At 36.5% G+C, this 72,089-nt stretch overlaps 1 pseudogene; it reads right to left on the bottom strand.

The window, feature by feature from the left end:
- Positions 1 to 25,334: 25,334 nt before the first annotated feature.
- On the bottom strand, positions 25,335 to 66,329 carry LOC149201196 (putative sulfate transporter 3.3; annotated as a pseudogene).
- Between the last annotated feature and the right edge of the window lie 5,760 nt (positions 66,330 to 72,089).

Genomic DNA, 72,089 nt, shown 5'->3' with positions numbered 1-72,089 from the left:
ATAAGAAGTTTGATTCTTTCATGTTGAGTCCGAAATATGTTAGAAGTGAATATGATCATTGTGTTTATTTTAAACAGTTGAATAATGGCATATTCATTATCTTGGTATTGTATGTTGACGATATGCTTTTAGCAAGCAAAAGCATAGAAGAAATCAACAGATTGAAGGCTGAGATGGCAAGGACATTTGATATGAAAGATCTAGGAGCAGCAAGACAGATTTTGGGCATGGATATTTTCAGAGACAGGAGAAATGGTAAGCTATGGCTACCACAACAAAAGTATATTGAGAAAATACTTTTGAGGTTTGGTATGAATAACGTGAAGCCTGTGTCAGTCCCTTTAGCTTCCCATTTTAAGCTTTCTTCGAGTTTATGTCCTAATACAGATGAAGAAAAGGATTATATGTCTCGAATTCCATATGCAAATGTAGTAGGATGTTTAATGTATGCGATGGTTTGTACTCGACCAGATATTTCACATGCAGTTGCGGTTGTCGGCAGGTACATCGCAAATCCGGGTAAAGAACATTGGTCAGTAGTGAAATGGGTGCTTCGGTATTTGAGAGGCACAAGTAGTTATTGTATCACTTACAATAAGAGTAGTGAATTTGTTTGTGGATATGTTGATTCCGATTTTGCAGGTGATTTGGATAAGAGAAGGTCAACTTCAGGGTACGTCTTTACTCTTGCAGGTGGAGCTATCAGCTGGATGTCAAAGCTACAGAATATTGTTGCTTTGTCCACTACTGAAGCAGAATACATTGCTGCTTCTCATGCTTGCAAAGAGGCGGTTTGGTTGAAAGGTTTGCTTGGTGAGTTTGGTAGGTTACAAGACAACATCAGGTTACTTTGTGATAGTCAAAGTGCAATACATTTGGCTAAGAATTCGGCCTATCATAGTAAATCAAAGCATATTCCAATTAAGTACCATTTTGTAAGACAGGTTATCACTGAAAGGGGAGTCTCTCTTGAAAAGGTGAATACAAAGGAGAATTGCGTAGACATGTTCACGAAACCAGTTTTGTTAGAGAAGCTACGCTGGTGTTTGGCTTCTCTTGGCTTGCAGAAAAGATAAAATAATAATAACAGGGCATCAGGCTAATTGTTGTCAAGGTGGAGATTGTTGAGATTTTCTGTTTTGAATAAGATAGGCAAAATCTCAGTTGATGACAACAATAGGAATCTGTTCTTATATTAGCTCCAGGTTGTTGGGAGGTGATTAATGCCTCCTATATTTGATGTGAGTGAGTTAATGAGGTTGTTAGATTCTCTTTGCTATATAACAGGCAACCATTCGGATGTTTGCTATGAGTGTGAGAGTTTTGTGAGGATTTCATTATGTAATCTCCTGTTTGATTAATAAGATTGTCGATGCCTATGTTGTGTGGACGTAGCCCAGATTGGTTGGGTGAACCACGTTAAATTCTTGTGTCTTTATATGCATGATTGATCTGCTGTGTATTTTGTTTAATTTAGCTGAGCATCTGATCTCCAACAGACTTCTGGCAAGGGCTACGCCTACTGTGACTAGACAACATTAGTGAGGCTTATAGTTTGGGCTCTAGACCTTGCTCCGGCTCCAACTGGCATTGCCCTAAAGCTAGTTACGGAAAAATAAACGTTGGCTCTAAAGACGGATACTGTGCAATAAATCTCAGGCTACAGTGGACGTTCATAAAGAAATGGTGCCCACCATCCTAGTTTATGCCAGTGCTATCTCATGGGTTCTTGTAACAAAGTAATGGCACTGCAGAATCTATATTGGGACTCCGAGTCTAAAGCCAGGAACCCTTCACCTCAGTACCCTGTCGTAGGCAGCCCGTGAGGGAGTCGGCCGGGTAGGCTTTGATACCAACATAAAAATATAGACATACACTTTATATTTCTGATTGATGAAATGATATTACAAATAAATAAAGCGTAGTTTAAAAATAGACAACTAACTTAATTACATTACATTGAGTGAAAATAAATAAAGCGTGGTTTAAAAGTAGACAACTAACTTAATTACATTACATTGAGTGAATATCTCAATCATAGACCACTATAGCACTACTACACTAGTAGTGGGAGTGAATTTGTCAAATGATCAAGGCCTAAACAATTTTATGGTCTGATATGAACAGACCTATAACACATATTGAAAGAAGTGATAGTTACATGCTTTAATATTTTTATATTTATCTAGTTAATAGAGACTTATAAGACATATAGTGTTATATTTATGTTTATTATTTTCTTATTCATTTCTCTATTTATATTTATGTTTATCATTTCTTTATTTATTTTTGAAATTTTATTGCTTTATGATTGAGGCGAAAGACTCATTCTACAACCGAGGTGATGTGTATGTCCATTCTCAACTTGGATTTGACATGTGTCTCTCTTAAAATAAATATAAAATATTCTCTAAATAGAAAAGCAATATTTGCTATAATAATGGATAAATAAAATGTCCATCTTGAACTTGGAGTTGACACGTGTCCCTCTTAAAATAAATATAAAATATTCTTTAACTAGAAAAGCAATATCTACTATAAGAAAAATAAAAAAGAAAATGCTTTGAATTAAACACGTGTCTCTCTTAAAATAAATATAAAATATTCTCTACATAGACAAGCAGTATGGAGTATAATAAAAAAAATATTTGTTATGCATATGCACTTGACCTAATATAATTTCATGTAAAGTAATTAGAAATAAAAAAATATGTGAATAAGATGTTTAAACCTTATACATTTCAAAAATATTTTAACACATGGTATCAATTTTATAGATATCAATGTATAAGAAAATGTTAAAATAAAATATTGTATGTTTTATAAAATAAAATATTCAATATGAATTATTAAAAAAATATTTTAATATTAATTAAGATTGACATATACTTAAAAGTATATTAATAAAAACAAATTATTTTAATGTGGGTCAATAAAATAGCTCAATAAACATGTTATATAATCTCTATAACATTTAAAAATATAATTTAAACTATAAAAAACTACATATTATTTTTTATACTCTAAAATAAATTTAGATCCAAAAATAATCCCTTTAGACATAAATCAGTACTTAAAATAAATCTATACGGTTACTTATAGAAAAGAATCATTCAATCTTTTCGAACCATTCCCACTCACCTTGAAGGGCCCTGTTACAACCTTATTAGGATGAAATAGATATGCTACTGAAACGTATAACATTATATGCACAACGCATGAAAATATCGAAGATCTGATTGCATCTTCGGAAATGGGAATGGCCTTCTCAAGGTGATATCGCCGATTTGGAAGTTTATTTTGAGGGAAAACATTACATGATATCAGATTTTTTGGTGCGTGTTCAGTTACCCAACATTCAAAATTACATTGAGGGTTCAATTACCACAATTCCATTAAAAAAAGGTGGTATAGTAACCGGCACATCTACCTCTGGAAACACTAAATCATTCCTGTCAGAAACCCATCCCTATTCGGTCCAATCTATCCAAACCAAGAAAATGCCACAATCTACCTCAGATCTTATGTCGTGGTGACTCGAGCAAAGAAGGAGAAGTAAAACAATTGCGCTACAAATGTAAAGGTTTTGTTTTTTTTTTTGTTTTTTTATGTGAGAGAAAAAATGGTTCTGAATTCAGTGTCTCTATGCCTATAGCTTAAAATAAATTAGGAATAGGAACCAGTGGAGGAGTAATCTCTAATACAGTTTTTGGAAAGTTGAGTAGAAAAAAACTAAAATAGTGAGTTTTTGGAAAGTTGAATAGAAAAAAGTTAAAATAGCTAATGTGTTTAATAGTAAGAGTATTGATAGATTCTCATGAAGTCATACAATCATTGAAAAAATCAAAGAAGGTAGGGATGATGAAAAAACCTAACACCTCGACGGAAGGATAGGAGGCGGAGCACTACAGGGGAAAGCACAAAACCAGGGTGTGGAACAACAGGGGATTGTTGGTTACGATGGAAGGGCGAGAAGGGGGGAGTTCTACTCCCTCCTACAGCCACGTAGTGGCAAACAGAAACAAAGAAGCGGGCTTGAATCGCTTCAAAAAGCCAATGGAGGCAGGAACGGAGACAATTAGCACAGAAAAAACAGAAAACAATAGGTCTTATCAGTAGGAAAAGGACCATGAGGAGGTTAGAGGAGAGAAGAGGACAGAAAGCAGTAGTCAGAAAGCTGAGAACAGGAGTGTGACAGGACTCTGCAAACCCAGATCAGCCATTAAACCCCAGGTTGTTTTAAATAGTCTGGGGTTACAGGAGCACAGGGATCATATGGCGACATATGCAGTTATATGTAAGTTTATGGGGATATGGCCAATGGAGAAGGCGTTGCAGGTGTGGATAAGAAACCAATGGAAACCTAAGGGGGAAATAACCCTCCAACTTGGGTCCAAGGGTTTCTTCACAGTGGTATTCACAAACCTAGAGGACAAATATACAATGTCCGAAGGAGAACCATACTTCTATGCAGCAACTAGCCTCTACATGTGACCATGGGTGATGAATTTTGTCCAGGAAAGAGAAACACTTACATCAATACAGGTATGGATATGACTCTACTTGCTACCTTTATATTACTGGTTGCCTGAATCCTTAAAGGCCAAAGGCAATAAATTAAGTCATTTTTTTTAAATTTTAGAGGAAACTCTGCGAGGAAAATATACCTCCTTTGCGTGCATATGTGTAGAAATGGACCTATCAAGAGCACTTCTTGATGAAATAATTCTAGAAGTGTATGATGAAGAATAGGTGCAGGCAGTGGACTATGAACATGTCCCATTCAGATACCGCAAATGTCATGAGCATAGGCACCTCATCAGACATTGCCCTTTAAACAAAATGGAGGACAATATGAAAACCAACAAAGGCAAAGACACCAAAGGCTTTACCAAGATGGGAAGCAAAAGGAAAGGATGAAAAAAGTACCAAAGGAAAACTAGTGAGGATAAAAACCCAAGTCATAATAGTTTCAAGGTTTTAGAAGAAGATGAGAACAATGCATTGAACCAAGCATCAGAGGATAATCCTGCAAAGAAGGACAAAGATGCCAGCATGGAGGATGTACCAGAGAATAGAAAACTTAAGGAAAATATGGAAAACATCATGGAACTTGGCAGGGACAATGAGATGACCCAAGTGAAGTGGGAACAGAGGACCATGAACTAACATAGATTCTTGAGAGGGAGAACCTCGATCTAGAGAAGTTCTTGGAGTAGGAAACCACGAAAGGGGTTGATTCTCTACCACAATAGGAGTTTGACAGAGTACAATAGCTCTTCCTTTAGAGATCTCAAGCAAAGGGTTCTGGAATCAAAAGAAACAATGACAGCTAGGAAAACAGAGGGTTTAAAATGATAGAGGCAACATCAGGACACACTTCCAAGAACTTAGGCAGGAAAAGAGGAAGGAAAAGACAGAATGAGTTGCTGACAGAGTGTGGGACACTCATGATTAACTTAGGTAAAATGAAAGACCTTACTAGTTTTTCATTTACTAATCTTTCATAATGAAACTCACAACCTGGAACATTAGGGGTCTAGGAAGTAAAAGGAAACAAAGAAATCTTATCAATAGAATAAAACAAGAAAAACCTGACATGGCGTTTATCTAGGACACAAAATGTTCAATAGATATAATGAGAGAGATTCATAGTAAATGGCTCATTAAGTATGAGTATCTAGAAGTTAAAGCAGACAACATGGCAGGAGGGATTCTCACTCTCTAGAATCGCTAGAAATTTTGAATCATGGACGTTGAGGCATCCAGGAACTAGCTTTCAATGGTGATCCAACCTTTGGGTGAGAAGGAAATATATATGATCGCAAATGTCTATGGTCATCAAAAACTAGAAGACAAACTCAGGCTGCTCACCTCACTGGAGGGTTTGAGAGGGAGACATCCCACTATGCCCTAGATTTTGGGAGGGGATTTTAACATGATCAGATCTCTTACAGAAAAAAAGGCAGTACCAGAATACTAGGTAAAGACTCCATTGCATTCCAGAACTTCCTAATCGACATGATGCTAGTGGATATGGAGACAATAAATGGTACTTTCACATGGAAAAATAAGAGGGGAGGGGATTCTCAAGTTGCCTCTAAAATAGATAGATTTATAATCTCGGAGGACCTCTCTCTAACTGGCCCTGACGCGACTACATCAATCCTTCCTTTTGGAGGCTCAGATCATTGGCCTATCCAACTTGAAGCTTCGTTTATAGGCACTCCGAGGAATACACCTTTCAACTTTGACAATGTCTGGCTCACTCACCCTAAATTCATTAGCAATATTGGTAGATGGTGGATGGAATATTTGGCCATTCAAGGCACTAAGATGTTTCTCCTACAATAGAGACTGAAACACATCAAAATTAAGCTTAAAGAATGGAACAAAAAGGAGTTTGGAAACATTTTCAAAGCTAAAAGAAAGGTTGAACACAAACTACAAGGAATCAATCAGATCCTTATCACAGATGGCTTTACTGAGGAAAGAAAAAAACAAGTTGACACTCTACAATAGGAATGGGATGAAGGATGCTAGTAAGAGGAGATCTTTTGGAGGAAAAAATCGAGAGTCCAATGGCTTAAAGAAGGGGACCGAAACACCAAGTTTTTTTACAAGTCAACCTTGGATCATAGGGCACATAATAGGATTTCAAAGCTTAGAGACACTGAAGGGAAAGAGCTCTGCCCACAAAGAAATGGAATGTGCACTGGTACAACATTTCCAAGGCATTGTAGAGGAGCCGCTCGTAAACGGATCACAATTTATCAACAAATTCACAAAGTGCATTCCAAATCTTGTAACCAGGGAAGACAATTTCAATCTTAACAAGCTAGTGACTAAAAAGGAAGTTTCTGAAGTTATAAAAGAAATGCAAAATGGGAAAGCTCCAGGACTGGATGGGTTCAATGTTGATTTCTTTAAAGCTTGCTAGGAAATAGTCAAACATGATATCCTTGAAGTTGTGGAGGACTCTAGAAGTTCCAAAACAATTGTGAGGGCACTTAACACTTCTTTCATAGCTTTGATTCCAAAGGAGGAAAAAGCTATGACACTAGACATATTCAGACCCATAGCTTTATGCAATGTGGTGTACAAAATTATTTCAAAAGTAGTTGCAAACAGACTCAAGCCCCTACCTCCAACGCTTGTGTCAGAGGAGAAAATTGGTTATGTGGAAGGAAGGTAGATTCTAAACAACATAATTCAAGCTCACGAGGTGGTTCATTTTGTGAAGAGAAATAAGTAAGTGGGGATGAACATATAGCTTGACCTAGCAAAAGCTTATGACAAGCTTAACTGGTCATACATAAGGGAAGTACTCATAGCATATGCTTCGACCACAACTGGATAACATGGATAATGGCCCTGGTTACTACGACTAATTTTTCAATCCTGCTTAATGGTTCTCCATCTAGAACCTTTAAGCCTTCAAGAGGCCTACGACAAGGAGATCCTCTCTCACCCTTCCTCTTTATTCTCATGATGGAAGGATTAGGCAGAGCCATTAAATACGCCAACATAGAAGGAAGAATCTAGGGTCTCAAACTCACCCTGAATGGGGACGCCTGGACTCATCAACAATTTGTGGATGACACTATGCTGCATGGTACACCCGCGGTCAAGGAAGCTAAATCGTTCAAACAAATCCTGAACAACTTTGCTATGGCAGCTGGTACAGAGGTAAGCCTCACCAAATCAAAAAGTTTCTTTTTTAATACTGACATTGGGGTTCAGAGAAACCTCTCCAGAATTCTTGGCTTTCAAAGAGATCAGCTACCTTCCAAATATCAGGGAATACTTCTCACTGATAAACCTCTAAGCAAGGATGTTTGGGAGCCAGTGACTAACAGACTGCAGGACAAAATCAGGAAATGGATAAGGAGGTCTTTGAATTTAGTTGGATGACTAGTTCTTACAAAGGCTTTCTTACAAACCGTTCGAACCTTCATGTTCTCAACTCTTCCTGCTCCGAAACGAGTTTTACAACTAATCAGAAATATTCAAAGAGATTTTCTCTGGGGCAAAGGGGAAGAGAAAAATAAATGGGCTTTGGTAGCTTGGGAAAAGCTATGTAAACCTAAGAACCATGGGGGTCTGGGACTTCATGACCCTGAAACCCTTAGCAAAGTCTTGGGGGAAAAACTTTGGTGGAGTTGCCTAAAGGAGTTAGCAACCCCATGGGCCAAGCTTTGGAAACAGAGGTATGCAAACAATTGGCAAGAAAGGGATCATGTTTAGATTTCTGGGCACATTAAAATCTCCCACATTTGGAACAATGCTTCGGAGAATAGAGCTATAGTTGATAAGCACAGTTTCTGGGAAATCAAGGATGGAAACCTAGCATAGTTTTGGGAGGATAAGTGGCAATAAGAACCTAACCTGTCTAGAGAAGAATTAGCCAATCTTAAGGATGACATGGATAATAAAGGGTTATTCACAGTAAGGTATTTCTGGGATCACACAAGATACAGGGATAAATGGAGAACATGGAAGAACTTGGGATACAGTGAAGAAAACGGGCCTTTGAAAGCCCAAGCAGAGACTCTTGCAGTCATCTTGGGACAAAGAAAGATATTAACATCTACTTTGTCTGACCAACTATGATAGGTAAGAAACAATGAAGGCAACTTCAACCTCAAAGAAGCCAAAAGAATTGCCATTGGGCTTGACTTTCCAAACACTGATAAAATATGGAAGGACCTATGGCAGAACTCGCACTAGATGAAAATTAAACTATTCATGTGGTTGGTGCATCATAAAAAAATTCTTACTTGGGAGAATCTTCAGAAAAGAGGTCTAGTTGGTCCTTCTAGATGCCAGTTATGTGGTCTATAAGAAGAAACAATGGATCATCTACTTAACATCTACTCATTGACCTCTACCTTGTGGAATTCAGTAGCCTCGATCTTCAGGCAAACTGACAGGAACAAATCCAGCATTACTGACACTTTAAAGAATTGGAGGAAATATTTCTTAGAAAATGAAATTGTCAACAAGGCATGGACTCTAATCCCTGGTTTCTTGATCTGTGATGTTTGGAAAGAACACAATAACATGATTTTCAAGAACATAATTGGTTCGACATAGAGCATCATAGACTAGATTAAAAGACAGCTCAAAGAAACTGTAAGTACCTGTCTTAATAACTCCCCCAAAAACCCTACTCTAAACAAGGATGCACATATACTTGTGCAATTGGGTCTCGAGTTGATGGTCCCCCAGGGCACAAGCAAGAACACAAGCTATATAACAACGGGCAAGGATTTCTGGCAACCTCCTCCACATGGTTTTTTGAAATTCAATATAGATGAAGCCTCTAAAGGAAACCCTTGAGTGGCTGGTTATGGCGGACTCATACGAGATAAAAAGGGATACATACAAACTATCTTTCACAATCATTTGGGGAATGCCACTAACAATATGGCGGAACTCATGGCCTTAGAGCAAGGCTGAGAAATATTGATTGAGCCAGACTCACACAATACCATTGTAGAAGCAGACTCTGAACTGATAATTAACTCAGTCAAGAAGATATGAAATGGTACAGCACCAGAAAAAGTGTCAAAACACTGGCGGCTACTACAAGTCTATCAACACATTCAATCTCACCTAAGAGCCTTAAGAACACTCCATTTCATTCACGTTCATAGAACAGCTAATAGGTTAGCGGATAGGCTGGAAAACGAAGGAGTACTATGTTCAAAGAACAATAGAAGATATGCCTGGATGAGGATGCCTTTAGGGCAATTGCGTGAGGACTGCCATAGGGAGGCTATTGAAGAAAGGGAGCACTTTCAAAAAGGGGGAACTGAATAGAGAGAAGACCAATGAAAACAACAGGTAATGGATCAAACACAAGACAGAAGAAAGTGATAAATTGCGGGCAGGTTGGAAGGCGGCTAACCAAAGTTTCCTCTGAAATCCTTCATCCTATGCATTTCGAGTGGAAAAATGCATGAAGGGTAATCTTCGAAACAAACCTGAACCATTATAAAGAGGTGGCCTATGTAATTTTCGAGTTCATTAGAAATGGATTTTGGGCGGAAAGCTGCATGAGAAATAATTCTCGAAATGAACCCGAAAATTTATTGTGTGGTGGCTTTTAACTTTTCGGGTCCATAAGACAGGATAACAAGCAGGCTCGTTGGTGGGATCACTTTGGTAATCCCCCATCCTATGGATTTCGGGCAGAGAAATTGATTGATGGTTAATCCATCCTTCAGACCCGAAATAGTTTAGTGTGGCGGATTTTATTCTTTTCGGGTCCACCAGAAAATTTAAAGTACGGGCGAGGTTTAGGCCCGAAATCAATCAGGACCGTTTGATCCTCAAGGGCGGTATCACACGGTCTTTGAGTTTGATTGTTATTCGAAATTTAAGGATATTGCATTGTGGCATAATTTCGGGTCTTTGGTCCTTCAAGGGTCGATATGCAGGTTTTTAGTCCAATGGTCCTTTAGGGCAAACTATTTGGGTTTAGCTTAGTTACTGGGCACTCATCGTAGGGCAGATCATCTTGCCCTTGTTTCTTTTGTAATCTTGTTTGTAATTCAGTTCGGGGTTCTGCTATCCCCGATTTCTGTTGAAATATTATAGAGCCGGGTGGTACAATATGTATTTTGTTCAGATTAATGGAAGGATTCACGCTTACTTGATCAGAAAAAAAATAGTAAGAGCATGTGTTTTTTTCTGAAAAAGTTATAGATTCAAATTTAGAAAAGTAAAGTATGTGTTGTTTTTTTACATATTCAGAAGTAAATCACTTATATTACATATAAAAAAATCTTATACACCAATTTAATATTTAACTTAACTGTAACCATTAAATTTGATAATAATAAAATAATAATACTTATACATAAATAAACCTCTCTACTCAATAAATAATTGTTGACTGACTCAACCTTAAAATTCGATAATAACTCACTCAATAGTTATTGACTAGATCAATAATAACTATCGATGCTTTTCGCTCGAGGAATAGGAACTAGTCGAGGAGTAATCTCTGACACAGTTTTTGGAAAGTTGAGTAGAAAAAAACTAAAATAGTGAGTTTTTGGAAAGTTGAATAGAAAAAAGTTAAAATAGCTAGTGTGTTTAGTGTGTTTAATAGTAAAAGTATGTGCTTTTCTGATGAAATTATAGATTCAAATTTAAAAAGGTAAAGTATATATTGTTTTTTTTTTTACATATTCCAAAATGAATCCCTTATACTACATATAAAAAAATCTTATACACCAATTTCATATTTAACTTAACCGTAACTATTAAATTTCATAATAATAAAATAATAATACTTAAACCTGAATAAACCTCTCTACTCAATGAATATAATGGTTTGCAAAACCAAAAACAAAGATCAGAGCGAAAGTTTCTAAATTTTCAATTCAGCTTTGAACGCTTCATGATTTCAGGCAAATCGTAGATCCAAATGGTATACATTTTATGCCTGTAATTTTTTATTTTATTTTTTATTAAAAAAGAAATGTGTTTTTATAAGCTGAACGCTTCATGATTTCAGGCAAATGGTAGATCCAAATGGTATACATTTTATGCCTGTAATTTAATTTATTTTATTTTTTTAATTGTTAAAAAAGAAATGTGTTTTTATATATTTTCTCCTATAATGTATTATAACTTAAATTTAAAGTATATAAATTATAATATATTATATCAATATGGGTGAGAGATCCAAAAAAAAAATATAGGGCATAGATTTATTGATTTGTGTGATGTTTAGTATTTAAATGATTATTGCTTTAAATTAAATGGAGGGATGTAATTTGTGAGATAAAAAAAAGGATAAAAAAAATTAAAATAATAATAAAATATTTTAAAATATTTTTGAAAAATATTAAAATTTTTAATAATTTTATACGAGATATAGAAAATTTCAGACATTTATTTTTATAGTATAAAATTTAGAGAAATGAAATAGAAATTGAATAAATCATGTTTTCAAAAAAATTATAAAGAATATCTCGAACCAAACAATTTACAATAATATTATTTAAATAAATTTTTAAATTTCCTTTTTCGTTCAATTCAATAATTGTGATGATCAATTTACATCAAATAAATTTGAAAGTACCTTTATCCAAAAGTTTTAATAAAAAAGAACTGCACTCATAAAGAAGTTTTTATAATCTGGTCAATTTATATCGAATAAATTTGAAAGTACCTTTATCTAAGAATTTTAATAAAATAAAATAAAAATTAGTCATAATGAAGTTGCTGTAATCTCTTCATCTAACTTCTAAATTGAATTAGGTGATAGTCAAATTAAGAATAAACAATGGATTTTTTTTTTAATGAAATAAGAGTTTAGATGAGAGATAGTATTTAGGTCCACTCTGTCTGGATACAAAGAAGTAAAATCAGTCTACTGAAATACGGATTTAGATGAGCGAGAGTATTGAAGTCCACTTTTTGTGATGAACAGAAAGCAAAGTCACTCTGCGACATACAAATATGTATGCTTAGACTATTTGTTATATAATGATTTATACTCATATTTCTGTACGAATTCACTCTGCCACATGTAAATAGGTATGCTTAGACTACTTGTTATTAGAATGATTTCATATTCATTTTTTCATACTCTTTGGGATAGAGTTAAGGTTACTTGATTTTTTACTAAGATTTCAGTAAGATTTAATAAAATGATTAACATAAATTTGCAAACTGAAATTTGATATTTTAACAAATTTAGAATTAGGGTTACTTAATTTTTTCTTAAGATTTCAGTAAGATTTAATAAAATGATTAACATAAAATTGCAAAATGAAATTTGATATTTTAACAAATTTAAATATTTTAGATGAGATTATTTCACTACTCATGCTTCTATACTTTTTGGAATAGGCTTGGGTTAGTGGAACTCTCAATGAGATTTTAACATAATAATTTTTTTCTTCCTCAAATTTGGTTATTGGATATCTAACTGCTATCACAAATTTAAACTATAGAAATGAAATCTTTTTTCTAGATTCAAAAATCATAATAATAATTTGACTGCTAAATTCAAAGATCCTAGTAATAACATAAATGTAAAAAGGAAAAAAAATTGTGAGATTCTATTTCGGAAAAATAACCCATCATTCATTATTGTTCTTCAATACAACATCTTCTTCACTTAAATTTATTAATTAAAATTAACAAATATTATATATGTTTTAAATTGTTTAATTAAGAATAAAACCTAATTAAATTATTTATTATTATTTAAATTTGATACTCAATTTTAAGCATTACTATTTATTCATAGTGTATAAACTTGATTTTAAGTGCACAATAAATTATTAGAAGATTCTTAATCTTGACCATATATTTGTGACATTATATTTATTTCTTATTACTTTAAATAATTTTATCCTACCTGATGCAACAATGGAGGTTGGGGGCACCCACAACACTATTACCTTCAACTGCATTTAAGAGGGGCAGTGTCATCGCCAATCCGCACCATGCATACACATGCGAGTTTATTCCTCATTGAATATGTTGTTAAACCTATTATAATTTTATTGACTTGTCAAGTGTATCTCTACTCTCCGAAATTCATGTTGTGCTTGGACCCCTCCCCTGTCGCTTGTGGGATCATTTTACTCACTATTTGTCAGTGTCAAGCCTATGTTTGGAGGGAAGTTTATGAGCCATAGAGTGAATCGTGGCCTATTATTGAGAAGGGGTCACTTGCCTCTATTGATGCAATGGTAGTGACATGGAATTACATGCAATTCAAATTGTCTTTTGAGGCTTGTAGGAACAACTACTTGATTGGGATGTTCGATTTTGGACTAGAGCTCGAACCAGGATAGTCATTGACTTCATGTATCATGACTTCTCAGATTCCATTAGAGATAAAAGGGTAAGATATCAAAGACACCATACAACACTCAAGTTTTAATTCGTTATCGGATTCAGCCTAACACGCTAGTGTTATTAGGTTACATGCACCCTTCTTGTCCCCTATTATATTTTGATATTACTCTAAATTTGTGTGGTTTAAGTATGGAGATTTCATTTTAATTTTCTTGAGGGTACCTCGTAACGTACACTTTGGGTCCTCTTTGTGAGTGGAAGTTACTGCTGGGAGGCAGTATTCTACACCTGAGGCTTATTGGTCTTTTTATGTGTGTTGGCTCAGGTTGTCCTGAACACCCTCTATCCTTTGTCCTTTCATCTTTCTCAAAACATATTTATCTCAATCACTTCAATATGGGCTTGTTGCGATACAATAGTCTCCTCCAACTCCTTCCCTATTGACAAAAAATGCCTCGACAACATATTTTTAGTCGTAGTGGAGCTTGTGGTATAGAACCACAAGGCCAACCGCATGCCTGGGCCCATGCCCTAAACATTGCTACTATCTTCCATTTTGCTACACCTCTTGACATTCATGAAGAAATTTTCCAGCTTCAAAATCTGACCACTAATGATCGCCAAACATATTCTTACTCTAAAATCCTTGAGGAAGTAGCCAACTTCGTTCATAACGTTGGTCACAAAAGCAAAATAAAGAGCGAGTACATGAACTGCATCACTCTGGATTGGCATATGAAAACTCCTTTGAGTAGAGTCTCGAATGTAAATTATGAAGATTGTTGTGGCAACATTTCTTCCTTGAATGAGATCAAGTGGGCGCATCGATATCAATGGTCATATTTGGGTAAACTATATTCTCATCTTGCTCACCTAAAATCCATCTTCAATGTGAGCTTAAACCTCTACTCCAACTGGTATAAGTTGAAAGGATCTTGCTTGCGTGACTTCTTACTCTTGACCACATGATATATCTCTATGTAGTTATTTTGATTCTATATGTAATTCTTCTCATATACTTCTTGTACTTTTCAGCAACAATTACTTTATTTTGATATATTTTCTCTTAAATTACCAGTCAACAGATCTAGTTTCCCTCGAAGCAAATTGAGACTGGTAATAGTATGAATTGCATTGTGTAGGATGATGTATTTTGAAATCTTGATGTAATACAAAATTAAATTGCAAAAGAAGGCTTTGATATTTTAACATTAATAGAATTTATTAATGTTAAATAGGTTAAAAAAATTATAGAGACTTTATGTGAGTGATGATGTTCTTTATTCAATTCCCCATGCATATACTCTTGTATTTCTTTTGGGGAAGGGAAATTCACCTAAAAGTCATGATTGGTACCTAAAATTTAAAATGAGAGTGCTATAAACCAATCTCATGCAAGTATGAGCCCAACTAAATTACCAATTCTTCAAATCAAATTTATATAGAAATAACCAAATACATTAAATAAACGATAAATTTGAATAGAAAAAAATTCAAAATTATCATACGAGATTTCACTAGCATCGATTAAGAAACGATTTTAGAAAAAAATGAATTGGGATATAGACTCAACTTACTTACATCAACATGGAGCTTATTTCTGAATAGGTTGATACCCATAACATTTCTTTTTGAGTTAAAGTTTTCAAATTCTCGATATGAATGTAGAGGAATGCACTACTACACGAAGGACACTTTTAATGTACTTTTTAAGGCAAAAGAAATCTTTTGTCATATAAAGGAATTTTTTATTTTAGTTATTTTACATTAAAATTTAATATCAATTGAATGGTCTTAAATATAAAAATTGAGACAAAAATATTTTAAGACAAATTTTATATTTAAGCTAAAAACAGTTTGAGAAAAAATTATTTTAAGGCAAAACTTTATATTTAAGATTAAAACCATTTAAGACAAAAATATTTTAAGACAAAACTTTATATTTAATACAAACAGTTTGAGACAAAAATATTTTAAGACAAAACTTTATATTTAAGGCAATGGCCACTTAAGATACTGACAATTAACACGAATCCCATTTAAGATAGTTAACAATGAAGACAAACCAATATCAATTTAAGACAATGGATTGTAACACCTACAAAATTGACTCTGACAGTGCGCCCTAAGTCTGCTAACTTGCAGGCTACTATTGTCTCACATGTATACCGAGGTTACTATTTTACTTACCATTCACGTTATCTTATATAAAGATAACGATTTGTTGGGTTTTTCATTTTGTTGGGGTAGATGACTGTGAAGAACACGATAGCCTTTCCTAACAAGATTTCTAATTCAAAAATTCCTCTTTTGTCCCTTCGATATTTGTTGATACGATTAGAGACAACTTGTCTTTCATTGCATTTGGGAAGTTTGCACATACATTACATGAGTAGATACGGGATAATTATATTTTAAATTATTGAAAATCGGTATTCAAACCACACAAAATTTAATCATATCAATTTCTATCTGTTATATTATATTTTTCCTTTTTCATTAATCCTTTTTACTTAAATATGAAATTAGAATATGCTCATCATATTCATCTTTTAATTAATTATCAAATTAAAATATAACATTTTGAAAATCTATAATATCTTCAACTAATTTTTGATTGTTTAATTTAATGTATATTTATTTGACAATTATATTAAAAATTACATAAAAGTAAGAAATTAAAGTTAATTTGATTTCAAAACAATTACAATATACATACCAAATTCTAAAAATCTAATAAACACATAGATTAAAATTATGGATTTGGACTTTGAATCCCATACTTTTACATAATATTTCATAACAAGGTAATTGTCAATTGAGTTACACTCCATGAGTTAATTTCTTTTTTTTTTATATGTGAAAAATTTTAAATTACTTCAACTAGACTTTAATATAAATTTGCAAGAAATTAGATACAATATATATAAAAATAAATAAATATCTTCTCAATCTATATATATATATATATATTTGAAAAAAAAAAATTCAAGAAAATTAAAATACAAATTCTTCTATATATGCATTTTAAACCTTCGTTATTTCCTTCTAAATGAAATGCCATAAATTTGATTCTTGTATATGTCTTATACACACATCTCAATTTTATTTTCACTATTGAACAAATATATCAAAGAGATAAATAAAAATAATTTAATTATTTCTTAGATAATATTTTAGTATTTAAATTTTTTCTTATTGTAAAAGGAAATTCTACTAATATTGTAATATATATATATATACAAAATTCACTTTAGTATTTTTTTATATTAATTTATTATTAGGTATTACAATTTTAGTAGATATTTTCACCTAGTAATTAGAAAACCATGAATGCATGATTAAGACACCAAGTAATATTAGTAATTAATATCATTTCAAACTAGGGAGTAATGACTATGTGATTTATCTTCCTCACTTAATAGAGATATATATAAATAAATTATGAATGAGGTTGAAAGTGTACATCTAGCATAAACCTTAACTTAACCTAAAAATTCATTATTATGCCCCTATAGTGACCTACATCGGAGGCTGACCTAGCGCACCTAGATGGCCCATAACTATAGGTTTGTGGTGCATCATGACCCATTTCATCTAATCGAATTTTTCAATCTAAAACTACATGATTCCATACTACACCTCACTTTTTATATTTCAAGATTATTAAAATTCATAAGTTTAACACTTATTGAAGTATGTAAATAATCATTCCATACAATTGTGCCTTAACATAAGCAATATGCAAATGATATGAATGAAAGTATCCTTATAGAATCAACAACCTAACTTGCCTAACAGTTGTCAAATATTCAAATGTGTTACAACCAATTGAACTCTAGCCTTTTATAACAATTTAAAAATTATAAGATCACACAATTCATACAAACTTATCCCCAAATTTCCTATTCATTTTACTTCCATCGATTGTAAAATTGTAATAGGTCAAAAAAGTTTCACTTTATAGAAATAGTAAGTACTCTTGTATGCATGTAATGTATGAAGAGTTAATTTATGTGAAGGAAAGAAAGTTAAGTCTAGTATTAGAATTCAAGTGAGTCAGGGTTAAAAAGTTAATTCATTGTGAGGAAAAGTTAAGCCAGGGAAAAGAAAAATGCCAATTTATGTTAAAGTGAATTTAGAAAAGTTTAGTTAAAGCATGAATTCATAAATTACATGAGGAAAACAAAGTTAGAGTTTCCATGATTCCATATTTAGAAATTTGACTGCTTATATACTCATGGTTGGGTTATTGTAATGTGAAGTAAGAAGAGAGGAGAGCAGCAACTCGATGGATGTATATGAGAGAATAATTAATTAATAGAACTTATTTATTCAAGAAGAAGCTTGTGTACTTATTTGTCTTGTGTTTGCATGTTTATCTCTGCCTCTAAATAACAAGCAATATCATAGCAAGGTTTCACAAGGTTTCAGATAATCAAAGGAGTTAAGAAGGTCATGAGCTAATTCCACTAACACCCTTGGCTATTGTGAGTATCCCACAAAACGAAGTTTTCATCCATTGGTCCATAAGTAGAAACTAGAGCTTGTTGAGAGTTTGTAAACCCAACTACTAAAAGATTAGGATGAGTAGTGTACAAATACACCACCATATCAACAAAAAAGAGTCATCGCCATTTACCAAAGAAGGAGTCTCCACCGTAAGTTGTATCCAAGCGCCTCCATAAGAATATACATAAAAGATCTTAACAAAGTTTCTAGTAGTTTTTGGGAGCCATCATTAAAGTGAAGGTTAAAATGTTTAGTTTTAAAGATAATCAAGTCTATTTGACGTTCATTTCCAAAAGGCTGGCATAATAAGGAAAGAAGACAGAAGAGAGAATAAAGATGACAATCAAGGGTCACAAAGAATGATTGAAACAAACCGATAAAAAAAATCGAATGGAAGAGCCAAAGTATTTCGAGGAGATCATAGAAGTCCTTGCCACAGTCAGGGCATCTAGAAGACAAGGAGATGAAGTATAAAAATTCGAGGATGAATGGAGTAGTATAGATTTGGTAACACTTCAAAAAATTACTGGTAAAAATTTTAATTTTTGGGAACCCTCAAAATGAAAAGTTTTCTTCGATGTAAAGAGTTCATTGATTATCAGTCTAGTAACCCATATGATGAAATATGTGATGTGTTAGTATTGGATGTTATAAAAAATGCATCAGATCAAAGTTTGTTGTGCAAGGTAGACAAAGCTACATCTTCCTAGGAAGCATGGAAGACCGTGGAAGTAGAATTTTGTATAAAGGAAAGTGACATAAAGCTGCAAATTTGGTTACAATATATTGAAGAATAATTAGAAAGTCAACTACATGTATGAGAGTAAATGAGAGAGACTCTAGGAGGAAAATAATGCTTGGAGAATCCCACTCAAATGTGGATGATGGTCATAAAGGCTATAAAAGTGAAACCCAACATGTAGAAATGCATATCAATGAAGAAGATCCACAAAAGATTGCAAAGTGAAAAGTTGAAAACTCTATGTGTGAAGTAGAGAGAGATTGTATAGATGCTCGAGAACCCCACTATAACATGGATGGTGGAGATGATGGCAAACCCACAATGATGAGGCAGATGTGGATGGTGATTAAAAATTGAGTTGTGAATGATGTTTCTATTGGTATTATATTGTTCACTAAAATAACTTTTATTGGTATGATATTGTTCTAATTTTTTTAGTCTTGGCTAATCCAATTTCTTTATTTCTCTTTCCTCAAGTTAGATACATATTTTTCAAGTTCTCTTGTGAGGTTCCAATTATGACATCAAGTGATAAGCACAAATATTTGTGAAAGTTGGGAAATTTACTACCTTTTGAATCTTCTTTAGGTTGTAATTGTGATCGAACAATGTTGTGACCCAAATTTATATAATCTTCCCAATAGATCATATGCATAATTTAAAACTAAAATGTATAGAGAAAATAACCATGTTATTCTAAAAATCACTAGATTCGTATATGGTACACACCCAAAACCATCAGTATTTATTCTCTCATTCTTTAATGTTTGGATATGGCATGGGTTAGCAATGTAGTGAGGGGTTTGTCCTCATTACACAACTATGTTTTGGTAAAAAAAAAAATATAACCAAATTTTTCTTGGGATGTTGTTTATGCAATGGTTCTTGAGGAATTTCATGAAACATAGTGGTTGATTAAAAAAGGTTTTTATAATACTAAATTACTATTCCATGTGCAGAAAGCATTTTTAACCATGGTTTTGGATGTTCCATTTGTTTTGATTATAATGCATCTAATATTACGTTAAATATTCAACATGATTACATCAGTTTTTACGTCCATGGGTTCATGCGTGGTTTTTATGGCATTCTCTCTCCAAATTATAGCTTGGTGGAGTCCTCATTTGATTGTAGACTTATAATTTCTTCTCTACAAGGAAAAATAGGTATAAGCCAAATGATACTACAAAGTCCTTTTCCTTTTTTCCGATCATCTAAATGTATCTTAGCAAAGCCCCATTCCATCACAACTAACCAACAAAAAGTAATTAAAATTCTCTTGAAATGTATTCTTTGAAGTACCAAGACACCTTGCATCCATTTACTTCATTGTCCTCTTTCTTGCAACTAGACAAGACATCAATAAATTAAGAAGAATGAAGATAAGATTTAACCATGATTATACTATTTCTTGCAAATAGACAAGACATCAATTAATTAAGAAGAATGAAGATAAGGTTTAACCGCTGAGATATGGTCAAGATTCATTTATCCTAGAATATAAGATTTAAAGTCACGTCATTTGGATTATCGTCATTTTATCCAACCATGCCCCGTACCTTGCACTCTCCAATTTAAGGTTTTTGGATATTCTTATGATACAATTTCATAGTATCATAAGAGGTCCAAAATGTAGGACAAAACATTACTCTTTAATCCAATGTCCATAATTTCAATGGACTGAAAACGATGTCCATGGCCACTAAATTGTATCTACAATATACTCTACCATTTTCAATCATCTCAAAGATGAGAAGATCAGACATTCAATTTTTTTATCTTGTTTATTAGAATGTTATTTCAATTGACCAAAATTGTCAATCCCATAATTTTTTCCTATTCTATTAGAGAACCAAACTAAGGAGAATAGGGAAATGAATGTTAACCATAGCTAAATCTGGATGCAAAGTTTGTTACAATATGAGTCCATATAAATTCTACTACAAATCTTCTGAATTTGAAGTGATCATTCAAAACAATGTTTCTGTGTCAAATTTAAATCAAGTTGCCATCCACGTTGCATCCAATTATTTCTCAATGATCAAACCGATGTCATGTTTTTCATGCATACATAATATATCCTTGTTCATATTCCAAATTCTCAAAAATTCCATGTGAGTTTCCTCGTTAGCTCCAATCAACTTCATAAGCTTTGGAAATTGGACACATGTACAATCTAGAATTTCCACGTGTTACATTGTTCATTATCTGGTATGCAACCTAGATAGATGAAGTAATTTGATAAGGAGGATTAATAAGTAGAAAATATCCAAGCTACATAGCACAAATATTTCTAATGTCTCGTGGAAGCAATTCAAGTTTCAACAATCTAGGAAGCAATGCAAGTTTCAATAAGCTCGGAATTCCCTTAGTCGGAATGACACCTATATGATAAGCAATTCTAAGGTAGAGTTGTCAAGTCTTCTTCTCATATGGGACAATTACATTTCAGTTTTTTTATGGATAAATTCCATGCAATTCCCTTAACTAGAATGATCCTTAAAGTGGTCAAGGATTATTCTCAAATGGGACCATTACATTTCAAAAAGAAATTGTGAACCAAGTCCATACAATTCCCTTAATTGGAATGAGCCTTTTCCATTGTTCTGTTGTCATATGAACCAATGTAAAGAAATATGGAATCAAAGCTCATTCAAAAACTAATGTTATGAACATAAATATGTGTTTCAAACATGAAGAAACTCTTCTTTGGTCCTTGTCATCCTTTTACTGACACCCCTCTTAGAATCTAGTCAAATTTGCATGAAAAGAATGAAAAAAAGTGATTTCAAATTTCACTTTGAATAATGGTGAAGTCGATAAATGATACATTTCTATAATACTAGGTGAAGAGGTGCAGGGTTCAATAAGTGGTAATCCTCGAATCAATAATTTGTAGATAATACTAGTCAAATATGGTATCACTAAAGTTTGGGAATTCTACAACTCTAATGAGTCCAATTGTTATGGTAAAATGAACTTCTACAATGTAGAAGATGGAACAAAAGGAATTCTACAAAGTATAATATTGTTCCATTTCCTTGGTCACATTCCAATGAAAATCTCTATACTTATAACGATTTAAGACATCATACATTTCCTAAGAGAATGATAAGCAATCTACATTTTATGGGCGTCAAGACAACACGTTGAAACATTTAATATGATGTTGCATGCAAATCTATAACATGCACAGATAAATTCTTGTCTCTCCTAATGTGAGATAGTGAAGTGTCCAACAAGTACCAAGTCAAACTTCTAAAATTTGTCCACAAATTTCCTTTCAATAGTCCATAATGAACCCGATCAAAGTCTTAACTTAGATTTGTACTAGGGCCAAATTTAGGCCTTCTTTACGGTCCCAAAAATCTCAAACTTCACCACATAATAGACTCTAATTTCAACTCCTAATGGGCTAACATATTATCACTGACAAGGCTTGAACTTCACCCTCAGAATGGGCTTAGACTTCAACAAAAATTAGGCTTGAACTTTATCTTAGATAAGCTTGGACTTCAAAAATTCCATAGGTATGATGTTCCATTAAAGGCTTGTTCAAGTCTTCACCTAGTCACCATAGGGTTTCAAGGAAAGCTATAAAGTGAGAAGAGATATCATTTGTTGTGGATGGATAGAGCTAATAGATTACCTCCAATTCGTATGAAATCTATTATTCTTCGTCAAACACCTCAACCTCTATGATGGCACCATCTATAGGGATTCCCACGATCTAGTCTACAACCTCTAGTGTACGTGTCATCTTTCCCAGCAAGAACACAAATGTGTGTCTACTAATATTGTAATATGATATTACATATACTAACTAGATATGTGATGTATAGATAGTTTGTACTTGGATGGACCTCTCTTGGCCTATGTTTTGTCTCATCTGTCATAGTGTAATCATAATCAATCTTATCCCTAAGATTCATATACTATCTATATCAAGCCACTAGCCAAGATTGCATTACCTCTCTACCTTGCTTCTCTAAGATCAAGGCAACAAGAGGTAGTGTCTATGTGACCTATCTTGTGCTCTCAATTATATCCGTTACTAGCTTGTCCTCCTATCAACCAACCTCATCATCACCTCTCAAACTATCAATTGTAGGTATATCCCCCTCGATTAGCATGTCCCATATCCAATACAAAGAAACTAATATCAACAGGCTTGCTAACTCACCCTTAGTGAACAATTCTCCTATATACGACTTTTGTTTCCCATACCAGTCACCCTACCTTTATTATCTGCACCTAGATAGTAGGCATCAAAAGTCACGCCATAGATACACCTACATTTGCTAGTGGTACATATGTATCTATCTACGGAAAATATGGTTCTTCAATTGTCCTTGTATCCCCGGAGATATGTTTTAATAATGCAATAGAAAGGGAATATATGGACAATATGCAAAATGTTGAAGTTGTAGGGTTTCTTATGTAGGTCTAAAATTACACATTTAATGGGAGTTGTTAGTCTATTTATCTCTAATCCAAGAAAGGAGCATTGTGTCATTGTGAAAATCATTTTTCAGTATTTGAAGGAGATGAAGGACTATGTTTTATGTCAGAAGAAAAATCAAAATGAATAATTCTATTTTTGATATTTCATAGATCTCGATTAGGATATAGATGTAGATAGCGGAAAGTCTACAGGTGTATTTGAATCTTTTTGGTGGAGACATCAACTAGATGGATAAGAAGTAGTCTACTATTGCTTTGTCAAATGTAGAGGATGAAGACATTGCTAATACAGGGGATACAAAGGAAGCTATAAAGAAGATTATGTGGAAATTTTTTACTACAGTCAAAGTGCCATTACATTTATGTTGTAGTGGCCATAACTACCCTCCAAAATTTTTCTTTCACTTTTTTTTGGAGCATCCCTCCTCAAATCTTAGTAGCATGTATTGCACTCCTCAGGTACTTGTATTTTATTTGAAGTTATCTTTCGCTTTGCAGCTTGTGTTTGCTAACTTGTTTTTGCCGACCACCCAAAAGCTAATCATGTGACTTGGTTCACATCTGGTTCTTGCACTATCTTGGAAAATTGCACAATCTTGGATGGAAACCAACCTTGCTCTTAGGAATTGCATAGAGAAGCCTGGCAGTCAACCCTGCTCTCCAAAAATGCACAGAGTAGTCCAGCAGATAGCCTTCCTCAGACAAATTGCACATAACATCCAGGGATTGGGCTTCAACTCAGGAGTTCCACATACCCAACTTACATCTTTTCTTTAGCTAGGAAATTGCGTAGAGCATGAGAGGCAACTAGAGCCACTCATCCTAGGAATTGCACAGAAGCATTCCTCATGTTGTTGTCTCATGCATGTGCCGGCAAGTTGCACGGTTACCTCCTGAACTGTGCAATCATCCCATGCATGGATGGCAAACGTTCCAGGAAAACAAAAGAGGAAAAAAGCATCCCTAAAAAGTAGGGGTCTATTTTTAGCACTGAGAGTTACATACAAAGTCGATTTTAGAAACTTCCTGCTAAGTGTCACTCTTTCCTAGATTTGTGGCATGTGCGTAATAAACCTTGAATCTACCAAATCTGTTTAAACAACTCCCCAAATCTCATTCTACACATTCTATCTTGGAGCTATGGAATTCCCAAGGCATCTAGGAACCTTTGGCATAGTTAGCACAACTTTTCTAGGTAATTTTTTATTTTCAAGTCTTTTGCTACTTTTTTTGTTGCTTTTATTTGCTTGGATTGTGTGAGTGTTGTTTTGCATGTTTTGTTGAACAAACACTACCATTTTAGTTTTTTTCAACTTGTAGAAGTCTTGTTTCTTGGTTTTCATTATCTTTCTTAAGTGTCCCATGCATAACATTGTTTTTGCACTAACGTTCGCCATTATGGTGACCCTCTCCATCAACTTCATTGTTCATCTATTTCAATGATTCATGCATTGATTTTGATTGCATGTATGATCATTCACTCATGTCTGCACCATCCTTCGCTTTCACTTTTGAATATACTCATTTTCAAGTCTCCTTTGGGTAGATCTAGGTTTCCTTAGCTCAGATCTTGCTTTCACTGGCATGCTCTAAGCATTCCTAGACTTGAGGCTCTACCTTGGCCCTAGGAATTGCATAGAGACTATTTGTCACTAGGCCCTAGTTGTGCTCTACATTGTTCTAGGAGTCAGTGCCCAGTCTTGCCATTGGGATTGTGCAATGCACAATCCCAGCGAGCAGTCATTCCTGACTGAGCTGTGCATTACGCATTTCCATTCCATAGTTAGCCAGCTAGACTGTGCTCTTCGTAGTTCCAGTCAGTAGTAAGCTCACTGGCACTTGGGACTGCATAATGCATAGTTCCAGCTAAAAGTCCCCAGCATGCCAAATCCACTACTACAAAATCTTTCCCAACAGTTACCCAGTTTGCTGCATGATTGATTCGATATGTGCATTATGTTTTAAATATGACATTTCCTTGTCGGGATTGTCCGCTTTGTCTCTAGGTACATCAATTGTGGAGCAGTCTCTCAGCAGTACAGGCATCATGGTTTCCAAGAGAGTTGGATCAAAGGACACTGTAGAAAGTAACACTAGAGATGTTGTTGAACATGTGTGAATAAACTTGCCCATTTATGCAAACACAGTTGTTCATAGCAAAGGACATGAAGATCACATGGCAAGAGATAAAGGACATATTTGCAGGCACTTTCAGGGAATATCTGGAAAATCATCAAGTCTATGTCCACATTCATAAGTCAGGCTTGTATAGGGTTGCATGTAGGTACCCCTCCTTCCCATGCATGGATATCATTCATTGGCTTATCTCACATACTGATCCAGAGACGATGACATTAAGTAGTGCCAATGGAACACAAATTTCCACCTTCACAACAAAAAACTACCATCATATGTATGACTTGCCTCAACCAGTGAACTACATGGATGCATTGTTCTTCACCCCCAACAACAATGTGAACTCAAGAGATATCTTGAACTGTTGGGTAAAAGAGCCATCAAAGTTTAGGATGACACCCAACCAGGTCTACAAGATGAAGTCACTCAGGAAAGGCTTACCAACTCTTGGTCATTTCCGCATCTCACTTGTATGGTCAAGAGAGCACGGAGACCTTCCCACAGAGTTGAGTTGTTAGGTTGGATGAGGTAGAAAATGAAGGAAGGCTTTTCGATTGGTCAAACATGTTGGCTCTTTAGCTAAAACTGGATGTGTCATATGCATGGAATCCACCTAAGGATGGACAAGCAAGATTCTATAAGTCCACAAACCTGCTTGATACAATTTGTGCCCAACAGCAGTTCCCTTGCATGGGTTAGACATGAACACCATCATAGGAAGTTGTGAATGTTTATTGCAAGTTACTCCTCAAGTGCAGCAACCGAGGATTCATGACAAGTATGTCTGACCACTCCATCACCCCATCGTACAAGATGATATTTGAACAATACCCACCTTGTACGTCCGAGGAAGTGCTGCAGGCATTGCTAAACATTGCATATTGGTATGGTTCACCCCGTGGCATCTTCATTAGGATGTTTGGCGCAGAGAAGCCTCTGCATGAGTTACTAAGGTTTTCCAAGGACAATTTGGTCATGCAAGAACTTGCATACCACATCTCCATAGGGTTATCACCAGGACTCCATAGGAGGAATAAGGTGCCATGTCCCACTCTTCCTTTATGGATTGGGTTGTACGAGATTTGTACCTTGAAAGATGTAGATGTTGAGACCGATGACTTGAATAAGATTGGATTCGGCACCAAGAGTTTCAATCTGTATGATCCACATTGCATATGCAACAACCACTATGTGAAGGTGTACTTCCCATGGGTTGACTTGGAATGTCATTAGCTAGAGGAAGATCCTTGGAGGTATTTCTATAACTTCTCTAGGCTAAATGAACTAGTTAACATGGTTGTAGAATTGAAAGAAACATTGTAGGCAACAACACCACATGAAGCAATAGCAATGAGCTACAAACTAGCGTCAGAAAAAGGCAAGGGAAATATTTCTAAGATTGCAGAGGCTGAGCAAAGTTACAAGTTCAAGGAAGATCCACTTGTTGAGAGAGTAGCTTCGGAGATAGATGCGAAGAGATGGCAACGTAATAGGAGAGTAGTGCAAAGAAAGAGGGAGAAGCAAATATTAGAAGAGGTGGAAAGGAGATTGTAGGTGAGAGAGAAGAAGATGAAAGTAAAACAAGAGCTCAGGAGGAGAGAGAATGAAGAAAGGTAGAAATAGGAACAAGAAGAAGGACAATGTGCACTATTAAAGAAAACTGCACAGATATAGGTTGAGACAACAAAGAAGAAAACAGATGATGAATAGGGTGAGCAGGTGCAGGCTTGGGAACTTGCTCAATAGGTTGAGCAGATGGTTGAGGTACTAATATGGAGATAGAACCAGAGTTAGAGGACCAAGACATCGATCTCATGCCAAGGGCATGTGAAGTCGTACCACATTCTTTGTCACCTCTACAACCATAGCCAATCCTTCACGAGCAAGGAGAAGTTGTCCTCCTTGATGATGATCCAAAGACAAATGTGTACAATCTAGAATTTAATGAGACATAATAGAGGATTATACAAGCATGAAGAAAGAAACTCCCACATGATCACACATCACCTATGCATATAGAGGAAAGGGTGATTGTGCCAGATCTTAGGAGAAATCCAGTTGCCATGGTCAGGGCTTCTAAGGCTTATGCAGAAGTCGAGAGTTCGATACTCAAGTTCTTGATAGAAGAGAATGAATGGATGGTGAAGGACCTCCAAGAGGCCAGGAAGAGAACAAAGAAGTTCACAAGATCCGCTATGGAAGAAATGAAGAAAGCAATACTGGTAGAGATATCAACTTTCGAAGCTACCATGCAGACAATGTATAATGGATTTGTCACCGTGCACAAAGCAGTTGTCCATCTATATGGTTTTTAGCAAAAATGTGTGCAGACAAAAAAAAATGTCAAAAACATTGACATTGTTTTTGCGCACTTGCAAGAACGAACAATGAGGTACAAGGGAGCCCCGCTTTACTTTCACAAGAAGATGAAGCCATAGGCTGAGTTAGAAAAAGCACAGATTTAGATACAGATCTGGAATTATGAGCAACTCCCCCCTCTCATCACTAGCATTGAGGCTTCCTATGCATGGTTGTTGAAGATTCTGAATGTCACAGTGCAAACGCATAATATCCCTATCATTGTAACCCTCACCCAGACCATGAGGAAGAACCAAGTCATGCTGGATGTTGAAAGGTACATTGGGTAGTTGATGCACGAAGCCACCCACGATGACTTGAAGCTCTGCGTGAAAAACATGCAGAGATACATCGGTGGTCCAACCACACTCTAGATAGTGTTGCACATGCTTCAGGATGAGCTAGATATAGGTTTTAGAACCATATACCTAGAAGCCATGAACGGAAGGGTCCACTATGACAAAGATACCATCCAAAGAATACATGGAGATAATAGAGCACTACCAAGCTTAGTATCAGTTCGTCACAGAAGATCATCATGAGGAGCTTACCAAGTTGGTCTTGCCCAAGACCCTGAGTGATTTTATTTGTCTTGTCAGGCTGACTCAAGCCTATTTCGTCCCACATGGGTATATGTGGAAATTGTGTTATTGTAAATATATTGTAAGTGAAATTCCAAGTGTCATTAGTGGAATGTGAACAATCACTATTGTAATGTGAAGAGTTATGAGGGTAGTCCAAGAGTCAAAGGGGAATATCAAGGGTCACCCCAACCTTTTCTATATATAGAACCTTGTAGCTCATAGAATAGACTTTTGGGAGACAAGCTTTTGGCTACGCATTGCTTCGAAAAGGCTTGGAGAGTATTGTGATGAGCCTTGGATTTTCCATAGTGCAGAGCAAGTACATCTCTTTTGAGGAGTAGGTGGTGTTGACTGTAGTGTTCAACAATTGTGGCTAGTGGTTGTCAATGGTGTATGTATGGAAGGAACTTTCACTTTATATAATATAACAAAGCTAGCACGTCTTCATGCATATGTTTTTATTGTAGTTCGATTATTTTGGTTACTTTAGGAATGTATGTTGTTTAACTTACACATTTGTGTATGAACTATTTTGTCTATGATTGTATGAATGTTGTTGAATTTATGTTGTTGGTTTAACATATCACTTTGGGTTCTGGACTATTCCACTTTTCATCTTGTGATGTCATTCAGCTCGTGTGTTCCTTTCAGGTTGCGTAGTATCATAGGCTTCTAAGGGACACACTTCCTTTTCCCCTCCATGTGTTAGAACCCCATGCATCTCACTTGACTCACTGCAAGTTCACACACTTGCCTCCGACAAAGATATCACTTGAACCTCTATGCGATATCGTAGTCAAGGCATTGATTCACTACCCACTGTTGGGACTCCTAATCCAAATGGTCTAAAGACTAGTTGGGACTTCTTACACAATGATAAATCTTGCTAAATGAAAGATGTCTTACATTTTCACATTTTCCCGCCTACCCAGATCAAAAGTGTTTGCATGTATGTCATCTACACATAGTGTGTGGCATCACCATGGTATGTTGGCAAAATGTTTGTCCTACACTTTTACTCTTTTTATTTTCTGTGGATACATTTAAACTTTGGGCATGTTGGTCTTCACTATTTTATATTTTTTTTTTTTCTATTTAACATGTTTATCTTTCTTGTCAACTATGCCTTCACCAACATGGCCCAACCAATGCGCTGGTGGGTGCATTCGAAATATCACTTCACGTGATTAGGCCCATGCACTGTATAACGTAGGAGTAGAAGTAGTATCTGCTTGCATGTTTGTTTCTCTTTATTTTTTTCTTTGCTTGCATGTTTGATTTTATATCATGTTTTGCTTTCATTTACTTTTGTTCTTCACTTATTATTTTGTTTGCTTGTTATGCACCCGTATGTTTAGATTCGCATGAAACAATGCTCCGCTCTTGAGATAAGAAAGGTGAAGTACAAGAGAACTTGAACAACTACCAACAATTGGTTATCTATTGTCCTCTCTCTATGAAGTTCTTGTTGTCTTTAGTTGATGATACCTAGAAGGAAAATCCCTTTCGTTCAGAGTGAGTCTTGGTGACAACACAACACTTGTACTTTTAAGTAGTATCGCCTACTCTAGTCATTTTTTATATTTTCAGTTAACCCTTTTCAGCTCTTTCAAGTAGAGTAAGGTGAGGGGGAAAACCTTAACAGGTATGTCATAGGTATATATAACATACTTCTCGGAAGGGACAACCTCTTCTTCAATGAATAAGTGGGGATCCATCTTCTGCCTCACAAAAATAAATAAGTGCCTATGCACAGTTATTTGAAAAATTAAAAGAAAAAATAGAGGGAAAAGAAGAGAAAGGCTTCTTGCGGAAAGAGGTGATGCAAGTAACTCTTCCAAGGTACTGAACAAACTCGCTGGCAGTGGAACAATTCCTGTGTTCTTGTATGACTCCGTTGGGTTACTGTCCAGGCCTGATGGTAGTGGAGCAACACCAGATATGAAACTAAAACTTTGACATTTTTATTACTTATGCATCAATATACCCCTCTTCCCCAATAGAAACAACTCAGTTGACTTGGCTTGGTATGTGTTTCGACTGATCAAGAGAATAGCAGGGACTATATATTTAATACAAACTAGTGTAGAAGCCATGAAGATCAAAGAATCAAAAAAAGCTTCTGGAGCAGTTAGACTCGTTTTTCATGGAATAAGGTTCATACAGAGAGTTGTAGTTATACTAGTGTGTTTCCAATGTTGTAGCAACTACAACCACCCTTGAAAAATTTTCCTTCCCTTTGTTTTGGAGCGACACTCCTCAAATCTTATCAGCATGTCTTGAACCGCTCAAGTACCTGTGTTTTATTTCAAGTTATCTCTCACTTTGTAGCTTGTGTTCACTAACCTATTCTTTCTGACCATCCACAACTTGATCCTGTGATTTGGCTCACATCTGGTTCTTGCGATGTCTTGGAAGACTGCACAATCCTGGAGGGAAACCAGCCTTGCTCTAAAAAATTGCGTATATCAACCTAACAGTGAGCCCTACTCTCTGAAAATATGTAGAGCAGTCCCGTAAACAACCTTGCTAAGAGAAATTTTGCATAACATCCATGCATTGGGCTTCAGCTCAGGAATTGTGCTGACCCAACTTGTAGCTTGTCTTCAGCTAGGAAATTGCGCAGAGCATGAGAGGTAGCCAGAGTCACTCAACCCAGGAATTGCGCATAAGAATTCCTCATGTTGTTGTTTGATCATGTGCTGAAAAGTTTCCCAGTTCCCTCCAGAGCTGCGCTATCTTCCCATGAATAGGGATCTATTTTTAGCACTAGGAGTTACATGCAAATTCGACTTTAGAAGCTTCCTACCAAGTGTCGCATTTTCCTATATTTGTGGCATGTTCATCACAAACATTGAATCTAACAAATCTATTTAAACGACACCCCAGATCTCATTCTACACATTTGATCATGGAGCTACAAAATTCCCAAGGTATCTAGGAACCTTCGACAAAGTCAACACAACATTTCTAGGTAAGTTTTTCTTTTCAAGTCTTTTGCTGCTTTTTCTGTCAATTTAATTTCCTTGTCTTGTGTGAGTGTTGTTTTTCATGTCTTGTTGAATGACCATTGGTGTTTTAGTTTCTTTTAACTTGTATAAGTTTTGTTTCAATTATTTCATTATCTTTCTTACGTGTCACATGCATAACACTATTTTTGCACTAACAGTTGTCATTGCGGCGACCCTCTCTTGCAACATCATTGTTCATTCATTTCATTGATTCCTACATTGATTTTAATTGCATGCATGATCATTCACTCTTGTCTGCACCATCCTTTTCTTTCACTTTCGAATCTACTCATTTTTAGGTCACCCTTGGCTAGATCTTGGATGCGTTGGATCACATCTTGCTTTCACTGGCATGCTCTGTGCATCCATGAAATTGAGGCTCTGCCTTGGCCTCATGAATTGTGTAGAGATTGCATGTCACTAGCCCCCAACTGTGCTTTGCACCATTCTGGGAATCAATGCACAGTCTTGCCCACTGGGATTGTGAAATGCATAGTCCCAACCAGCATTCAAGCCAGATTGAACTATACATTGTCTTGTTCTAGTCCACAGTCAGCCTAGTTGGACTGAGATCTATGGATTTCAAGTCAGTAGCAAGCTGAGTGGAAGTTGGGACTAAACAATGCACAGTACAAGGTGATAGTCCCCAGCCTCTCGAAGTCACTACTACATAATCTTATCCAGCAATCACCTGATCTATTGCATGATCAATCCAAGAAGTGCATTGTGTTTTTAAGCTAACATTTGCTTTCCATGAGTGTCCGCTCTATTTCTAGGTACATCAGTTGTTGAGTAGTCTCTTAGCAATATAGGCATTATGGTTTCCAAGAGTGTTGGATCAAAGGAAACTATAGAAAGAAACACTAGAGACGTGGTTGAACAGGTGCTAATAAACTTTCCCATTTATGAAAACACAAATCTATTCATAGAGAAGGACATGAAGATCACATGGAAATAGATAAAGGACATATTTGTAGGAACGTTCGAGGAAGATCTCGAACACCATCAAGTCTATGTTAACATTCATAAGTTAGGTTCGTACATGGTTGCATGCAGGTAGCCCACTCTGCCATGCACAGATATCATTCATTGGGTTATCTCACATACTAATCCTGAGATGATGACACTGAGAAGCACCAATGGAACACAGCTTGCCACCTTCAGGATGGAAAACTACCATCATATGTATCACTTTCCATAGTGGGTGAACTACATGGATGGATTGTTCTTCACTCCCAACGATAATGTGAACTCAAGAGATATCTTGAAGCATTTGGTAAAAGAGCCAACGAAGTTCAGGATGACACCCAACCAGGTCTATAATATGAAGTCACTTAAGAAGGCTTACCAACTCTTGGTAATTTTCGCATCTCGATTGTATGGTCAAGAGAGTATGGAAACCTTCCCGCGATGTTGGGTTGTTAGGTTGGATCAATTGGAAAATGAAGGAAGGTATTTCAACTGCTTGGACGTGTTGGCTCTTGAGCTAAAAGTGCATGTGTCAAATTCCTGAAATCCACCTAAGTATGGATAAGAAATATTTTATATGTCTGCATACTTGCTTGATGCAATCTTTGCCCAACAATAGTTCATTGGCATGGGTTGGACATGGACACCATCAGAGGAAGCTATGAATGTTTATTGCAAGTTTCTCTCTAAGTGTAGCTACCAAGGAGTCATTACGAGGTTTTCTAACCACTTCATCACCCCATTGTACAACATGATATGTAAACAAGACCCACCTTGCATGTCCTAGGAAGTGATGCAAGCAGTGCTCAACATTGCAGATTGGTATGCCTCACCTGGTGGCACCTTTATCAGGATGTTTGGCACAGAGAAGCATCTCCATGACTTATCGCGGTTTTCCACGGACAAGCTAGTCATGTAAGATGTTGTATACCACATCTCCACGCGGTTATCAATAGGAATGCTTAGGAGGAAGAAGGCACCATATCCCACTCTTCCTTTGTTGATTGGGTTGTAGAAGATTTGTACCTTGAAAGATGCAGATGTCAAGACTGAGGAGTTGAAGAAGTTCGGATTCGGCACCAAGCGTTTCAATCTGTGTGATCTGCACTACATATGCAAGAACCACTATGTCAAGATTTACTTCACATGGGTCCACGTGCTATGTAATTGGCTAATGGAAGATCCTTGTAGGTATTGCTATAACTTCTCTATGCTTAATGAACTAGTTAGCATTGTTGTAGAATGGAAAGTAGCATTGCAGGTAGTAGCACCACATGAAGTAGGAACAAAAGTAGTAGTGAGCATCAAATTGATGAAAGAAAAAGGGAAGAGGAAGATTGTCGAGAGCATAAGGGCTGAAAAAAGCTGCAAGTTCAAAAAAGATCCACCTGTTAAGAGAGTAGCTTTGGAGATAGATGAAAAGAGGTGAAAATGTGATAGGAGAGTGTCATTACATTTATGTTGTAGTGGCTACAACCACACTTCAAAATATTTCCTTCACTTTGTTTTGGAGCCTCCCTCCTTAATTCTTAGCAGCATGTCTTGCACTGCTTAGGTACTTGTGTTTTATTTGAACTTATCTTTCCCGTTGAATCTTGTGTTCACTAACTTGTTTTTGTCATCCACCGAGAAGATGATCATGTGACTTGGTTCAAATATCGTTCTTTCTCTATCTTGGCAAACTGTGCAGTCCTAGAGGGAAACCAACCTTGCTCTTAGGAATTGCACAAAGCAGCCTAGCAGTCAACCCTGCTCTCCAGAAATGTGTAGAATAGTTCGGAAGACAAAATTTCTCAAGAAATTGTGTAGAGAAACTAGGCACTGGGATTTGGCTAAGGAATTGCACAGACCCAGCTTGCAGCCTGTCCTCAGCTGGGAAATTATGCATAGCATTAGAGGCACCTAGAGCCACTCAACCCATGACATGCATAGAAGAATTCCTCATGTTGATGTCCACTGCATGTGCCATAAATTTTCCTAGTTCCCTCCAGAACTGTGCAATCCTCCAATGCATGCAAGGAATCCTTTCCTAGAAAATAAAAAATAGAAAAAGCAAAAACCATCCCTAAAAAGTAGGGACCTATTTTTAGCACTAGGAGTTACATGCAAATTTGATTTTACAAACTTCTCGCCAAGTTTTTCTCCTTCCTAGATTTGTGGCATGCACATCATAAACCCTGAATCTACCAAATCTATTTAAAAGACAACCCAGAACTCATTCTACATATTTGATATTAGAGCTCTGAAATTCCCTAGGCCTCTAGGAACCTTCGGCACAGGAAGGCCAACTTTGCCAGGTAAGTTTTGCTTTTGAAGACTTTTTCTCCTTTTTATGTCGTTTTTATTTCCTTGGCTTTTGTGAGTGTTGTTTTGCATGTTTTGTTGAAGGATTGACATTGTTTTAAATTTTTTAAACTTGTAGAAGTGTTGTTTCAATTTTTTCATTGTCCTTCTTAATTGTCACATGGATAACATTGTTTTTGCACTAAGGGTAATCATTGTGGAGACCCTCTCCACCACCTTCATTGTTCATTTGTTTCACTGATTACTACATTGATTTTGATTGCATGCATGATCATTCACTCATGTCTACACCATAATTTAATTTTTTTTTCAAATATACTCATTTTCATGTCGCCCTCAGGTAGATTTGGGTTGCCCTTGCTCAGATCTTACTTTCACCAGCATGCTCTGCACATTTCTAAACTCAAGGGTCTACCTTGGCCCCACGAATTGCACAAAGACTGCATGTCAGTAGCCCCCAACTATTCTTTGTGTTATTCTAGGAGTCAGTGCCCATTCCTTCCCACAGAGATTGCGTAATGCACAGTCCCAACAAGTAGTCAAGCTAGATTGAACTACGCATTGCACAGTTCTAGTCCACATTCATCCCAACTGGACTACTCTCTACACAGTTCTAGTCAGTAGCAACCTCACTAGTAGTTAGTACCGCGCAATGCATAGTTCCATCTAACATTCCTCCGCCTCATGAAGTCACTACTATGCAATTTTTCCCAACAGTCACCTGGTCTGTTGCATGACTGATCGAAGAAAAGTGTATCTAACTCTCTCAAAGGGATTATCAAGGTCCAATTTCATAACCATTCCTTTTTCCTTATTTCTCTTTCTTATTTGGAACACCTCCCACACCAATATAATATTGTCAATTCCTTTGCTTTCTTGGATAAATCCCCCTTGGTTTTTGGATATTAGAGCTGGAAAGATCTTTTTCAATTTATTACCAAGGTGTGCACCTCTTCCTTGACAAATGAGGGGAAGGAATTTTGTTCAACTTGATTTCTTCAAGGCTCTTTGTAGAAGGTACAAATCTAAGACAAGGAGATAATGAGGTCATTTCAACATGACATGGAAACTAGGAGAGGGTCACTAGTGGTAGAACATGTCAACTCATTAGTATTGATGATGAAATATCTACTTAACTACTTCAAAGGCTTGATTAAGAGATAAACCTAGTTTAGTACAAAATGATGGCAAAGACACTTAGGATCCTATGAGAAAAAATACTAAGAATATAATACCAATCGTTGATGCAGAAATTGAACTTCAATAAGTTTAAAATAAAACTATCACATTCAAATATATAAGTGGTAATTTAGATGGAGGGAATGGGAATCATATTGAAGTCATTGGAACTCATATCTACCTCATAGTTTCTCTTCATCTCATGCCACTAGGAGAAAATTATTGACGTCCCACCAACCAAAAATGGAAGGAAATGAATGAAAGTGGGGAAATTATGATATGTCTTCCCCTTAAAAGTGAAATAAAGTTGTTTATTTGCTTTCCATTGATAGGAAATTCGAACCATTAACCCTCAAGGTTAGTGAAATGGAAAGTGTTAGAGAGTTTCATGCATATATTGTTAAGTACATAGGGTCATAACCATATATTGTTAAACATTCCATGCTTACCTGAGTCCTCGTGTCTCTTGTCCTATAGTAAGTCTAGGTCTCATTTTTGGAAGTCACTTAGCTTGACCTTTTTTTCAAAGATCTACTTCCATCATTTGTCAATATTCATTCTCTTGTTGTACACCTGACTTATCTTAATTGAACCTTGACAAACTAATTCCTTCTCCTTTGGATATTATCTGGTTGTGCTACTTAATCTTGTGGAAGCTTCATCACAAGTAACTCAAGTTGAATAGGTAACACTGCCTCCCTGCCATTCTAGCTGAAAAGGAGCTTTCCTTGTGGCTCTCTTTGTGTTGATCATGTGCTCCCATATTGCCTATCTAAGATATGAGTCCCATATCTTCTTATTCTTTGCTAATGTATTATTGACAATTTTCATGATATTTTTGTTTGAAGACTCAACTTGGTCATTCCCATGGGCGTAGTATTGAGATAAATAGTTTAGGATGATTTTGTTTTTTTGACAAAAATATAGCATCCTAAAGGAGAAAAATACTTTAGCATTATTAATTACTATTTTTTTAGGACAACCAGACCTAGACAAGATGTTCTCTTCAAGTAATCTAATGATAGTTAGTGACATATTTGTGAAGTAATAAATAGTTGTAAGGATTGATCTATGTAAGGATTAATTGTAGCATAGTTAGGTTTTGTATGGGTTGGTTTGTCTCTAAAATTTCCCATAATGGTTACAACCCAACTGGTGTCTGATAAAGTCACCTCTCTCATTTGAGCACACTCTTTTGTTTTATACTTGACTGCACCATGTATTAAATTCCATTTCTTCTTTTGTTTCTTTGGTCGTGGCCCTGTTATGGAATGGCTGGAACATAGACTATTTATGGAAGTGTCACATTGCAACACATACTTTCACCTTGGGTACATATCCTCGATGGTGATAGAGTGATGGAAATGTGGATAGATCCTAAATATTTCTAGGTTAGGCTTGTTTTGGATGCTTTGATGTACCATTTTTTACGAGGGGATTGCCATGCATCCCCTTCCTATGATTTCACATCATTCTGAAAATCCCAAAACCTCTACTAGGTCCCAGCCATTTGTAGAAGGGTCTTACCTATCATATTAATAGTATTTAAACCTATGAAAACCCCCTAATTCAACTAGTTTTAACCATTATTCAATTTTTTTTTGGTGTTTGGTATTACGTTGGTTATGGGTGTTGCTTTAGAGATTAAAAAACTCACATTTGTAGTTAATTTTCATTGTGTTTTACATGGATCCAAAATTTGCCTCATTAGATAGTCATTTTTGTCACAATGGAGAGGCATTCCTTTGGTTTTATAGAGGATTGCTTTCCTCTTCTTACACAACTATGTTTCATTTTGATTAGATTTCAAATTTTATCATTATTATTGTTTTCTTTTACGACACATGAACATTGAGAAATACATGATTCATTAGATATCAAAATGCGAAAATCGTATGACACATGAACATTGAGAAATACATTATGTGTTTTAAATTAACTAGTTTTAATTTGTTCAAATTTTGCATTTTCCAGTAATTATGACTATTATTTTTATAGATCTAGCTAACAACCTAAGGCTCTTAGAGTTTTGATTTTCCTCTCATATTCAATGGCAGTGAACAGGAATGTTTGGATTTTCTATATGATTATGGACTAGCTCTTGGTAGAAGTAATTATGATAACTTCCTATTTGATAAGCTAGTGGAATCGCAAAATAATGAGACAGAGAATGAATTGAGTAGGAAAAGTTTTCTTTCCTGGTTCTTATTTTGCATGTCTGTGCTTTTAAATGTATGATTAGGGATTTTCATGATCTTTTATTTCTATAATTGACCTTGGGGTTTCTTTGACATTGATTTATTTTCTCACATATAGTAATATGAAACAAAGTATACCTTCCATATCATGACAAATTACATGAAGAAGAAATTGTCTTCTCACCACGTTCAGCCAACTATTTTCCATGATGTCTACTATACTACAAGCCCAACCGCTCAAAAACAAATATAAGCTATCCATTAGACATTCTCAGGCTTGCATTGTAGCCTCAATGGAGCTTCCTTGTTTTTCCTTACTACTAGTTGTGTTGGTGAACCCCCTTTTAGTGATTATAACTGGAGTTGTATGGGTTAGAGGGAGACAACTTCTTCTCTTTTTCACTCATATTCTCGCAATTAGGAAATTCAAGGATAGCTTTATCTAATGAAACATATTTTACAACCTCCCAATTGAAAATTAGAATTATATTTGAACTATGTTGGATATTGGAAGATGATCACCATAAGATTCAAAGTGAATTGTATCCTCTTTTTAGAGAGAAGTTATCTTTTTAGGCATGCTTCATCAGAATAATTGTATAAATTATCATAAGATACTTCCATTTTGCCGGCAGAGTAGCCCAAAAGAATAACCATTCAAGATAGAATATTCATTTGATTGGTGAAAGAGAAAAGTACAAAGGACAAGCTTGTTTTTTCTAGCAACAAAATATATATATATATAGACAGGCCAAAATGTTTTTTGACTTTTCTCCCACTCTATATTTCATATACCAAAGGTGAATTCATAAAAAATACTTATTTTGTTTACTCTTGTGGTTTCCATCTAAAACATTGGTTCTTTTGAATGATTTAAAGGGACACAAATGAGATGTCTTGGTATTTGAAAAAAATGTTCATGTTACACCAAAGGAAATTTGAAAGTTATTTTTTTGTTACACATTTTCTATACATATTTGTGATTGCAGTGTAAGGTTTCAAGTGGCTGATTTGAGGTTGTGATGGTGATTATAGAGACGTTGGCATTCAATCAACAACTCGGTTTACTCAAACAAATATTTTCACTGCACTCGTCTTCGTATGATATGGGCCACATAGAGGCCCCATTCTAAAACTTAACTTAAAGAGTTTGAATACCACTATTGACAACTAATTCAAGGGAATACTTGTCTTATTTCCTCAAGAATGTGATATCTATATAAGTATTATTGTATAAGGAGTTCTGAACTAAAATTGTAATAGGAATTTTACACAATTCCTATATGTTTTTAAATCCTCAAACAGAATAGGTATTATTTTTGAACTAGATTAGATCATTTGTTCTAGTATCACCACAACACATTCCAAAATGCCAATTTGATTCAAAGATATTTTCTCCAATTATTAGCATTAGGAGATGTAGGTAGATAATAATTAGAACAGACCAGGAGAGGTAGTGGGAGTGTACATCTTTATCACATAGAACAAGGGACTAGATATACATAACATGGGTTTAAAAAACTACATTTATAACATTTTAGGAAATAGGGTAACAACATATTTATAACCTTTTCCTCACTACATTAAGGTAAGAACCACCCCTTTTAACTAAAGTAATAAGAAATAAATTCTTTATATATATTTCCTACATACAGAATAATTAGAAGTGTATACAATTTTGTTTTAAATTAAATTGAAACGAAGATGTCTTACATAATTATTCATAAAATTGATTTAAATCAACAACTTAGTAAAAACAAAACCTTACAGTGACCAATAATACACAACATATAAACTAATTTAATTTTTTTTCTTTTCTACTTTGTCCAAACACCCTGTTGTTTCAATGGAAGAGGACACAACCAATATTAGGATATATTTTGTATGTTTTCCTTGTTGGAATATTACAACATACATTATCCATACAAATTTAATGAAATGTCATAATTTCGATCCATGAAATAATGTCTCAAGGAAGTTTGGATTTGGGAAATAATGAAAATTTAGAGATGAACATAATAATCATTTGGAGCCTGATGAATATTGTTTCCATTTGATGGTATTTATTAGAAAAATCAAGCTCAAATATCCCTTTCTCTCTCTTGAAAGATACTATTGTAATTTATTCAACATATTTTTTTTGTATCTTGGCAAACTTTAACTCAAGGCTTCTTATGATGGGAAATTATATTTAGTTAAACACTAGGACGACAATCAATCTTGAGGAACAATGACATAGAAGCATTTTAATTTACTTGATCTATGTTTATATTCAGTGTGTTATAAATTTAATTGTATTAAACAATCGGATTGGTCATCCCTTGCTATTATACATATAATTGTGTTTCTTTCATTAATCTGAATTTCAGAATAATTATGGTGTCGATTTAAAAGTATTGTAATCTCCACACCCACCCTTTCCCCCCTCTCAGTCGGGTTTTTTAGATTTCCTCATCTGACCCAGTCATTTGTCTTTGTTGTGCAACCTACAGGAGAAAATGGAGCAAATTTTGCATTTACTCAGTTGTGAATGTAGATAATTTTAAACTCTATGAGCCTTCCATGCTAGATCGGGATGAAGAACAAGTTCTACCTTCTATGGAGGATTTGGCACCAGATGCTGAAGCAAAGTTGACATAGGATACAAATTTGCAGAGGATGTCTAGAACTACAAGACAAGGGTAGCATGACCTTTGGCACATTGGGTTGAAGAGACAACTTCGAGGGAAATTTAAATAGTACACCAGAGAGAAGGTGGAGGAAAAATTTCCTCACGTCATTCAGTAAAATATTTTGGGGACCAAAAGCCTCCCAAAATGAGGATGTTTGATCCAAATTATATCATTCTATTTTCTATCATCAATCTGAATGCATCTGGGGTGGAAAAGGTGGACGAATCATATCATGGGACCATTTTTACCGGTAGGACCCATTTTAGTGAAATAGGGACTAAAACCTTCTCGGAGCATTTTGAGGCATCAAACAAAATTTTTTAGATGGGGATTTTTCTTCTTTAGTTCCATAATATGTCATTCTATTCTGCACATAGATAGCTTTCCAACAGTGCAAGAAGCGCATCAATTGGAGTCCATATGTAAAAGTTATGCCACTCAGAAGTTAGCCTTCTTGTTTTCACACCTATAGTTCCAGAGGATGTCGCGTCAACCCCCATTATTCATGGAAAAGGGGCTATCCATGTGCTTTTGATGTAAAATACTCTAGAAGAGTCTAATTTTTAACTCTAGATAAGAGTTGATGTAGTCAAACTTAAACACTAATAGACTATCAGGTTGTGTTATTATGGGCCCACTAGGAGAAAGAGGCATTCCATTATTTAAGAGCATTCTTTCTCCATAGTGGAGCAAAGATAGCGAGGGGAGATAAGAGGTAGATCACATAAAGAGGATCAATGCACTGTAGTATCCCACAAAGCACAAACATTACTTCTTTGTACCTCCAATCATATTTCTAGACATAGAAAGAGAGTGAAGCGGCCTCACCTTATAGCTAGGTTTTCTCCCAAAAGGGTTTCCCAAAGAGAGTATATTTTTTCTTGTGTGTTTGTTTTTTCTTATTTTTTCATTCAATATTTTCCTGCATAATTTCCATTTGCACGCATGCACTAATTATAGTAAAATCTACAGGTCTAGAAATTCAATAAAAATGTAATAGTGTAGAATCTCATATTTTGAATATAGTATTATTGGATCTGTTGTGATGAAATGTTCAGTGAAATATCCATGGAATTTTATGGATCACTAAATAATGGATTTCCACACTTATGATTCTCTCTAGAAAACTGATAATTACATCAAATAAGTTCATGTCTTTATTTTTAAAAATGGGCTTCAGCTAAACCAAGTTCGAAACCTATAGACATGTATGGCATGGTAGGAATTGTCGAATATATGTACCCAATGTTTCATAAAATGTGTAAACATAATATTAATTCATTAAATGTAGTGATCAAAGGGTACTGCAAAATGGGCATTTTTGGGAAGACTTTGATTTTCATTACAAATGGAAGGGGTAAGCACACAACCAAACAAATACACTAATGTTAAATGTGTGTTTTAAGAGGGAAATCATATTCATAATTACATAATCATTGTTGTGTTTGAGTTATATGATTTTATGTATAAAACCTTCATAAACATGTGTTGGACTTTCAATATTTGAGTGTTGTTCACAATTTGTTTAACAAAATGTGTAAATCAATTGTAGTATCATGGAATGTCATGATAAGTTATAAGTGAGCATGCATAGAGTGTGGATTTTGATGGGGATTTTAAGAAAATTCACCTTGAGGGGATTCAACCCACTTTAGTCACCATATTGTGTGCCTTTTTCCTTGATTTTTCTCACTTCGTCTACCTGGCGCCTACTCCCACCACCATTTACATCCTAATAAACATCACCATCATTATCCTTATGTGAATGAATTCCATCATCACAATCTTGGTGATTCCAGACTAAATAGCCATACCTTTTTTCTCCTTTCAAAAGAAGCATATTATTTAACATTACAAGAATGTGAGCCCCCACACTTGTGAGAACTATTATCCAGAGGTACTCCAAGTCCACAGAGTTGAGGAAAAAGATAAAAACCTTTATGGCAATGAAGATGGAAACGTTTATGTATATTTTCCTCAATGTCCTTCTTTAATTCCCATACCAAAATTTAAACCCCTAAATTCTACTCGGATTTAACAACTATATTTTAAACAGGAACTTATTAATTTAATTCACAGATACATACCTAGTTTCCATGTTTGATGTTGAGCCTGAGTTATTGTTGCACAAAATTTTCTTTCGTTACCTAAATGACCAAAAAATCCCTTCCATACTGAGCACAATATTGGTATGCATCTCCAAAGTAATTCAAATTTGAGGTACTATGGCCCCTCGTGTGCAAAACTTCAAGAACAATTAAGCTCAATTTCCCTATGTAGTGAATTTGTTAGGAATTCCTACTATCTCTATAAAACTCCAGAATTTTTTTGCCCCTTCTTATGGCCTACTGGACTCCCTTATATGCTCAATTCCACCATCTTAATCTCTTCATTGCCCATGCATACAATCTTCTCGACTCCTCTCCATTACTTGCCACCTGTACTATCTTTTTTTTATTTATATTCTATATGTCTTGCTTATGCTTATATATATATATATATATATATATATATATATATATATATATATATATATATATATATATATATATATATATATATATGACACGACTCATGAATTTGAGGTTGTCACCTTTTGTTGACAATTTTTGTATTACTTTTCTTTTAATTATATAATTTCTATGTTATGGTTTTTATTTACTTAATATAATATTTTTATGGATATGTTAATTGTTTTATTTGTATATTTTCATAACTCACTCTATTTTTACATCTAAATCAATTATTTTATTTATTTTAATTAAATTATATTTCACATAAATTTAATTTATATTTTATTTTATATGTTACATATATATATATATATATATATATATATATATATATATATATATATATATAGATATATATATATATGATTAAAGGATTAATCATATATATATAGATATATACGAGTGGTATATATCAAAGGCCCCATTCGAGATATTTATTATATTATGGTGAGTTAGGAATTTACTTCGATAATTGATTTATTAACCTAAGCATGTATATTTTCCAATATTAGCTGGTATGTATACTAGTGCAATACATGTGGTTCATGCATATGTGTTATAGACATTTTTGTGCCTTACAGCATGAAGCATGAAATGTCGATAATCTGAGGGATCCAAAGTCCCTAAACATGTTGTTCCTACCCCTAGAGGAACAAGGTCAGCAAACCACAGCGCTGAAAATCAGTTCTCCACCTGAAAACACTCAAAAACAAGCTAATTCTGGATCATGTCAACTACTCCACTGAGCATCTGCGCTGAATGTCAACTGCTCCACTCTGTACCTGCGCTGAATGTCAACTCTAATGAAGGCTACCTGCGCTGGGCGAGATTGGTCAAGTGGCATAGTCATTCTGCAAGGTGTCAAATGCCTAGGAAGCTTCCAAAATGACACTTGGATCAGGGAATTCGCCTTGTGATGAGTAAGAGGATCTAGATCTCCAAGTGGAAGCAAGAAACTCCAAGTGGACTCAAGAACTGAAGAATAACTGAAGTGGGAGAGGACACTAGTCAGCTCCATGCCAAGCTCAGGCTGACTCATCCTTTCTCCAAATCTCCTATATATAGAGCTCTCTCATGAGGTCTATGGAGGCTGGAATCTTGTGAATGTAAGGAAGTGCTGTTGGTTTGAGTATAGAACTATTGGGTGATTGCTTTGAAGGAGGTGAAGAGGAGATTTCTTTCTGCTGGGAGGTGTTGCTGGATTGGGCCTCTTATGGTTGTAACACTCTCAGAACTTTACTTCTTCCATTAATAAAGCATTTGAGGTTCTTCTATATGCATGTGTCTTTGTGGCGTATTGATACTTGTATCTTTGATTTATTCTAATCCTTGAATCAGTTATGGATGTATGCTTCTTGTAGTTTCCTTTTCTTGTGCTTTTGCAGGATCTCTGTGTAGCTGGGCCAGTGAAAGAGCAAGGAGCTGGGAGCAAGCAGCAAAGAGGGAAGATTGGATCAACCATTAGCGCAAGATAGCGGTTAGTGGATCTCTTTCTCCTCTCTCTTACATCTCATAAAGAAGTAATCTTGAATAGCTTTGCATTCAGTTGTTGCTGAGGTACTATCACCCTTAGAGTGGGATAGGGTCATTCCGTATTGGATACTTTTCCCAACAACAAATTGGCGACTCCGCTGGGGATCGTATCTTGTTGGTTGTTTGTGTTTTTGCTATTCATTTCATAAACAAAGGGAGTACCGAATCGAACTGTATTTGAATCTTTCAAATGCAAAGTAGAGGGCAGCTACTCTAGCTCAGTTTCTGAGCAAGTTTATGGTTTGAAGAGCTGATCCACAAGGACTCTAATAAGCTCTTAGTGATAGCTTTTCATCCTCCTTGTCATCCCTTAGTGTGTCCTTGACTGATAGCTTCTGATTTGAGCAAAAACTGTGAATTTTTGAGCAATCTGTGACCCGGAAACCAAGAGAAACGAAAGTTTCGTTCTTCAGTGCAGGCTGTACAAAGACTGTCTGCATTTCAGCGCAGTTCCCGAAGGGGCTACCTGTGCTGAAGGTCAAACAGACAGTGTCCCACCTGCGCTGGACCAGTCTTGCCTTGTGCTACTGGGGTTTCCTGCTGTTTCTTGCCCTGTTTTCACCCTTGTTTTTGCTGCCTGTTACCAGTCAATGTACCTATCTGAAACCAACTTTCCTTGCCACTATTCCGCCTCGGTTGTATAAAGAAACTGTAGTTGTTCTTTGTGTATTTCTTGTATCATTTACAGTTTCCCTTAACGAAAGTGAACTAGTCTTGCTATGGCCTCTTAGATCTAGACCTGTGATAAAGTGTCGTATTGATCTTAAGAGTTAGTTTGTTTGCTGTTCATAGCTGATTGAGATTTTGCTTTCGTCATTCGGTTTGAATTTATATATTTCTAGTGTCAAAACAAGTAAATCTTAAGGTGTCTTTTGATTTTGGACAAACTTGTTTGCTTTCACTTGAAATTGAATTCAAAGTTATACAACAGCTTTCTTTTTGTGTCGCACAACATTAAGAAAGAGAAAAGAAATACCTGCATTGTGCATGTGCATTATGACAGCTTGTATGATGATTTAGGAAAAAGTGCATTAGTGTGTGCTCTATGATCTGTGTGAAAAGGTGTTATCTTTCTTCTCCCTCAGTAGTTAAGATTTTCAAAGTTGAAAGATTGAAAAGCTTGCTTATCATCTTAGACTGCATTTAGGAGTGTTACTATACATCTCGTGGTGATCCATAAAGGCAAACTACTAAACAAGATCAACATTAAAATGAACTGAATTTACATAACAACGCATTGAAACATAACGCAAACACATAGAGGTCTAAGCTAGAGACGTGTTCCGGCGTCGTTAAACGTGATATCTTAGCGTTGAGTGGTTGGGTGATTCCTCCACGGTGAAGCGATAAGTATCAATACGGACTTGTGCTCCCACGTACCGTCGCGTATATATTGGGAGACCCCTATAGGAACAAAGCCTTTATCCATAGGAAACCGTGTCGGCCGCCCTACTGATCGCAATGCAGTGAACACAACATTCACGAAGATCGACCACTCGTACCGTAAAACGTATTCTGTGGTTTTGCGAAAAGTTTGGCACACCCTCTGCCTAGAACTCCAGAGCAGTTTCTTTTGGCCTTTTTCAAACTCTATAACTGAAAAAGTCCATCCGAGCATTTGTCACTTCGGGCTCGTTAAAACATCGAAGGAGACTAGAGTCATCTTTAGCTTTTTCTCGACTCTTAAAAAGTGAAAAAGCAAGTTGTGTCTAAAGCGTCGTTATAAAATTCATTTTAAACGGAACATAATCACCTCCTATTCCTACGTTGATCTTTAGGTTGAGAACATGGAACGCCCCAACCAAGGAACTCCACATGATGGAAATCCTAGTCCTTTCTCCTCTTGGGGAGAAGTTGGTGCGCCCCACATGGCCACATTGTCGCTTCCAGGACTGACAATTGGCCTGCCTATTTGGCTATTCTCAACCAATGTAGTTCAGAACACCATGGTTCCTGAACAATCAAGTCAACAGTTAGATCAGTCTAGAGCTGCCCACCAACCTTCAACTTCCTATAACTCTTCCTCCAATCCTTCATCTTCGCAAGGTAGAGCCGGCAAAAGCCAAGCTCCCATGGAGAAGAAGGAGAAGGAGCCTAAGGCGCCTGGGGGCAAGCAAAAGACATCTGACAAAAATCCACACACAGCACAGACCGGGCCTAAATCACCATGTGTCATATGTAGAGGAGACCACTTCCATAGAGATTGTCCCTGTATTCCCCGGATACTAAGGGACTGGTCCCCTCGGTTGCACAATTCGGGAGCATCAACCTCTGATAGCCATGTTGATTGCTTACCGTCAACTAGCGAAAGTGAAGGTTCAAGACAAAGAGGGGGAGCAAGATTCCCCTGCAGACTGTGTGAAGGCAATCACGCCATCCACCGTTGTCCCTTCTTAGACGAGGTGAAGAGAGTTTTGGAAGATCGCCCGGTTTCACCGTTGAGACTTCCTCCTGGATACAAAAAACTCGTGCCAAGTCCTTCGTTGGTTGAAAATACAGCTGGCCCACTCAAGTGGTCAGCTGAGTTGTCAGTCATTGAAAATGAACCTACTGAATCCAGACCAGACGAAAGTCTAAAGGTCGATACGGCAGTTGACCCGGTTCCGCCTTCAGAGGTTTCATCTTCAAATGACACCATCACTGAAGATTCATCTTCAAATGACACCCTCACTGAAGAGAGTAAGGATGACACCATCCAGATTCTTTTCATCAACACCGACTCTGATGAGCATCAGGGCAATGCGCCCATTCCTTTATCGCAGGAAGGAACATCGTCAGGGTCATATCCGGCCGTGTATTCGGTCCCACCACCAAGCAACCTGGTTGTGTCCTTTGATTGGAACCAACTAGGCAGACCCCGGTTACCAGCCAGTATACCATTCAGAATCATAGTCCAAATTTACAGAATGGTAATGGTTGGAACTATCATTGATGAAGGGGCATCTGTGAGTATCCTTTCCTCTATTGCTTGGAAAGCACTGGGTTCCCCGGAGCTTTTGCCTGAGATAAGAAATCTCTCGGGTTTTGATAAAGGAACCAGTCGACCATTAGGGATCCTCCCCAATGTGCCTGTTACATTGAAAGGGAAGACCGTTCAAATGAACGTGATGGTCGTCCAAGGACCCTTGGATTATAACCTACTCCTTGGACGAGACTATATATATTGCATGGGAGCTATAGTCTCCTCACTCTTTAGAGTAATGTGTTTTCCACACGAAGGAAGAATGGTCAAGCTCGTAGACCAACTTTCATTTCCGGGATCACGCATCGCAAATAGTCAAATACCAACCCTAAATGGTCTATTCACCCAAGAAATGTCTCCACCCCCAGTCCTCCTTCCCGATGAGTGCGAGTGATTCGGAAAGATGGGACTGGAACCCAGGGGGCATGCATCCTGGTCTGCTTCGGGCAGAGGAAACCTTGGGTATAGGGTAGAATTTCTGCGAAAGAATATGACTAGTCCGTACCCCGTCCGTGGATGGAAGAGGGGTTGTTCTGGAACAGGATTCTTTTGTTAAGGTTACTTGTTTGACAAAGGTCATTCACCATTGTCTACTTCGGTAGACAGTGCCGAGGAGATGTTTTCGTTTGATGGTGTTAACAAAACAATCTTTGGGTAACCAGAAAGAGGCAAGCCTCCCTCAATAACATTAATGTTTTATCTTTGAGTAGTGTTCTTCTCTTGTCGCAAGTAGCTGTTTCTCTTGCAATCTTGCAAAAGAGCTGTCAAAAGTTAGGCTGACGGGAAGACAAGTACCGCATAAGACCTGTTAAAAATAACGAGAAGACAAGTATCGTTAACATTAGACTAGCAAGACGACAAGTAGCTGTGAACACCCAAAGAAAAGCAGAGGTGGAGGAGAGGAGGGGCAGCCTTGAAATTGTATTTTATACCTGGGGGCATGCAAACCTTTTGGAGTGCAAGCTAGGAGCGGTTATTTATTTGTTTTTAGGATTAGCCATTTCCGAACTTGCATAAAGAAAGGAAGAGAGGGAGCATAGCTTATGTGAGGTGCAAGCTCTATAAAAATTGGAATCTTGCAGGAGACATTTCTTATCTTATGACTGGTATATCGAGCAGTTTTACCGCGGAATTTATGCTCGTTAAAAAATAGAAAAGCAAGATCTGAGCATTTTTAGCGTCATAGTTCATGCTCGTTAAAAAATAAACATAAGCTTTTGAGCAAGTTTAAGCTCGTTAAAAAATGAAATTCCCGGTAAATAACCATTAGGAATGTACCCTAATCAACCGTAAAAAGACCTTGGTCGTGTTTTGCTGCAGCCATCACCTCCACCGTTCATTTGGCCGATCGTTTACCTCCATATGATTGTTTACCCATTTTGAGGAACAGCTGCGAAGAGTGATTTCACCTAGCCATCCTTGTGACACTGCCATGATTGGAAAATTCCAACCTGTACCTGGAATCTGCTGCTATCCCTATTTATCACTCGTTCCTCAAAAGACGAGTCTTCTTTGAGCTCTTTTCATCTGACTCGTAAAATATGAAAAGTTTGCCGAGTTTTGGCCTTCCAGCTCGTTAATTTGACCGGAAGAGCTATCCCTCCTCTAGATTTTAATCTTTTTGGACCTGAGGGATTATTGCACAAAAAGGTCGAGCGCTTGTTTTATTCGGCTCGTTAAAGTTATCGAAAACTCATCCCTTCTGTATTGTTTTATACTTTTTCGGACTTAAGGGATTAGATGACGAAAAAGGAATTTTGGAGTTAACTTTCTGTACCTTTTCAGAATCTCTAAAAATGAAAAGGACCGAGTTTTCCTTGTCGTTAGACTCGTTAAAATGATTAAATAGCGACAAACTTGTCTTTAGACGAGAACGAGTTTCCCTATCGCTAGGCTCGTTAAAACATAGCGATGGGCTTGCCCGAAGGGCAGGTTATAGAACAAGCATATGTTATCCTCCTCAAGCTTGACAAAAATAAAGAGGTACTGGTCAGAAATGACTGGGGAAAAATTGGGAGAACCTCAAAGCTTTAATGGTAGCAAGTCGCTCTTGAACATGACACTTTGTCCTCCGTATCACATCGGGTTGGGTTGTTTCATTCACCGGTCTCATCACCATGGTCTTCGCCAAACCATCCACATTTGGGGTAATGCTACCGATCCATCACATTAGTGTCGTTATATGTTCAAGAGATGTTGTTCAGAAAGAGTCAACCGTGTCCCATCCACTGCCATACATTGTTCTTCATCCACCCATGATCGCCACCCTGAATCATATTTCACAGATTGTTTTCACCTCCACTAAAATCATTAGCTCCGTTCTGTGTCACTGATGTGGGATTCATTAAGGCCCTCCTTTGACGGATCGCTTCTTGTCGACTTCAGCTCATTATCCAAGAAGTTGATCTAGGAACAACCCCCTCAGTACTTTGAAGCTTGCATGCCTCAATGGCAAGTTTCTCACTTCCGGCGACAGGTATACATCAATGACCTTCGACCAGAAGATTTTGCGTGGTGTTCGACGCCAAGTCCTTTATTCACACCACGTGAATTGTACTGCAGTACCTTGAGGGTCATTGTCATTATTGGTGATTCCTCTCGCGCTTGTTAACGGTTCACATTATTGACCGGTAATCAAGTGATGTCTTTCCATGTTCGACTTCAGCGCAATTCTCACATGGATCGACTTGTACTTAGGGTGAAGATCGAACGAGTTTTGAAGACCCCGATCTAGTTTCATCCATCCGGGCTGCGATATATATTCAGGATATAAAGACATTTAATATGTACATCATTACAGCAGATGATCATCCTACTCAAAGGATGATAATTTCAGCAGAGAATTATCAGTCTACCATCAGACGATCGTCTGTTCTATGTACCAGAATGAATTTATAAAGCTGAGCATGGGAATGCCCGCCTCAGCTAGATCATGAAAGCAGAATGAAAAATAATGTATTGTATTGTATTTATTACAGGTCACCTCTCAGCGATTGAATGAACTTCGGATCCTCCTGATAAAGCATTTCACCCGATAAACGACCTCATACTTTAGGGGGCAACTGTTATAGACATTTTTGTGCCTTACAGCATGAAGCATGAAATGTCAATAATCTGAGGGATCCAAAGTCCCTAAACATGTTGTTCCTACCCCTAGAGGAACAAGGTCAACAAACCACAGCACTGAAAATCAGTTCTCCACCTGAAAACACTCAAAAACAAGCTAATTCTGGATCATGTCAACTGCTCCACTGAGCATCTGCGCTGAATGTCAACTGCTCCACTCTGTACCTGCACTAAATGTCAACTCTAATGAAGGCTACCTGCGCTGGGCGAGATTGGCCAAGTGGCACAGTCATTCTGCAAGGTGTCAAATGCCTAGGAAGCTTCCAAAATGACACTTGGATCAGGGAATTCGCCTTGTGATGAGTAAGAGGATCTAGATCTCCAAGTGGAAGCAAGAAACTCCAAGTGGACTCAAGAACTGAAGAATAACTGAAGTGGGAGAGGACACTAGTCAGCTCCATGCCAAGCTCAGGCTGACTCATCCTTTCTCCAAATCTCCTATATATAGAGCTCTCTCATGAGGTCTATGGAGGCTGGAATCTTGTGAATGTAAGGAAGTGCTGTTGGTTTGAGTATAGAACTATTGGGTGATTGCTTTGAAGGAGGTGAAGAGGAGATTTCTTTCTGCTGGGAGGTGTTGCTGGATTGGGCCTCTTATGGTTGTAACACTCTCAGAACTTTACTTCTTCCATTAATAAAGCATTTGAGGTTCTTCTATATGCATGTGTCTTTGTGGCGTATTGATACTTGTATCTTTGATTTATTCTAATCCTTGAATCAGTTATGGATGTATGCTTCTTGTAGTTTCCTTTTCTTGTGCTTTTGCAGGATCTCTGTGTAGCTGGGCCAGTGAAAGAGCAAGGAGCTGGGAGCAAGCAGCAAAGAGGGAAGATTGGATCAACCATTAGCGCAAGATAACGGTTAGTGGATCTCTTTCTCCTCTCTCTTACATCTCATAAAGAAGTAATCTTGAATAGCTTTGCATTCGGTTGTTGCTGAGGTACTATCACCCTTAGAGTGGGATAGGGTCATTCCGTATTGGATACTTTTCCCAACAACAATATGTAGCTATCATATGGATGCCCTGTATGCATGCTAATATTCACATTCTGCATGTAATTGTAGGAGGGTCATTCCACCTTCTACCAATCTTAACTGTTCCTGCAATTTTTCTGATATCATTAGACATGACAGCTATATTTGAAGTCTCCATGGCCACAGTGGATCCCAGTACACCCATAGCTATGTTGATGTTTACTCCAGCTAAAGCTAGGGCATGATTGATTTTGTCACCTACCAAGGTTGCCTTTCCCACAAACTTTTAATATCCATTAATATTGACCTTGTCCTCTAGGAGTAGGTTAGAATAAAATTGAACCTACCATACTTGAATGTGGATACAGAGTCATATGCATACTTGGAAGCTAATAATATTAAAACAACTATACAAATCAGTGTAATTGGTCGGTATTTGTAATCACTTTATCTATGTTTCAATGACAGTAGTTGAGGTGATCGTATCCTCAATGATCATGGCAAGTTGAATTCCCAATTTCTGTGATGGAAAAAATATAATAGCATATTCATATAGAGCGTACTTCAAACTACTCATTGCATACAATTATACGTTGTTGTGTTGCTACTATTAAAGGTAGGTGAAAACTTACAAGTATTAGTGCAACAAAGAAAGAAAAAATATCTTGTGAAACCAAAGCCGATGTGGATTTTGATGGAATGTCAAGGCTTCTTAGCTATTGATTGTGTGTGAAATCTAATGCATATTTATGCAATTAAGGATGAAGAGTCAACTTGCAAGGTTGGAATATTTTTTTTCATGGACTTTTAGAGTTAATTTCAATCCTTTCCAACATTTTGGGTCCAAATTAGAGGAAAACTGACCTAGTTGACTTTCACACTATAATCTTGTTTAAAGCTACAAAATACACCATAAAAATACACATCAATAGATGCTTCATGTTCTTAGACTTGACAACAATAGAGTGAAATATAGTTTAATTGTTCTCTAATTGTCACAAGTTGAAGCATATCATAGCTAAACACAACATTGTAGGAGGTATTTCACTGTTCCAACATATTCCTAATGGCCCTCCAGCATGTTCGTCCAATCTCTATCTTCGTAATGATTTCCTAATTCATTTCTCTTAGATGATTATTCCTCTTTCCCACCTTGTAGCATGGGTTGTAAATTTGTCTCACCTTAACAATGTGCTTCCTAAAGTCTTAGAACTTCCCTATCATTTTCAGTAGGTGTCTATGATTTTACCTCTCCTCTTCTTGGAAAGAATGAAAATATTCTTGCACTTTCCGAAGGCGATCCAAAACTAGTTTGAAGCTATGAATGGTCTCAACCACTCTTTTTTGTTGATGGACTCCATTCCCATCCTATGTCTTTTCTCTTAATTGCCTATTTCACTATCCTTTTCAAATCATCTGCTCGATGATTTTTCCCTCAGTAGAAAGTGCTACTATAAGTATTAACTACATTGATATTAACTCGTATCATGCCTACTACTTTGAATCCCAATTTAATCATTGCTTCCCCAAGCTTGAATTGTTGAGTTTCACTAAGTTATTATTTCCATGGTTTATTTCTCGAAGAGACAATCATTATCCCACCACTCTTGCTACTAAGTTGGGATAACATACTGAGATATGGATAAAGATTTAGATCTACCATATTTTTGAGATCCAGGATTTGGATATGGAAAGGAATTGGCAAGTGCAAAAAAAAATCATAATATTATATAAGTGAAAAAATAGATTTAGAAATAAAAACCATTCAGCAATCATAATAGTAGAATATGGTAAGGTGTTATTTCCTTATTTTTTTCTATATACTTTCCTACAGTTAAAGTTGTTTCTATAGCTGCTACTTGGGATCCAAGTTATGTACAAGGCATGGCAACAAGAATTGATCTTTTATTGAATTTAATTTTATAGTTCTATGGTTCTCATTCAATAGTTGATGGAACCTCACAGTTGCAATGGAAAATGGCCAACCTTGCACCAATTGCATATTTTAGAATATACTGGAAATCATGGATATGAGAAATGTCAACTAATTGACTTCATTAATATTCATGCAATTTTAAAAATATTATGAAATCTACAATCACCCTCACTTGTGTAAAATGGATTGAAATATTTGAATACATTTTCTTGTCTTGGTATATTCACATGTTGGTAGAACTTAAAAAGCTACTTAGTCAATGAAGTCGCAACTACTACTCTCTCTTCAACCCTGAACTGCTAAAGATATTCATATAAAGAAGTTTGACATTAGGAAGAATGAAGCATTGATATCATCAAAAGTGATTGTAGTTCTCCATTGAAATTATTCCTCCAAGAACTTAGTTTTCCCAATCCATTTTTGTTTTAAATTAAAAGTTCTCACTGACTACAGGAATCCCATGGAGGGAGTCTTTGAAGGAAACCTTTTGGACACCCTCCCTTTATAGTTTCTGACACCCAAACTGATTATAAATTCATCGATCTCGATAATGGGAAAAGAAAAGCCACACCAAAACAAAATCTCAGGTGAATGAAATTGTTAGCTACTTTTATAAGAAAATCCTAATATTATTCTACTTGATATGTTCCCTTCAAATTGGTAGATCCGTGTAGGTGATTATGAAGTCCTCAGCTCCCTTCATACATAGGAACAACCCATTCTTATAATGTCTAACTCATTTTTCTATCCAACAACTTTGTCTATTTTATTTGGTAATTATGATTATATTGATGGTATAGTAGAAACGTTTTATTCATAATTGATGAACAATAAATAATACTTATGATTGGCGGTCAAATAACTAAATTAACATCCAACAGGCTAAATAATTTAACATGCTGTGAGACTAGAGGTGAAATTTTCATAGCTAAATTGCCTTGAAATCAACCCTTACACCACTGACACCAAGTTCATGTTAATCACAAATAAATCTTCTAAATATTTCTTGATTTTAAGGATTTTACTAAAGGATACATGAAATAGAATTATGTTATTGCTTTAATTGTGCATTAGTATAAATCCATCTTGAACTGAATTGGATAATTATATTGTCTTTCATCCATCTCGAGGCATTGGAGTGGAAAAAGTGGAGGAATCAACTCATGAGACTGTTTTTACCGGCACGACCCAGTTTGGTGAAACAAGGTCCAAAACCTTCTAGGAGTGTTTTGAGGCATCAAAGTTTTTTAGGTGTAAAAATTTAATCATAAGTGTACTGCCTTTTCATCCCATTCTATACATAGATAGATTTCTGACGTTGCAAGAATCGCATCAATCAGAGTCTGTATGCAAAAGTCATGCCACTAAGAAGTTGACCTTCCTGTTTTCACACTTATAGTTCAGGTGGATGCCACACCAGCCCCCATTATTCATGAAAAATGAGCCAGCCACGTGTTTTCAAAGTAAAATACTCGCGAAGATTCTATTTTGTAACTCTAGTTAAGAGTTGATGTAGTCAAAATTAACCAGTAGTAGGCTATCGGGTTGTGTTATATCCAGGCCACTAGGGGGAAGAGGCATTCCATTATTTTGAGAGCATTTTGCTCCATAGTTGAGAAATGATAGCCATGAGAGATAGGAGGTAGAGCACACAAAGAGGATTTGTGCACTGTAGTAGCCCACAGACCACCGACATTATTTCTTTGTATCTGCATCCATATTTCCAGAGAGAGAAAGAGAGTGAAGTGGCCTCACCTTCTAGTTAGTTTTCTCATGAAAGGGTTTCCCAAAGAAAATATATTGTGTATTATGTGTGTGTGAGCTTATTTTTTCATTCTCCACTTTTCTGCTGGATTTACTTTTACATGCATGCACTAATTCCAATTAATTTTATAGATCTAGAAATTAAATAAAACGATAATAGTGTATAATATCAGATTTTTAATATAATATTATGAGATCTGTTCTGACGACCTCTTCAGTGGAATATCAACAAAATATTACGAATCAAATCTCAATTCAATATTTATTATCTGTAGAGAGATAAAACCCTTCAAAGTTGAAACCCCCTTGTTGAGTGAAAAATTTGAGAAAATCATTGCATCTCAACGGATTTCATCACTCTCGATGGATGATAAACTTAGCATTTTGATGGATTTATGCTAATTCCAGTTACAGTTGGGGATAGTAGTGTTATATTTTTAGAGGATCATTATTTATATATATGTATATTTTTAAGATGATTGTGGTGCATTAAAATTTACATGATTTTGAATGCAAATAATGTCTATTATTTATTACAACATTTTATATGCAACCTGAAAAGTTCATTCAATAACAAGTATCCATTTAAACTCGGTAATCATTAAGCTTTTTAAAGTTGTGATATCACATATGTTCAACAATGTAGAATTTCTTTTACACTCAACTGACTAATAAGAATGGTTAGGAATTAAAGACATTGATATTATGGTAGGGAATGTATTCCCATTAACTTAAATTCTATTAATCAAGATTCTTGTATCCCATTAAACACAACTCAACTTTCATATCACCTATGAAAACCCCACAAATATGAAAACGATTATTGATTCCATACTTTTGCATATAATATTTTTTCTGAACGAGAGGGAAGACCAACTATGCTCCCTAATCTACTTATGAATATATGTAAAATACTTTGTAACATACTCCTATGTCAGTTAGACAGTCGACATGAACTAGGAAGATGGTGTTATTCATAGTAAGTAAGGTTGTCACCTTATAGTTATGTTGATAATTACAACAAGAGTGAATGATCATCCTCACATCACCACCTCATCAAACCTCAATATTGGACAATGAAGATAATGAATATATAGTTTTCCCTATTGACACAAACCAACAATTGCTACCAAAACCCTTGACCATATTTACTTGTTCCAACACTTCCATGAGTCTTTCCCTAGGGCTTACAAGAGAAATTTGTAAATATTTGTGCTTACTAAGTCATATGATAATTATATATTTCATATGTGTAGTCATGAATTCCAAAAAAAATCAAAGGGTTTCACCTCAATTCCCCATTTTGTTAGTGTCTTTTTTAGCTTAGGAAGACCCTTAATCCCTGTGGTGTATATGGTGGTCATAGCTACAAGAATATAATGGAATTCCCTATAATATTTTTGTTTCTCTAATGATATCTATCTCTATAATAATTCATGTTATCATATTATGAAATTTTCATACTTATTACCATCCTCAATAGTAGTTAGAATACTTTTATGATGGTAATTATAACATAACTCGTGAAAATTCCATGTAATAAAAGTTTCAAACAATAACCATAGCGAGTGTCACATTTATTCCTTGCTGAATGTTGGGAAATACATCCTAGGGTGTTCATTTGGTTGTTTATGGCTAAGGAAATTGACAAAGGAAATGGTTAGGGCTTTGGAAAGGCAAAAGTAATTTTTAGCACATTTATTTATGAAAATGATCGAAATTGGGAGAAGAAGGAGGTTAAAGGTCACACGTTGCACGTGAGGAGGAAATTTAAGGAAAATAATGGAAAATGAAGCAAATAGAGGCCTCATCTATAAAAGGGCTACTCAGGATCAGTTGGTAACCTTTTGTCAATTTAGCGTTGGATCTCTCTCTCATTATTATCTCTTTCTCATACTCTTAGATACTTAGAGTTTTCTTGGAGCACTCTTGGAGGGAGCGACAATGGATTTCCTAAACTTGCCATTTCATGGATATCCATGGTGATTGTGGGTTTACTTTCATTGTTTTTTTTTTGGTTGGTTCGTGTGGTTCCTTTGCTTGGGTTGAGTTACTAGTCCTGGGAGCCCTAGTTGAATAAACACTTTGGAAGCCTTGTAATAGCTTGGATTGAGTTAATAGTCCTAGAAGCCTTGGTTGGACAAATTCTCTAGAAGCCCTGTATAAGTTATGGGTTGAGTTACTAGTTATGGAAGCTTTGGTTGAACAAACGCTCTTGAAGCCCTAAAAGGTTTGGATGGAGACCAATCTAATGATGTTTTTGTGATGTCCAACTGTGAGGTGGAATCATTTTTTTATGGGTTGAGGTGGATGGCCCCTAGAAGCCCTGAATGATTTTTGATTGATGTGTTCTATGAGATCGCACATTCATGATTGGAATATGGCACGGGGGTGAATGGCTAAAGAGTGATTTAGCTCAGCCATTCTATGGTTAGGTGGAACATGATAGTCCCATCTCTAATTGTTTTATTTCATTCATTAATGAGAAATTCATTCCCTTGATTTTCATGTTAAAATATACTGATGTATATATGGATTTTGACGACTAATATGTTTATTGTGTTTTTGTTCCTATTGTGTTGGTTATATGCACATTTTATGACAACAACTATGTATGGTTCTCAGCATGTTTTGATTTGTATATGAATGCATAATGTGTCTATGATCTAATAGATCAACATGCAACAAATTTCATTAGGGAACAATGGTTCATAGTGATTCTTAGAAAAGTATGAGATCCCTACACTTAATTCTAATGTTTGCACTTCTAGGTTACATGTCGATGATATGTTTGAAGAAATGCATGTCATGGCTAGTAGGGGTCTGATTAAGGTCTTGTTTATTTTATTGATCTTTCTTCATTCTTTCCTTGTTATTTTCTTGATTTGAAGCTCATTCCATTCTGGGCAGTGGCCTGGGCTCTGGGCCTGAAAAAGTGGCTTAAATCCGGGGTCGTTGGCACAACACTAGAAATTTTAGTCCACAGTCGCTTGTAGGTAGGCCTTTGAGAGGGACTTTAGCTTGTTGGTCACTCCCTTTCCCATAGCATGAGAGCGAATATGGCCTAAGAGACCTAAAACAATTGTGGGACCCAGGGATAGGATGTCTGAGTGGCTCACTTGTCTCTTAAGGGTTATGCTGATGATGTTGGATGGTTGTGTGTGATGTTCTGTCGATTCAACTTCTTTAAGGTTACCTAGGAGGTCGAATCTGATCATAGTAGCCTCTCATCTCATGTTGACCCCAACTGGCATGGTTAGTTGGGTGGATGTGAGAGGAGGGTATTACAATAATAAATGATTACCTATGAAATCTTGAATAACATACTACAATGTATTTTCCTTTTTCTTCTCTATGTGATCATCTTCATGTAGCCATCTCAATATCTTTTGATAAGCCACTTTTGAAAAACGAAATGATTTTCTCTTAACCTACAAAACAAGACATAAATGAAAGTTGTGTTGGGATATTAACCTATCTCTCAAGTAGGTAGAATTAGCAAGGTAAATTGGTGAAGTGGTGCTAATAATTAGAAACACAGGACCTCCTAAATCTTCATTATGCTCCTCCATATTTTTTTACAGTGTTGTGCCTTCAATATTTCCAAGGATAGTCTGTTTCCTTCTTACGTCGAAAAATAATCTGAGCACAGAGATACCCTCCTATATATTTCTATATGGATGATAAAACTTCAACTATAGTACATATTGTTTCCACCTAATGGAAAATAATGAATGAAATTTGTATAGATATTAGACTAAATATATATTCTACCACTATGAGAATGTCATTTTGAATAGAGATGAAAATGAACCCTCCAAAAGGTCCCATACATGCAAAAAAACCAACCTTATCGACTTTTCATATAAAATAGGTTGTGTGGATATCGATGTGTTATGAAACCAGCTCACAAAAAGATAGAAAAGATAGATGAACGCCTTATAATTCAGCCTCTTCGAGGGGGAAACCTCCTTTACATTACACAAATGAACAATTATTGGATGATACAGATGACAAGATCTCCTTTCTATATATAGCAATCTAAGGGGTCATAATATAATCAGAGCCGACATAACAATAATAATGTAAGGGCACAATAATAACAATAGTGGGCTTCTATGGGGCACAATAATAACAATATGGGGACTACATGGGTACAACAAAATAATAAGGGGGTTGTACTAATAACAACAAGGGGTTACACTATTACTATAGGGGCTAACATGCCTCTCCACTTCAAAAAGTGTTGTCCTCAACGCTTGAGTAGTTCTTAATGCTTTTGTATCAAATTCTTGTCCTCGCATGTGAAATCTTCATCAGGTAGGTTCTTCCACTTGATGATATACTCTAAAATTTATTGATTTCGTAGCTGTTGGGTTCTTGTTTCTGTGACTACTCCAGGTTCCAATATGATTTTTCCTTCCTCTTTAAGTTCTGGCAATATTGTTTGAATTGGGATGTTCTGCAACTTTTGAATGAGCGGCCACACTTCTTCATCCCTCTTCTATTCATCCCTTGCTTCATTTATCCAATTTGGTTGGATAATAGAAATAGCACAAAACAATGCTTCCACATCCTCATCCTTTCTTGAGAGTGCATCTGAAACAAAATTTTTCTTCCCTTTTATGTAGATGATGTCAAAGTCATAACCCAACATATTTGTCACCCATTTCTTCCATTCTTCTAAAGATAATATTTGTTCTAAAATGTATTTAAGACTGTCATGATCCATTTTTACCTTGAAATGTCTTCCCATTGGGTAAGGTCACCATTTCTTAAGTGCATGTAGTATTACCAACATTTCCTTCTCATAAATAGCTTGCTTGAGATGTAGCCATAAAAATACCCAATCACCTACATCAAAACTTTTTTCACTGCGATGTTGATCTACCTGTTGTTTCATTCGATTCTACACCAAAGTGGCATTATCCTTTAAAAGTTGGAGAACTTGTTGTTGATGCTCGATGTGATCTTTCACTGCTTGAACCTTTTTCTTCTTGATATCTCCTTCTATCTTGAGAGTTTGAGGAGTGGTAATTTCTTCCATTGCTTTACAAAATATTGTCAGATTCATTTCTTGATGCTCAGTGTGATCTTTCACTTCTTGAACATTTTTCTTCTTGATATGTCCTTCTACCTTGATAGTTTGAGGAGTGGTTATTCCGGCCAATGCATTACAAGATATGATCGGATTCATTTCTTCTTTCTTGATGTGATCTTTCACTTCTTGAACCTTTTTCTCCTTGATATGTCCTTCTATCTTAAGAGTTTGAGGAGTGGTAATTCTTTCCAATTCTTTACAAGATATGGTCAGATTCATTTCTTCTTTATCTAGGGTTGGTTCCTAGTGTATATCCTATTCTTTTGATGTTTGTTGATCCTTTTCTTCCTCCTCTTCATAATCTATTTAAAATAATTTCTTCTCAGCACACTTATGACCTTTAGTGCATTTGTTGTCACAATTGTAACAAAGCCTTTTTTCTCTTTTTTCTTCCAATTGTTGTGGTGTAAACCTTGTAAGTTGTGGAAGGCTAGGAGAAAAAACACTTCCATAATTATATTCGTGAGTGGTGGGGTTCCTTTTTTCCGTAATTTCGCTTTCAATTTTTCTTTCCCACTTTAATGCCTTCTCCAATGAATCAGGTTCCCAAAGACAAACCTCATGTTGAATGTTATCCTTTAAAGTACCTATGAAGACATCAATCCTTTGCTTCTCTGGAATATATTTTACCCTTATATTCAATTTTTGAAATTCTTCAATGTCCTCTGCCATTGAACACTTTTGTTTGAGATTTATCAATTGGTTAAAGAATGTGTCTCTCTTTGTATCTTCATAATGTGCTATCATTTCCTCCGTGAAAATTGACCACGTAACAAGTTGTTTACGAGAACAAAATGCTTTATACCATAAAAATTGATCCGGTTCTAAATATGAAGTTGCAATACGTACCTTTTGTAACAGTTGCACCTCATGTAGATCAAAATATTGCTCCATCTGTAGTATCCAATTTACCAAATCCTTGCCATCAAACTTCCTCATATCACCTTTTCTTGATTTTAGGATCTCGATCTTGAAATGATTGTAACTCTGTAATTTAGGATCTTCCTATTCTGAAATTGTGACCTACAGTAGCCCACTACATCCTCCTTCCAATGCCACCAGTCTGATCGAAATTGGATTCTCCAAGAAAGAGTTATGCACAATCTCCCAAGATGACCTGATTATATAACTTTTCAGAAGAGCGAACTTGTATGAAGTGCCACGTATCACTATTTTTACCTTTGGATCTAAAAGATATATACAAGAAACTATATTCCATCCTTGTTCTATAAATTCTTACAAAATTTCAATCTGATGCTCAAAGAGACAGTTATGACGATTTTCCCCGGGTCACCTATTTGGGATGTAATTCGTGAGCCTGCAAAAACCCTAGATTCCTCAAATCTTACATCTGAAAATATAGCAAGACAAGATCTTAAATTCAGTCCTGAGGTTCAGACCAATTTCTTCTCAAATGGGTTTTTTTTTTAGGTTCTAAAACTTTTTAGGGAAATGGTTATAGCAAAAATTCCACGATGGCCTATTTTAGATGAAATTTTGGAGCTTGCAAAAACTCTAAATTCCTTAGATCCTATATCCTAAACTATAGCGAGACAAGATCTGACATTTGGACCAATGGTTCAGAGAGATTTCGTCTCAAATGGGTTTTGTTTTTAGCTTCTTAAACGTTGCAAAAAAATAGTTATAGCGAAAATGCCACGATGAGCTATTTGGAGTAGCGAAACCCTCCAATCCATAGCTCTGATACCAAATGTTATGAAACCAGCTCACAAAAAGATAGAAAAGATAGATGAACGCCTTATCATTCAGTCTCTTCGAGGGGGCAACCTCCTTTACATTACAAAAATGAACAATTCTTGGATAATAAAAATGACAAGACCTCCTTTCTATATATAGGAGTCTAAGGGGTCATAATATAATCAGAGCCGACATAACAATAATAATGTAAGGGCACAATAATAACAATAGTGGGCTTCTATATGGCACAATAATAACAATATGGGGACTATGTGGGTACAACAATATAATAAGGGGGTTGTACTAAAAACAACAAGGGGTTACACTAGTAGTATAGGGGCCTAACACTATGGGACCTATAAATGTTGCTGCTATTGTTGATGATAACACCACAATAGGAGGGTGGTAGAAGAGAATAGTTAGAAGAAGAAGAGTAACCATGACTATTACAATCATAACTATGTTTGATACTGCACTTTTGCATCCTACATTGTAATTCAAAGATGATCTAGAGAAAGATCTTGGAATATAAGTCTATATTAAATATAGTTTGTCATATCTGTGTAATTTTTGTGTGATTTAAGTATTCAAATCATTGTTTTGGCATATAAGAATAGTGTTTTATGATCCCTACAGTAATGTCTACCATTGCTTAAAAATGTTGGATGGATTTATTTTTTGTTTAGATATATGTAATGGAAAAAAGTTGTATATTTAGACTTGTTGTAACATAGCAAGAGGTTCGAGAGCCATCCATATTCATGAAACCAATGGCCATCATTTCCTTGTTTCCATCCACCTAGTAACCATTTATAGAAGAAAATTTTCTTCCCAATATAATTCCCTTATGTAAAAGAAGATATATATCCTAACCTCTGAATGATCTATTCATATTTAAAAAAGGGAACAAGTTTCATTCTTGGAAGTATTCATTTAGCGCAAATTTTATAAAAGATAATTCAAATGTTTTACACATATAAATTTTCTTCTTACCGAGAGTGCAGTCAGTCATGAGTCAAGGTCAATTTCTAGTGCCAATGGCAAGTAAGGACCATGAAAACATGACATGCTTATTAAGGGAGGGTTTAGTACTTTCTGAAAATGTCTAATTTGAGGATATTTTCCAAAAATGTATGTAAATTCTTTGAAGATCATGATATTCAATAGATTTAGATGAATACATAATGCTCAAGGTCATCCCAATTATGAAGGAATTTAATAGCATATAGACGAACCCTAAAGTTGCTGAGGAATTCTCACAGTGTTAATGCTGTGATTTGAGGTCTATAAAGAAGATGAATGCAGTAGCTAGAATAACTTATGCCAAAGGAGCAACTACCGAAATCCAAAGCAAATTTATTTTCTTCTAGCTCTGCAGAAAAAATAGATATAATTAATATTTAACACTAGATAAGAAGACTCATTATGGTATTTTATTTTTTTCTATTAGTATAGATCTATGTTAAAGCCTAAATCTAAACATAGATGATTAAAAAAACTAATCTTTTGATATATCTAGGTCATTAACTATGTTCTTTAATAGAACGCACATGAAAATAGATATATAGATATTCCCCAACTTGTTCTCTTGGTGCAATAATATTAAAGTATACAAGATTGTATTTTGAGGAACTTTTCATGAACAAACAAAAATATAAGAATCAAATTGGAACACAAAATAGGAGAAATACACATACATAGTAGCAGGAAATGAGTAAGAAAACAAGGAATACAAATCCCATGAGAGTCATCTACCATGTCCATTGCAAAGACAGAATCCCAAGAGCCAAATCTTTTGAAACCTACCACTCCATATTAACTAATGTAGTTGGAAACAATTTGTACATAAAAACCTCATCTTTGCGCTCATGAATGCAAGAAAAAAACCACATCCATGTTGGGAGTGAAGTTTTGGATTCGCAGGACATCTTTGAATTATTGGAGAGACACTATAATGTCTAACCCTACCATGAATCGAACTAGGGTTGCTCGAAACAAAAAGTCAATAATGAAGCAGGGCCTGTGTAAACATTAATGTATTTGTGAATGGAAATAAAGGTATTAGGCTATGTACTCAAAACATGAAAAAATGAGTTGTAATATATTGATTAGGGTGTAATATATTGATTAGGGTATTAGGCTTGGTACTCAAAAAATAAGAAAAACCACTACAACATATTAATTATACCAAACTATTCACCTCATAACACCTAAAGAAGCTTGGAAAACTCCAACAAAGAATGTTATATTTAAAGATAACTGTAAATAAAAGATAGGGGCAACAATAGGATAAACCTCTTCCCTGAGCATCACTACCAATAACAGACATGCCATTGACACAGGCCCAACTGCAAGGTCCCATAAACTCCCTAGAACCAAATAAATTAGTGGTGGTACAAAAATACAATCTGAAAAACCCAATAAGGACATTACACAAAGGAAAAACCATTAAGAAACAAAAAAATTAACATCAAAGTGAATTAAAAAAAAAAAACTTTTTTTCTACATGATTTCTAGGTCCCTCAACTCACATAGACCATGAATAGGTGGGTAATTTGCACGTTTAGCATAACTTATGCTTTGAAATGTAACCAAAATAGTTGTATAGTTATTTTCTTCCACAATAAAATAAGTATGACACGTTGATGGATTTCTTTTAAAATAATATGGGATATTGTATATCACATGGGGTGTTAGCACCTAAATCTGCCTTAGGCTGAAGGAAGTCCAAATTCAGGGTAACCACAAACCACGCTCAGTTTGGTAGCTAGCCCTACCAGAACAGGAGAGGGCTCTCTCCGAGTCATGCTCAGTGAATGGATAAACGAAATGGTCTGAGATGACTTACAGTGAAATATTTATCTTAGGCTAGTAAGTGAATATGGATACAAGAAACAATTTTTATGAATGACTGAGCTTCTGGGATGGTGTTAGAGTCGTTTTGGTCAGCCCTCCGTCAGAGATCAAAACTCTTTATGCATTTCATTTTTAGGTGTCCCACTCCATTCACTCAGCTGCATTCTGCTAGGGGCATGCCATAATCTGACGGAGAAGGTCATGCTAGTTATTTCCCTCTTGTCTGGTTCCTGCTGGCTTAAGTCTTTGTGTCAAATAATCAAAAAAGTCCATAACAGTCAAGGTCTGGTCCTTCAATGGACAAAAGTCATTTTTGGTCATTAGGTCTGGGAATTGATCAGTTTGGTCTTGAAATATGCCCAGTAAAGCCATGCAGGCCAGAGTGATGCTCTTGCAAAGTAATGATCCGTAGCTCTCCATCATCTTATTGACAAAAATCGACGGTTCTTCAAAACTCTGTTTTGAAGAAAAGTCCAACAGTGCTATTGGTGACAAAATTTTCAAAAAAGGGTCGACAATTGATTTCTTCAGGTGCAGTCATGGTTTCTATGGCCAAAGTGCTCTGTCATGCAATCCCTGCGAAAAGTGTCGAAAATTTCATCATTTGAGCCCAAAATTCAGAGAAAAGGTGAAAATCAGGGTTATATTAAAGTCAGTGAAAGGTGTTGAACAAGACATTAGAAAAGTGGGTTTTTTTTTAAAAGTTAATTTAAAAATATGACCTCCAAGCCTATATACACAAATATCATCATAAAACAAACTCATTGTGCAAGCAAGGCATTGGAGGAAGGTTGCAAGGTCGTGAGTTGAAGGTTGGAGCGATTTGGAGCAGCTTGGGGCAATTTCTGGGCGCGCGGTGCACACAGACAGGAGCGCGGCGCACTAACCAGGTGCGGCGCACATAGAGCCTGCCCACCGTTTAAAATCACCACTAGCGCGGCGCACTCAGAGCGTGTGGTGCACTAGGCTTTGCACGCAGTGCACAGGGGTAAAATGCCCAGAAACCATCTATTTCACCCAAAAAATTTTGTGGAGCTCATCCAATTGAAAGGTAGGCAACCTACCTCCACTTGTGCATCAAATTTGAAAGAGATACGATGGTTTTATGATTATAATCAAATGCAAAAAAAATTTATAAAACAAACACAAGAAGACATCAAGAAAACCATGATGCTAGGGTTTGTGCTACAGTGATATTGCTGCCAAGGTGTTTTTCCTACCCTACCCCTATTACTCATTCCCCTATGCCATTTTCCCCATAATCACTACCCTAACACTACTAAAATCATACTCCCTTTCCCCCTCCTCCTATTGCTCAAAAAACCCAAACCCTACCTTGCCAACAACACAAACACTACCCTATCAAAATACCCCAAAACCCCTTGTATATCCCTAAATAAAATTTTCCTATAAACCCCTATTCCCATTATATTATCCCCCATCCTAATGCTCCCTTTTTAATTGTCCCCTTGGTGGCAGATTGTCAAAGCAACTACCAGCTTCATTTAAATCAAAGGGCAGCCTAAATTCAGTTTACAAAACAGCAGTTATGGCATCCGAGGTTTCATCAGAATATGAGGAGGAGACCCACAGTGATACAACTTCAGGAGAACAGCCCCCAGGAGACATCACCGGAGTGGAAAACATGTTAGAGATGAGCCAAACACCCTCACCGAGTTGCAGGCATGCCCTCTTGCTATGTCATGTTTCCAGCACTTAGCATGTTTTGAATTTTGTTAGAGGGTGGCAAATGTCAGAGTTCATCATGAGTTGGCCCGTCTTTTTGCACTTCACCTACATGGAGGACAGTCTATCTTGGCTGGGGTCACTTTCACATTGACACCCGAAACCATATCAGTGGCAACAGGCATACCAAACATTGGAGAACAGTGGCATAAGAAGAAGAAGGTGGAGAGGCATCATTATGAGCCTTACATTAAGGCTAGCTGTTTGAGCCAGCTCACGAGAGTTTTTCCATTCATATTTTTGAGAGATGAGTATGCTCCACTCATGAAATTGATCATAAAGTATTTCAATTGTGAGGGGAGGTTTTCTCGCCTTTATGCCTATCACATCAGGTTGCTCATGCACTTTACCAGGGTGCGGATGATGAACCTCCCATTTTTCATTTGCGGTAACATAGAGAGGATGAAAAATTTCATGCAGCACAAGACCCCTCGACAGCAGCTCAACAGTGTTTATCACTTTGCTCTTATCCGGATTTTGGTGGACCATCAGTTGGGATTGCAGGGTATTGCTTGGGAGGACTTCATCTCCCGTGACTTCTTCAGCACTCCACAGGTAGTATCAGAGGCAGAGCATGAGGTAGGTGGTCCTTCACATCAGTATGAGTGCCATGAGACTGCTACCATGCCAGTATACATCACCTACCAGAAAGGCAGTAGACCTTTGTTTGCAGCAACAAAGCGAGTGTTATCTCCACCCGGGGTGGAAGGGGCCTTGCTTCCGACATCAGCATCACAGGAGCAGGGAAAGGGTAAGGAGCCAGTACAGGAGGAAGGGCCATCAGGTGAACGAGAGACCGAATTCGTTCTCCTCCATGATGATGAGACAGATGCAGAACCAACAAATGCAGAGCTTACAAAGATCATCCAGGAGCAGCAATTAGTGATTGAGTCCTTATCCCTTGACTTGGAGAGGGCCAAGTGGAACATGAAGTACCTGGAGTAGAGAAACAAGTAGCTTGAGGATCAGCAGGCGATTATGGAGCTGCAAAACATTTGTGAGCATCGCCAAGCTGCTCAAAGAAGAAGGGTCGAACTCACATCTTTGGAGCAAGAAATCAATGAGGATCGGGAGGCCAACCTTGAGAGGGTCAACATGCACTTGTAGAGGCTGCTGGACAAGGCCGATCAGGACCTTGCCTTACTGAGACACATGGCTTATCGTTACAGGACACGAAACATGAGTGCAAGGGCTCGGATAAGGAGCTTGAAAGCAAAATTGAGGAAAGCAACAAGAAAGGAAAAAGAGGAAAAAGAGCAAGATCGGCTTCGAATCTTGGCTAAGGCTTCCTTGGCCCATCATAACACCCCATAGGGAACCTCCAGCCCAAATTTCAAGAAATTTGGGGAATTTTTGGTCACTTCACAAATTTTTGGGCAAAAAATAGGGTTTTTCTCCCAGTGGCGCGACGCTAAAATTCTAGAGCTCCAAATGAGGAATGGTTTGCATTTTTGGATTCATCATGGAAAATCATGACTACTGGTGTCCGGACAAGAAATTTTGGCAAGGTATGAGTCTCCAAAAGGTCAAAAAACACCCAAAAATGGCCTCTCTGCCACTTTTTTGACACACAGGAAGCAGTCTTGGGAGAATGAAGATTTGGAGGGGAAAATGAGCACCAAATTCAAAAATTCTAGTGGGGTTAGAAAGTAGATAGGACAGGATTTCCAACAAGCCCACTTGGGCACATTTTGGACACCTGCAAGTGCCCCAAAACAGGCCCCAAAGTAGCACGGTGCACAGAGAAAATGGCGCGGTGCACAGAGGAAAAATTGCCCAATTTGCTTCTGTTTCGCGAAATTTCGGTTCGCGACTTCTCCAAGTGGGCCCGATCATCTACGCTTCATTTTTTTGGCACCAAAGGCGACATTTAAAGTGTTTTTTCTCCAGATTGGCTTCTATCAAAGTGGCGAAGGAAGGCAAACGGTCACCCAATCCAAATGTCATGTTTGTAGCGCTGCACCTGTAGCTGATGGTTGGCTCTCCATCTCCATTTTGGAATGATTAGAGTAACTCCCCAACCCTTGGGCATTCTATCTCTTCCTTACACATTCTACATATTGTATGCAAACTATTTGCAAAGGGTTGGTTGGCTTGTAACTTCTGGGAGACTTGTGGGAAAGAAACTCTGTTTCTTCACTTTGTAATTTTGACAGAGAATTAATGAAAGGCAGCGGCTCTGTTTCATGAGATTCTTGTGGTTGTGAGTGTAGCAAATGTGTCTCTTATGTTTTCATATGTATTTCGTTATGTTTCATAATTCAATTCATGTTCATTTCCAGTGAAACTTTCTGAGTGAGATTAGGTAGAATTCAATTTTATTGCTCTGCTGTGGGAAAATTTCATGTTTAGTGTTTTTCTTCTATTGAAAAGGATTCATGTAACTATTCCCTTTTCACTTTCTTCAGCAATATATTCATTCTGCGTTACCTCAAACTAAATTGCTACATTTTCCGCCTGCCTTGCCTCACGGAATAATCTGTGCCTTTGTATTAAATTCTCTGTTCTTTGCTGAGAGTTGGTCCCATACCATCCCAGAAGCTCGGTCATTCATAAAATTTGTTTCTTGTATCCATTTTCACTTACTAGCGTAAGATCAATATTTCATTGTAAGTCATCTCAGACCCTTTTTTTCTTACCTTTTCACTGAGCATGACTCAGAGAGAGCCCTCTCCTACTCTAGTAGGGCTAGCTACTAGACTGAGCGTGGTTTGTGGTTACCCTAATTTTTGCCTTCCTTCAGCCTAAGGCAGATTTAGGTGCTAACATAGTGGCGACCATACTAGGGACAAACTGAAATCAAATCCCCTTGTTTCATAATAATTCTAAGCTTCCGGATGATGAGCTTAGGATTGGATAGGCTGAGTAAGTTGGTTGTGTCCTGTGATTTTTCTCAATAGCACGCTGGCTTCGAGACGATATACCAGAGCCAATCCAGACCCGGATCCTCCTCACATTTACGAAAACCCCAATTTGATTCCAAGACTCCTTCGTCAAGAAAGCACCATAACTCCCGTGTTCAAATCCCATTCATGTCCCGACATTTTTGAGTATCTTGAAGAGCTTGAGTTTGATGAACGTTTTGAGATATCATTGTTTGAGTCTAAGTCCGAAAGGGCTGTTGACTATACTATCCCCAATCCGCAATTTCTTGTAGACTTAGAAACAGAAAGAGCTAACCGATTGATCGATAATTATATTGCGGCACAGCCCCAAACTCCAATTGCTAGCCCCTTGCAAACTGTGCAAACTCCTCCAACACCTCCAAGGCCAAATCCACCAAGAATGATGGCTACCCGTTTTGCACCCCTTGTTCTGCCCCAAGTTCTAGATGATATGCCAGTGGATTATTAAAGTAAAATCCCATTTTTTGATGGCACTCCTAATAGTATTACTGCTCAGCAACATGTGGACAAAATGGCAGACTTCTATGAACTCCATAAGATCGATGCGGAGAACGTGGCAATGAGACTCTTTGTACAGACATTTGTAGGTGATGTGAGGAAATGGTTCAGAGGTTTTCCGGTAGCAAGTATCACTACCTTGGCCGAACTACAAAGACAATTTTTAAACCGATGGGAAGTGAAAAAGAATCCCCTTCAAATTCTGGCTGAATATGAACAAATCAAACGAAACGCTGGTGAGTCGGTCCAAGATTATTGTGTTAGATTCAATACAGTTTATAACGAGATTCCAGATCATCTAAAGCCACCTGTGGGACTTGCTATGTTGAAATTTCCAGATGGTTTTGATGCTGACATGGCCTACCAATTAAGAGAGAGAGAGAACCGGCTACAATGGAAGACATGCAGAAAGTTGCGGTCAGCGTTGAAGCAAATCTGCTGTCCAAAAGAGCTAGAACGAAAGCAGAAAAGAAAATCACTGTGAAAGAAGAGTCTTCTCCAATGGATCAACTACTCAAAAAGGTAGAGAAAATGCTTGAAAGGGTGAAGCTCGACAAGCCTGAGCCACAAGTTAGGAATCCTAATTTCCGTGGCCAGTAGCAGCCACAATATAGAATAAGACAGAGAGATCAGCGAACCCAAGAGCAGGCAGCACAACAGCCAGTACAGACACCTTTGCAGCAAAATTTTGTGCATGGACCGGAGTTAGATGAGGACGGGAATGTAATAGGTGAAGAGAACCACCTCTTTACTCCAGATGAGCTGCCTACTTACATTACCGAACAAGAAGAGTGTGCGGTGAGTTTAGCTGCACAAAGAACGGACTTCATTCTAGCTAGTGACACTGTTTTAGAAGAAGAATCAGAGGAGTATCAAAGGGGATATATGAATGCTCTGTCCGCATAGCAGTAGCGATATTCACTTAGAAATAGAGATGTGCCGGCCAAACCAATTCAGAAAAAGAAGGAGGTTGAAACAGCAAAGAATGATTCATCAGCTACACAAAGAAAGGGAAAGGAGGCGGTTGGTCCGGAGAGCAGCAAATCAAAATCAGAAGAACAATCACAACAGCAAGCTACATCAAAAGAAAAAGAAAAGAAAGAGATCCTAGTCAAAGAGGTAGAAAAGACTCCCGCTTTTAGCTTAGAGAATGAGATTTCTAAGTTAAAGGTATCCATCCCCTTGACTGAAATAATGAAGAACAACAGTTATAGAGGATAGATATCTAAAATGTTGAATTTGGACCCAATGTCCGACATGGTAAATGTAGAAGATGATCAACCTGAAATGATTTTTGGGCCAGCATCGAATGGTGAGTCTCCTGATAGCGATGTGCCACCCTTTTACATCAGTTTAAGATTGCATGATTTTGTGTTACATAATGCCATGTTCGATTCTGGAGCTTCTCACAATCTCATGCCCAAGGCTATCATGGATAAGCTTGGTCTAGACATCACCCGGAAATATCATTATCTCTATTCATTCGATTGCAGCAGAGTGAGATGTATAGGAC

The sequence above is a fragment of the Pinus tabuliformis genome, chromosome 2_1, assembly GCF_031772625.1.
Source record: "Pinus tabuliformis cultivar Carrire ecotype Pingquan chromosome 2_1, CPIR1, whole genome shotgun sequence".
Taxonomy (NCBI): Eukaryota; Viridiplantae; Streptophyta; class Pinopsida; order Pinales; family Pinaceae; genus Pinus; species Pinus tabuliformis.
Note: the sequence above shows the minus strand (reverse complement) of the source record. Positions and strands in the feature narration are given on the sequence as shown.